This window comes from Indicator indicator, chromosome 24, assembly GCF_027791375.1.
Source record: "Indicator indicator isolate 239-I01 chromosome 24, UM_Iind_1.1, whole genome shotgun sequence".
NCBI lineage: Eukaryota > Metazoa > Chordata > Aves > Piciformes > Indicatoridae > Indicator > Indicator indicator.
Genome location: NC_072033.1, coordinates 9,856,821 through 9,927,529, shown reverse-complemented (window position 1 = coordinate 9,927,529; position 70,709 = coordinate 9,856,821). Strand labels below are relative to the sequence as shown.

General features: G+C 46.5%; 1 protein-coding gene across 3 annotated transcripts; it reads left to right on the top strand.

Annotated features, from left to right (window-relative positions):
- The first annotated feature begins 17,881 nt into the window (after positions 1 to 17,881).
- PMEPA1 (prostate transmembrane protein, androgen induced 1) lies at positions 17,882 to 64,525 on the top strand. Of its 3 annotated transcripts, none has more exons than XM_054391963.1 (5): positions 17,882 to 17,984; positions 55,534 to 55,548; positions 57,555 to 57,709; positions 63,823 to 63,876; positions 63,977 to 64,525. In XM_054391963.1, the coding sequence occupies exons 1-5, from the start codon at positions 17,882 to 17,884 to the stop codon at positions 64,523 to 64,525; spliced, it is 876 nt and encodes a 291-aa protein (XP_054247938.1). The 3 variants fall into 3 exon arrangements, with proteins under 3 accessions (XP_054247938.1, XP_054247936.1, XP_054247937.1); XM_054391961.1 differs by lacking the exon at positions 55,534 to 55,548 and adding an exon at positions 33,955 to 33,993; XM_054391962.1 differs by lacking the exon at positions 55,534 to 55,548.
- The last annotated feature ends 6,184 nt before the right edge of the window (positions 64,526 to 70,709 follow it).

The following is a 70,709-nucleotide window of genomic DNA, read 5'->3' as shown; positions in this document are numbered from 1 at the left end:
CTTCAGCAAGCAGAGCTAGGCAATTTGGCTGTGTTTTGTTGAGTATCAGCCCAGGCTGGTGCAAACCCAGAGTAATTTATCATCTGGGTGTATGATGGATGAGGTGATATGAATTGGTGGCTTTGGTCCATTACTGTTGGAACCAACCAATCTCCTTATTGGCAGCCTCAGCAGAAAGTCTGGGAAAGACTTTTTGTGCCCTGGGGCACCTTCCCCTCCTTGGAGGAAGCTGCTGCCCTTCAGCAGAGACTGTGAGCAATTCGCACAATGACCCTTGGGATTCTGCTGCCTCTTCTCTCTGGAGCTCTTCTCTACTCTGCCAGGTCTGGATGGATGCTCCAGATTCCCTGCTGCAAGGCCCAGAAGCTGCCCAGGACTTACTGCCCAGGACTCGCAGGCTGGTGATGCAGATCCCACAGTTACTTTTCAGCCTGCAGGTTGCATCTCTGCTTAGTGGCTGGTTTGCAGTAGTGATGTATTTGTATTTGTGTGTCTTTTTTCTGCCTCAGATCCCCAGGGAGCTCTGCTCAGAGCCGCTGTCTCTTGCATGCAGCACAGGCAAAGCTGGCTGACTCCTGCAGCTCACCTGCCGCTTGCCGCAGATTCGGCATTTTAAGTTAGTCCTGGCTTTTAAGGGTTTTTTCCAACCCATTTAACTCCTGAGCATTTAGTGAAAAACAAGATGGGAAATATAAAAGCTTACATCAGCTTCTGTAACTTGCAGGGTGAATGGGAAAGCTACAATAAATTTATAGCCAGAAAAAGAAGAGCTGTGCTTTATAACTCACTTTGTCCAAAAGCAATTTATTACCAAAGAATAATTTTAGGATGCAGTTGTTCCTGAAGTGTTTTGTGCTGGTTTTTACTTTTTTATATTATTGTTATTATTATTGTGACTTTTTTGTTATACCACATGATTCTTGAGCAGATACTTAAACGAGCATGATTGGCTTATCATTCCTCTTTAATTCCACATCATGTCACTTTGGAAGGGAAATGGCTTGGTAAAAGCCAGGGAGTTCAGATAGGATGCTGGCAGATCTCTATGAAATATTCACAAGACATTTAGTTTAACTTGGTGCTAATTGAACACTGACAGCACAAGTTACTCCTGCCTGCAGCAATAGTCTATTACGTTTAGACAAGTGGCGTTCCTTCCCCTTTGATGGTCTCCTAGATAAGTGTGTTCCCTTGAAGCCTCCCAACAACCAGTAAACACTTGGCTGAGCAGCAATAGCAATACATCCTGTACTCATGGTGCAGGAAGAACCCTCCAAAGCTGATGAGAATTTATTAGCACGGGGGCTGTGATAAGGTTTCAACTCTATCTATGACAATACTCAGCGCTATGTGAGAGGTGAATTGAAAGTGATACAGAATTTTTTGTTAATAGCTTCCTTAGTGAAGACACCCAAACTATTTATAAGTTAGCTAATGTCACTTTTCTGAAGCCATGGCCCAAAACCTCTCCTTGCCCTGAGATGAGAAGGTTTCCAGGGCAGTTAGACCTGTACTGGTGTAACAATCTAATTTTCTATGGAGAGACGGCCTTATTTGCAACTTCTGGTTTTATTTCTATAGCTCAACATAGTTTGCTGATATTTGTGAATTTGTTTCTTATTTGTTAAGTTCAGCTTCCCTGTGGACATTTAATAACAGGAATTTTCCTACCATTTTAATTGTCTTTTATTCCAGAGCCAAGCTGAGTTTGAATGGAGTATTAATGCCATAACTTTAGTCATTAGACATGATGTGTGGTCTAAACAGCTTGGATCAAAACTCAGTACCCAGCTTTGCCTGAAACCCTCTGCCCATCTGTGGTTTAGATGCAGTCATCTGCCTTAGGTGCCTCAGTTTCCCAGCAATGGAGAAAGGCCAAGTTGTCAGGCAAGAACTTTTCTCATCTTCCCATTTGGAGGAGTTTGCTCCAGGCTTCTGTGTGAGAGTGTGAGAGTGCAGGAATAAGTGCCTTGGTTGGGACCTTGATCCCTCTTTGCACTGCAGTGCATGCCAGCCACATTTTGTCACTCCGTGTGGCCAAAAGACTAAGTGACTTCTGTGTGTAGCAGTATGTAACAAAAGTGACCCAGAACATTTTTAACTTACCAGGAGAAATGTCCCCATCTGCCCAATTCACCTATGCTGAGAAGTTAAAATGGAGAAGGTGTTAATATGTGGCTGAATGTTGAGGTAACAATGACTTAGATGACTTAGTCTAGCAAATGATGTGGTGACTCGGAGCTCTGACATGAGGCTGTGGGAAGGCAGGCATGTGCAACCACCATGACTGACCAAAGTACTTATAGTAGTACAACAGCTGCTAGTAACCATTTAAGAGCTTCAGCAGCAAAAAGCATTGAAGACTCATTGTTCAGTGCTTGCATAAACACAGGGTAAATGCACATCCCCTTCCCCACAGTCTTGATGGGAAGCTACAGATGGGTGTAAACAGCCAAGGAAGATGAGTTAAAATGTAATGGTGCAGGGACAGCAGTCACAGCACACAAGTGTGAGGCTTTTTTTCCCCTTTTACACAGAAATCATAGGAAAAGGGGATTATTAAGAAAGGATTTAAATGAAGTAGCTGTGACTTCTTTGAAGCTTGGGGGAGGCTGAAGTGTTTCTGAGTGCATGGATGGGTTGGAAGCAGCAACTGGTGACTTTGGAGTGATCTCACACACCTCCAGTGCTGGAGGACTGGTGAGTGAAAAGGGGATCACCCTGAAGGAGCTTCTGTCTGAGATGGGGGACGAGGTAAATATAAGCAATTGAGAGAAAGATCTTTTTTGGTGGCTGAGGAACTTTGCAGCCCAAGCAGAATCTGGATGTAAGAGCAGAGCTGAGCTGAAAGACATAGAAACTGAGTTTGTCTGCCCTAGAGTTTTACATGAGTTGGCTAATGGCTGTAGATAGCAATCTGCTGTAAAAATACACCTTGCTTTCCACAAAGACATGGTCTTAAACGTATTCTCAAAAGCCAAGGATGCAATACTCAACTAAAAGAGCTCCCAGGCTTCCTTCCTGTGAACCCCTTGCTCCTGGAATGCTGAATAATGCTCTCCTAGTAATACTGCCCTTGGGAGGGCTGAACAAACTTACAGTCCCTCTGTTCTGTATAAAACATCCTCACCATCAGAAGCAGAGGGAGGTACATGAAATGTCTCATCCTCCACAGTGTCCTGCTCCAACTGGCTTCCATGAGCATAGCTCTTCAGGAGGGAAAATAAATGAGGCTTTCAAAATTGTTTTACTTGATTCATTTCATTTTGGGCTAGAGCAAGGCAAATAGACAGTGGGAGGACTTCACTGATAAACTACTTTTTTTTTCCGAAGCAGAGAATACCAGAAGATAACACAACAGCAAATTACTGCATATTTTAAACCCTTGTAGCTAAACATTCCCTTTTGGGGCTGCGCCAGGTATCTCGTGGTGCCAATGAAAATGGGATACAGATGTTCACTTGTTTGGATGGAGACACTGCAATAATTCATGTCTGCTACAAATGACAGGATGCCTCGTGCTCACAAAAGAATACCCTGATCTTTTTGTCAGTAATAAGAAAATATATCCTCTGTACCACTATTAAGGGAAACAAGGCCTGTAAAAAATGTCAAGCTTGTGTTTTTGAGTTTCCAAAATGTAACCCCTGTTGTAGTGAGGCAGCTGTGCTGGTGAAAGTGCTATGGCCATCATTCCAACCCAAGGGTGTCAGCACTCAAGGGGAGTGAATTGCTTTCTGGGACAGGCATGAAGTGTGAAATACCTTCTGCTAAATGTGAATGATCACAGGACTTGAGCTTCCAGAGCAGTGGAAGTCTGGGGTGCTGTGTCTGAGATTTTTTTAAAAAATAACTTTAGCTTTGAATTATCACTTATTTTTCAAGATGAATTTTGGTGTTTTTAAATGCTTGCCTTTTGAGTCTGAACTTGCTGGTGATGAAAATTGAAGTCTATGGTAACTGTTCAGGAATGTGCTCTTTTTTAATGGACAGTATAGAAATAGGAGCTGTATGCCCCCCAAATACATAGAGATAAAGAAGAGCTGAGCTCATCACACTGCAACATAACAGCAGGGCTGATGCTCACCTTATGCTTTTTCATGTGTAGCAGATAACTGCAAAACTGGCATCTGCCAAAAGAATTTGTTAGCATACCTGAATACTTGCACCGCTGGTTTCCCCCTGTTGTGCTCCTGTCAGGAGAGGTACAAACAGGTTCACACCTGCTGTATAGCTCCAGGTTGAAGGAATGCATGTGCAAATTTGGCAGGTAGAAATTGCACTCTTTAAATTAGACTCCACCGCTTGAAATAGGAGCACTCTGCTTTCCCTCCCTGGTGCTCTATTTTTCACTTTCTTTTTGCAATGCTTATATTAAAATGAAGATTCTTTTTTTTTTTTTTTTTTTTTTTTGAAACTTCTTAGTTCATTTTCATGGTGGAGCTGTAACTGAATCCAAAATCACACTTCTGGGAATCCAGCACCAGTGTTGGATGAAGGTTTTAAAGGTGTGCACAGTTTTTTCTCTTGCTCCCCTAAATTTTACTTTCTCAGTAATTTTTATGAAGTGGGTTTGGGCCTGACACAACTGGCACAGTTTGGGATGTAATGACTTCTTGTTTATTTGGGAGGCATTTAACCATTTGCTTACCTTTCTCAAATGGTAGGTTGACTTTTAACTGAAAAATCTCATTTTTAAATGAAAAAAAAAGAAAACAAACTTGAAAATCTTTTGATTTAGTAGCACTTATATGTGGTGCTTTATACCCCTAATTTTTTTAAACTGTTTTTCTTGGCTTAAACCACTCACCAGATTTTTTTCCAATTTAATGAAAAGTTTTGGCATTCTGAAATGGCATCTTTTGCAAGGCTAACTGTGAACTGGTTATTTTTTACTGATACTGTACTACACTGATTTTTTTATGCTAGTGCAGACCACAGACAACCCAAACTAGCTTATATATTAGGGTAGTGACTTTTCTGCCTAGCTAGCGATATCTATTAGTGATTTCTCAGTCCTCATCAAATAGGCAAACCATTCAAAACTTTCCAGGGGAAATGTGGACCCCTGGATAGCAACTTTTAGGCTACTAACAGCTGAAGACCTTTTCTTACACCTCTGTGGACCCCTTGAAGTCCTCAGACCCCCAGAAGTTCACAGAGCAAAGACAAAAATTACTTCAGGTTCACTCCCACTTGCTCACATAATGTAGTAGTTTAGCAAATACACACTGTCCCAGTGGTATTTCTTCAGTGGAGCTAGTCTCAGCCAGAAATAAAGGCAGGGTCTATTTTTTTCCTCTGTAAGTATGTTCAAAACATGAATTTCCATGAGTTTCCAACATGAGACCTATATCTGCATGGTAAGTAGAGTCACTTTCACTTGCAAATGAGGTTGGATCTGCTAAAAAATCTGCTAATTTGCAATAAAAATAGCATCCATCTTTGCTCTGCAAATATAGCCTCTTTGAAAACTGTCCCATTTTCAGAACTGTAGCAGCTTGTAGGATGGGAGAAAGGGGAAGGAGGAAATACCTTGCATTTGAAGTCACTTTGTATTTCTCCAGGACTATTTCACACACCTTTAGTCATTATGTTGCATTTTGTGTTGTCACATTAATTTTCACAGTAACAGACTGATCTAAACAGTGTGACTGCACTGCAGAAGCAAGGGAAGCTGGATTGATTGGGAGGGAGAAGGATTTGTTCAGACATAAATATCTCCTGCCATATTGAGTGGAGTTTAAAAAAAAAAAATGGCCAGCCAAGAAATTGCTTTTTTGTAAGAACGTTCTGTTTCTCATTCTCTCTTTTAAATGTGTGCTTCAGTGTGAGAGACGAAGAACAAGGGGAAACCAAGTGGCTACTTAATGAGTCTGGGATGCTGAATGGAGCTGCTCTTTCAGGTGGGTGAAACTGCAAGGGATGGAAGACAAGCAAGGTGAACATGTATGCAGAAGATGGTATTAAATAAGGACGTCTTGTTGGGGAAACTGCTGACTTTCTTGCAGGTTAAATACTTGAAGGAATTGCAGAGTCAGGCTCCAAGAAAATGAGGGCTTACACCAAAAAAATCAGCACCTCAGCACACAAACAGGTGAAAATACCAGGTGCAGAGAGGACAGCCAGTGTGATACCTTCTATCCCAATCATCCTGCATGAAGGATGCAGAGATTGCAGAGAGAAGAACAGGTATTGTTGTGCCTACAGCACAACACCTACCTGGTCATCACTTTTATCCCTGTATAATTGGTTGCTACATGCATGACTCCAGACTTCCAGAAACATTCTATAAAGATGGACTGAGGTAGGTTTCTTGCCATGTAGTTTCACATCTCACCTGTTGGTGATGTTTCCTGTGAGGAACGTGATGCTCTGGGGTCGAGGAAATGTGTGGCATTGATCTAGGATTTCAGAGTAGCACAGAAAGTGCCAATAGTAAGGTTATATACTTATATTTGTAGGAGTAAGACCTCCACTGTTTCCACATCTGCCTCTCTTGGCAATGCTGCTTTGGACCTGCCATGGCCAGTGTGATGACATTCAATGCAGGCTGGAAACATTCCCTGTGCTCCCAAAGCTTTTCCTGTAAGGAGGGGCTGAGAGATGCCTCAGCTTTGGAGCTGGTGATTTGAGTTCTATGTTGGCACTCATCACTCCTTGAGTATTTTTGGGCTGAGCTTGTGGACTGTTGTAATAAAATAAAGTCACCTGTAATAGAGGAGAAGTCCCAGTGTCTGATCAGAGGTCTTGCCAGTAAGAATGGGATGGGTTGCAGCTCTGTGAATGCCTTATTCCTTGTACTTCTCCTGTGCTAAGGTCAGCTGTGGTGGGTCACACTGTGTTTTGCACAGCCTCTGAGCCTTGAGCTGAGGTTTCCACTTGGTAAATCCAAGTTTCTGACACCAAAAGCCTTGGCTGGAAACTTGGTTATGCCTACATAGCTTGCAGCAGGCAAATCTCATAAAATAAGTCATAATGGCACAGTACTTGAGAGAAGCCCTTGATTTCTACTGTGGTGGATCTGGAAATTCACCCTGGCCATCCTCAGCAACCTCTATCCCCAGTCTCAGAAGAACATGGATCAAGAGGAGATTTTTGGCCCTTTTCCTCTGAGAAATAACCACTAATTTCTTCAGTTCGTGCACATTATTAGTTTTTGAACAAAAGAGCATGATACAGCTCTATACACCAGTTGGAAGCAACATGATTTGTGTTGTGAATACCAATATGCATTTGACAGTATCCTATAAATTCAACACATTTTGAAGAGCATTTACAAGAGTTGGTAGGAACCATACTTAAATTCTTCCCGTACTTTTTTTTTTTCTTTTTCCCCAATTAAAAGAAAAGGAAGCTAGCAAGAGTCTGTATTTGTATCCAAAACAAATATGGCTTGGGTCACGGCAAGACTTCTGCATGCCGTGCTAGACCTGTGTCTACAGCACATTCATTGATTTTTGTCTCCATGAGTCACCCTAAAGCTATAGGCAACAAAAGCTGAAGCTATGTAGATGTGATTTCTAGTTCATTTGTTGTTCATTAGAAAGATTTTCTCTCTCTTATTTGCGGCACCCCTGCTGCTGCGTGTTCATTAGGAGAATGGAATGTATTCCAAATATTTCCTAGCTCTGGCAGGGCAGATGGTGGAAAGTAATTTTCCAAACACTTCTGGAAAAGGGGGGATAAAACACACCCAAATAACCCCCTCTGCAGAGCAGAAGAATTTGGTATTTCTGAGTGCAGACGTGCCATACACTTTCTGTCTCTCTGGTTGTACAGTGCTGTGTGCCGGAGTGGTGGGAAGTGTGTATGAATGGGAATGTATCACATTACATGTGGGATGTTAGCAAGGCTGGGATTTTTTTTCACAGGAAACTGCATTTGCAAAGAGCACACAGCAACATGCAGTACCCTAAAAGATGTGTGTGAGGGAGTGAGCAAGATTCATTTCCCTAAATCTTTTGGGTAACCCGATGCCCAAGGGAATCCCAAGAAGGGAGGACAGAGCATGGGCCACACTCCAGTTTATCAGCATAGCCCTGCACAGAGACATGAGTCAAACTGGAAGCTCTTCAGACAGCCTGTTCCCATCCCCTGCCCTTCACCAGCTAGGGCAGAAGGATGTCCATGTGCTCAGACAATGGTGGAGGAAGCAGCTCTGGCTGTGTTTCCCTTCTGCTCCCTAGGGAGTCGGGGGAGCACACAAGCCAGGGCCAGATTTAGCTCTTGGATCCACATGAAACACCTCTGTGCCGACTGCTCCCTTCCTTCGTGCTCAGCCTCTTGTCACGGGAGTGGAAGTCGCACACACAGGCAAAAGAGGAACAGAAAAGCCGAGTCAATATGCAGCAGGCAGAGCGGGGAACACAATGTGGGTGAAACAAAGAGCAGGGCTGTATTTTCTGCCTTTCTGGTGGCATTCATTTCTCATGCTTGGCGCTGGTTTCCTCTTTTCATGAGCCTCTTGACCTGCAGATCCCTCTCCTCTACAGACAGACCCCAAAGTCCCACGACTGGATCCTTATGCCTCTTCAGATCAAACCAGCAAAACACTCTGAACACAGAGCCTGAACTGTGTGTTTAAGCTCCTTGGTGCTGGCACCCGGGGTTCCTATTTGTTTTCCAGCTCCTGAAGACAGCAATGTTTCTCTCTAAATCAATACAAACAAACCAAGAGAGGCTCGAGGCAGCACAGCAGAGCTTACCCAAGCACTGCTGTCCCATGACTGTGGTGTGCTCTGGCCTGTAGAAGGTGCTTCCAGCACTGCTTTGGGCTATCATCTCAGCCCAGCAGCCCCAAAATCTCACACACAGAATCCTGATGGGACAAAAAACTTTCTCAAAGAAGGGCATCAATTGCCTGTGCCACTGGGACAGCCAGCTTTGGAGGGAGGTGTAAAACCCCATTAGAATTTCAAAGGCCAATATTAGTGATAGATTCCCGAGCCCCCCCTTTCTCCAGGCACTCCAGCATGGCAGAGTGTGTGGGTGCAGGTGGAGGTGTTGAGGCCTCTCCTGCAATTAATTTCCTTAGCCATGGTTTCAGATGCAGATGTATAAACACACCAAGCAGATGTTTGAAAAGGCACCAAGAACAGGGGCATCTGCCGAGCAGGAGGCAGGAGACCCCTCTGAGCTTGCACTCAGCTTTCAGACAACTCTATCCTGTGGCACCTGACCTTTCCACAGGTTCAGGGAAGCATTAGCACAGTAGTGCTATGCACATTGTGCAGCAGCAGCTTTGCAGAAGCAGAGTTGTGAAACATGTGCCTTCTGTAGCAGCCAGGACTGTTTCACCACTCTGTGTCAGCAGAGATTCCCAAATTTGTCTAAGCTACACCTCACACCTAAACCTGCATTTTTCACAGCCTGACCAAGTTGGAAACTCTCCTCCATCACCAATGACCAGTAGCCTTCAGAGATGAGCAGTGCCAGTAACTGATTCATCAAGACTACTGTTAATCTGATTTTGCTCAGTTGTCGCAGTATCTTTGATTCCCAGTTAATATGCTCTAGAGTCAAGCTTTCTTTAGGTAACTTAGAGTGTAGCCTACATATGAGTAAAAAAATGTATCACAATCATGTTTTTAATTAAATGTGTATGATAATACCAAAAGGAGAGAGGAGGAGGAAGGGAGGGAACCCAGATTAAGTTTTTAATTGTTTTAATAGTGAGATTTGTTTCAGTGAGAATAGGCATATTGGTTTCCTTGGAAACATTGGCGGTGTATTAGCTGTATAAAATCTAGCATAAAAGATTTGCAAAAGTGAAGCTGGTATTATAACTCTTTTCATTTGGATTTTCCAAATCAGAATCGTATGTGGGCCCCACATTCCCAAATAGGTGTTGTGTTTTCTTTTACAATTTAGAATTAATAATTTCACAAATTATCAGAATCATTAGAGTCTAAAAGTGCAATAACAACAACAACAATAAAAAAACCCTTCAGCAATTCACTATCCCTGATTCATACGACTTAATTAGATGTGCCTGTAAGTTCTCTTTGTGCCAAACAGTGCAGGCTCAGGCACTCCATGTGATTTGAAAAAGTACAAAAAAATTTGCTTTTTAAACATTCCAATAAAACTAGAGATTATTGGTAATGGAGCAGTAGGTGATGTTTTACATGCATCCCATGTTCAGGTATTTTGCTGTACACAGCACTGATACCTGGATATACAATACACAACATACAACGCACTCGAGCCAGTTTCAAGTTCAGAGAATCACTGAAGCTGATGCTAACAATTTGGCCTCATGCAAAGTCTTAGATGCCTCTGTTTTTCCAGGAGTGTGTCTAGGGAAACAGAGAACCCCAGAGAGCCTCATCCCCAGAGACAGCACCTCAGGTTTGGGGTTACAACACCAAGGCATCACAGAAGTCAAATATACATTTTAAGGTTGTTCGCATCTGAAGTGAAAACGTTTTCTTTTCATTCTTTTTGAATCAGACTCTCAAATTATCAATTTTGTCTCTTTTGTGTTAGAAAATAAAGCCTTGTGAGGGAGGATTCAGCTCTCTGCAATTGAGTGGGATTGAAGCAACCAATATTAATATCTGTGGTTCACCTCTGAGCCCCAACTGTGGTGATATAGTGCATCTGAGGATCAAATACTGCAGAAATTCTCTCTTTAAAAAAAAATGGGGGGGGGGGGGGGTTGGGGAGGAAGGGTGTAAAGACTGCAGATAAAGTACCAGATGTAGGATTTTGGACTATTATAGGAGAGAATGGATTCCTTGGTTTTAGCATGTAAGACTAATCACTCAGTTGAAATCATTTCAGCAGCTGAGTAAATAGTCTTACGGAAAAAGCATTTATGGGAGCATTTGTGTTCCAGGATCCGCCCTCTTTCCTTGTCCTCCTGTTTGTTTTTCTGTCTCTTTGGTGCTGAAGCTTCCTAGTTAACAGGTTTATTAGGTAGTGATGACGATGTCAAATGTGCAGCTAGGCAATCTACATGGCCCCTCCACTGCACCGCAGCAGTACGGACTGAGCAAATGGAGTGCAAGTTCAACAGCCTGTCCGTGAACAATGGGCCTCTCTGCAGCAGCGGGGCCGTTCAGCTGCGTGCTTGGCTCACCGCCACCCAGAGCCATGGCCACTCCAGCACAGGCTCAGCTTCTACCACACACACACGCATCTTGTCGCCTTTTGCTCCTGCTCTGGTATAATTCCTGTGAGAAGGGCCCAGCTCCCTGCCCACGTGTCTCCCGGCAAGCAGTGTGGGCCCATGCCAGACGACGCTGCTGCTGGCTGCGTTCTGAGGCGTCGTGGAGGGGCACTCTGAGGGGTGTAAGATCACTGAGAGACAAGAATTCAAGGCCGTGGTCGTGGCAGCGCAGCAGCCTCTGCAGGGCCCACTGCTGGGGTCTGTCCCCAAAACAGGCTCCGGCAGCAGTCCCTGGCAAAGGACAAGTGTGAGTTCATGGTCGGGCCGGGTCAGCCCTTCCCGCGGCAGGGCACGATCAAGGCTGGACAGTCGCGGCGAGACGCTTACTAGTGCCTGCTGCGTGCCACGGCCGCTACCGGCCGCCTCCGGTGAACCGTGCAGGGAGTGCAAGAAGCTTCGTGGGTGCAGTGACAGGGGCCCCAGGCACACGATGTCGTGACCCGCACCCTCCTCCCCAGCACGTATGCCGCCGGCGTGACCGCCCCGATGCCCCGGCCCCACCCCGCGGGCCCGTCCGGCAGCGCTCAGCGAGCGCGCGCCTCCCCCACCCGGGCTCTTTAAGGCGGCGGCGGGGGAAGGAGCGAGCTGCCCCTTTGTCACGGCCGCGGGTCACCGCGCGGTCACGGCCCCGCCCTGCCTGGATTGGAGCCCGCGTGGCCGGGCGCGCCCCGCCTCCCTTCGCTGATTGGCTGCCTTGCGCACGGCGGCTTGCTCTCCCACTTCTGATTGGCTAAACGCGCCCGTCATTTAAATGCGAAGGGCGGGGCAATGTCTGTCCGTGACACCGGGCGTCGTCTGGGGCCGCCTTCACTGACTCCGGAGGGATTTAAAGAGGCAGAGCCTCTACCGGGTTAGTAGGTTTGTTTTTGTGGGTTCATGTTTTGGGCTCTGTGCCTCCGCTAGTTTCCCAATGGTTAAGCGTCGAGGGGTGTTACTGGGCAGTGTCGGAGCGGCCGGTGGGAGTGGGGCCGAGCTCCTGCGTGTACCCTCGGTGTGTGTGTGCGTGCCTTCTGGAGCGATTGCTTGAAGACAGGAGGGAGCTTCAGGTGCTGTCCCGCGGTGTGCTGTGCCCCGTGAGGCCGGGAGTCTGTCCATCCCCTGCAGCAGGCTCTGGCAGGTGGTGGGAAGGCATTGGCCAGGGTGGGAGATGCAGAACCATGGTGGTGGGAGTGCACCAGTGGTACCTCAGTCCTGGTCAGTGAAAGCCCTGTGGGTACCCCCACCCTGGGTGAAGCTTGGGAGTAAGCTGAAGCTGCATCCTGTGGTGAACACTGAGTGGTGTTGCTAGGCAGGTGCTTCTTCAGAGCCTCTAGCTCCTTCAAGGCTCTTGCCTGGAACAGGCACATAGGCTCTGTGGGGCTATTCCCAAGCTGGGAATGGTGCTGGTCAGCAGTGGATGCAGAGCGATTACGCTTGTGCCTCATGGGACAGGGAACATTTGCCTTCTGAGAGCTCCAACACATCTTTGTGTGTCAACGCAGATGAATCCAGAGCAGAGCCTGACTTCCTCTAATCTTGACTTTCATGCCAGAACCAAAAGAACCCAAATGCAAACCAACTGGGTCTTGGCAAACAGGAGTAGGTTCCTGTGTATGTGTGTGTGCAACCATGTAGGTAAGCGCGTGTGGGCATCGTAAGGACAATTCAATCTATGAGCTGTTTGCAGCTGCCCCACTTCTAAACTGATCTACAGAAGGAGCCTGGCAGCACATCCACTGCAAAGTGGCTCAGAGCTGGCTTTCAGAACTACTCAAGTGCTTCCTTGGATGATCTTGAAGTCTTCACATATCAGCTCTCAGGGAGTTAAGGGGCATCTTTGTTTGCTTTCCAGAGCACCGTTCCTCTCTCCAAAATGCCTCTTGTTCCATCAATAAAAGTAATGTATTATTTTATCTTCATGAATTTGAAACTCTTTCCTTAGCACTATTTTACATATGCCATCCTGTTTTTCCTAGCACAAGAAATTGAAATATTTTCATCTGGGGAGCTGTGAAATCAGAAGGTGATTATTTTTTGTTAGTGAAATATTTCCTGCCAGTGCCTTCAATAAAATGTAAAGGCAGGGTGGAGCTTTTCTTCTGGTGACAACAGTTGGTGTTATATCAGGCCCCAAATGAGACAGAATGGGTTGAAATAACGTTTTTGTGGCTTCACTAAAAAAATCTTACCACAAACATTGAATCTTTACCCTTCTTAGGTGGGAACAAAGCCTCCTAAATAAGACACAACCCAATGCTGTGCAGAGATGGAATAAAGCATTTGGATGGTGGCTGTGAACTGCCTGAGTTGGTGGCAGCAGCTCTTGCCCCAGTGCCACAGCAGGAAGGAAGGAGGGTCCTGGCCTCATCTGGGGAGAAGGTAGGGAGCAGGTGGGCTGAGGAGGGGCTCCCAATGAGGTGGATGGTGGGCAGGGCAGGGTGTTTCTGCCTCTTTTCGTTGGAATGTTGATTGAAATAGGTTATTGATGCTTAGCAAATTGGATGAAGCCTCGGAAGGAAAATACTCCTGCTCTTCCAAACAAGAAGGGCTTGTCTCCCAATGACATTATTCATGGTATTTTGTACATTTTAAATTGTACCTGAGATGTAGCTGTACTGACTTTCAAAAGCAAACAAGCCCATAGCTAAAACTGGCAAGCATCCATGTTCCTGCTTGCCATTGTTCTGTCATGGCAGAGATCCTGTTCTATATGTCAGGGAGAAAACTCAAGTTTCTGATACAAATAGTTAAAAAAATAAACTTAAGAGGTTCGTCACCAGAAAGTGGAAACCATGTCTGGAATTGTTAGAAATAAGGCTCACTTGAAAATAAATATAGAATTATTCACCATGGTAACTATTGCCCTATTGCGTTAGTGCATATCGATTTAACATTAATCCAAAGACTAATGCTGTGAAATATTTGGTCTCTTTCATGGACAACTGTGTAGTTAACAAAGCTGGGGAGTTGGGGAGCTTTCTGGTTTGTTTTTCCTTAGACCTCCTCAATCACTTTTGGAAGCAAATGATGTGACACTTCAGGTTCCTTATATCTCACACAGTTCTTTCTTTCCAATTACATTTTATGAATCTACCCTCCCAGTGCTGCACTACACCAATGTGGGGTCACTCAGATCTGTAACTAATGCTGAAGTGTTGCAGTAGAGAGCAAACCAAAAGATTTAAACGTGACAGCACAGGCAAATGCCCAACTTCTGGCCTGGCACTGAGTGACACTATTATAGTCCCAAACTAGCCAGAGCAGACTGATGTCTCCATGTCATTCAGTTTATCCAAGAACCTGAGGTATTAACGAAGCTCATGTATGTCCCTTTCCGTGGCAGAAGAGCCGGAGGGCCAGCGAGCAGCCTCAGATTACTCTGAAATGTTGTGGCAAAACCAGGAAGCAAAGGGAGATCTTGCAGTGCCAGACACATCCTGGAGCCATCACAGCTGTCTCCAGGGAGAACATAAAAAGAAACTGAAAACACCTTATCAGTGACAGGAGCCAAAATCAACAAGAGTGTATTTTGGAAGTGTCCCACCAGCCATGCGGTAGTCACTGCTGGTACAGAAGAAGCTCTGACAAATGGGCTGGAGGGTGGACAGTGTTATTACAAAGAACAGGGTGAAGCATTTATGTTAGCTGATGTACTTTTAATTTTTACAAGCCCATCTGGGATGACTTTAATTATTTGTTCTTAATCATGGTGGAAAAATGCTGATTGTTCTTAAAGCCACATGAGTCGTTCAGATGAAATTGGGATGGTGGTAAACAGTGCATTTTTAAACCAGCATCAACTTGCAAACAGTTATTTTTCTTTTTTAATTTTTTTTTTTTTTTTAAGGAAGGTTAGAAAGATGTGTGAACTTGCAGCAGCCCGCATCTGAAACTGGAGCCTTTATCCACCAAAGCTTTGTAAACTTGTAAAAACTCCCCCTGGAAGAAGCTGACTGATTCATGGGATGAGGGCAGAAGATCTTCCCCCCAACGGAGCCAGCTCTTCCACAGCTCAGCTGTGACCCAGGCACTGGGCCCTCTCAGCTGGGGCTTGCCCAGCCATCAGTGCTGGTTAGGGTCTGCAAGGTGCCTCTACCAAGACTCATCAGTGTCATATCTTGCCTGTCAACAGACCACCAGCTAGGTCCTTCCATGTGCTGCCCTATCTGCCGTTCTTGGGCCTGGGGGTGATGCTATGCCTGGTTGTGAAAGGGAAAGCCGTGCTTATGGCAGCTGAGGACTCTGGAACCTGCCCAGGCAAGGAACTGACCTGCCACAGAAGAATATTACTTAGAGCTACACTTACTTGCTTATGACCATTTAAGGATGTACTGTGTCTGCATCTTAAAATACAGGAACTGTGAATCAAACCCAAACTATGGCCACATCCACATAGCCCAGAAACTTGGAGGGCTTGGCAGCAGTGGCAGAGCTGTTGCTGGTGGGTATCTCAAAAAACACAAAGAATGTATTTATGGTTGTGATATGTATTTTAAATGTAAAATACTATTAGTTGCATGCTAGTGGGCTCAGCTTAGCTTACAGCCACCTTTCTGGCCAGTCAAGCCAAGGCACAGTGGAAATGGCTCTCTAATATTCATCTACCAAGTGTTTTAACAAGAAAAAAAAATATTTCCAGCTAAATAATAATAAAGGTTGGTTGACTGATAAAGCTGTTGGAACTGCCATTCATCTTCAGAATTCTGACCATGTGTGTGCCTTGCTTTAACTTTTGAGCTGGCCTTTCTTGGGCTTCTGGGCTCCTGTGTTCCTGTCATGGGTTAACACTGCTTCACATTTTCATGAAGCATTTCTAGACATTTGCCAGGCACAAAGGAAACTGAGACTCCAGAACCAACCTGAAGGAACTTGCCAAAAGGCTGGTAAAGGTTACCCTTCCTGCCTTACCAATGAGGCTTGGAACAAAACTTAGAACTATCATTGGAAATGTTTTATTTCAGCTTCTAGTGTAGACTTTCTTCAGGTCATTGTCCCTCCTGCCCCAGGCCTCAGTGACACCTCTATCACTCACACGATACTTCACGTCTGCTTAGCACTGGGAAACACAAACTTCTCAAAGTTCATTTCTATCTAAGCTGCAAGATCCTCTTCCGTATTTCCTTTGGATTAGTTATTGTTGGGAGTTACCATCTGTCAAGTGGCACAGAGTAAAAGGTTAAACAACCTGGCAATTCCTTCTTCCTTCTCATAAGGCATTTTCACAGGACTGGATGGGGCTGCAGGAGTAAAGCCCAGCTGTGTATTTAAGGTTAGGTTGTAAGCAGTCATGTAGAAATGCATGCCATTTTGTTGGGAAATAAAGGGTAAACCCTACTGGTGTGTGCCACCACGCCTGACCTGACGCTCAACACTACCTGTCTGGTGTGATTTCTACAGCTTGCTGCAAGATGTGGGTTGGTTGCCTGTGCCCCCTGGCCTCTTCCTGGCCACATCTTGTGGGAGCACAGCTGGTGACTCTTCACTTTCAAATCCTAAATAAGAGCTAATCAAGAATTTGGGGAAAAGACTTTCTGGCACACTGAGCACCCACGGAAGAACATGGTGTTTTTACCTTTTTATCTATCTAAACGTGAAAGGCTCGCTCCATTTAATAGTGGGTGGTTTGAAACAAACCCAGTATTTCTGTGTCTCTGAGCTCTGTGGAAGCAAGCAGAGTTGGTGGCATCATCTCTGGAGCTAATGGCAGATTTGCACCCAGTTCAGCCATGGCCAAATCGGCACTTACAGGTTTCCCCTCGTCACGTTTCTTTCTCAATCTTTCCCATGTGGATTCGGGGACTGCCTATGCGAGGCAAGCCCAGGAGCGCTGCGGTGGCAGGGGGCCGAGGAGGGTCTCAGCAGTAGGACGGTTGTGGCTTGGAGTGGCCTCTGCGGGCCCGGATGCCGGGGGGTTTCCCGCAGCATGCCCACATCCTGGTGCTTTCGGGGACGACGTGCAGAATGACCGCGGGGTCCCGGGGCCGCTGCTGGGGAATGGGTGTGGTGGGCTGACACCCTTCCCGGCGAACCTCCGTTACCTGCCGTCTCTCCCCGCCGGTGCCCGCGGCAAAGGCCGCTCCGTGCGGTGCCGGTCCCCGGGAGAAAGGAGGCCGGGGGGACGCAGTGGCCTTCACGAGCCGCCGCGCAGCCCGCGCGGGGCAGCCCGGCGCGCGCGCTCCCGAGGAGCCCCCGCCTTCCCCCCCCCTCGCTCCCGTTCCCGTTGGCGGCGGCGGCGCGGGGGAAAGGGCAGTCCCCGTCTGGCGCTGACGTCATGGAGCCCGCCCGCGGCTGGCGGCGGCGCGCGGCCGCGTCCCCGTGGCCGTGAATGAGCGCGGGGGGCGGGAGCGGGAGCGGGCGGGCCGCGCTCCCACCGCGCTCCCACCGCGCCGCGCCCCACAAAAGTGCGGGGCTGCCGCGGCCTCAACCAGCCCAGCCGCGTCCCGGGACGGACGGGGGGGTGGGGGCACGAAGTAGCCACCGAGCCGAGCCGCTGCGGGGGGCGCTGCGCCGTGCCGGGCCGGGGTTTTATTTCCAATTTTTGATCGCAGCTGCATTTCTCTCCTCCCGCCCGCCCCCCCCCCCCCCCCCCCTACTCCCCTCCCCGCGCCGAGGAGGAGCCCCGGCTTTATGTGGTGCTGCCCGGAGAGCTCTCGGCGGCGGCCGTGAAGTTCTTTGTGTCGCCGTCGCCTTTTTTTTTTTTTTAATTCTTTTTTTTTTTTTTTTTAAATGTATAACTTAATGGGTCTGAACAGCACGGCCGCAGCTATTCAGCCCAATGTGTCCTGCACATGCAACTGCAAAAGGTCTTTGTTCCAGAGCATGGAGATCAGTAAGTACTTGTCCTGCTGCTGCCGCGGGGCCGGCCCCGACTTCACCGGGTGCGGGTGCGAGGTTGCGGGGGGGCGCACGGTGTCCTCGCCGCGGGCACGGAACTTTCCGACGGGGCTCCCCAGCAGCGCCGGGACCCTTCGCCGCGATGCATTTTCTCTTGAGTGATTATTTAATTTTTGTTGCCTTCCGCGCGAGCTCTGAGCTATTTTATGTTGCCGTTGGGGTGTCTAGTGCGGGTGTGACATAGTGTGACAGTGCGCGGGCCGGTAGCGGGCGGGACCCGGCGGGACGGGCCGGCAGAGAGACCCCGGTCTCAGCCTCCCCAGGCTGCCTGCGGAGCTGGCCGCTCCCGCGTTCTTTTCTCCGCGCCTCGCCCTCCCGGCAGCTGAGTGCGAAATCCCAGCTCTTCCTCATCTTGGCTCCGTCACCACCCGCATTTCGCCCCTTCCCCCGCGCCTGAGTCCCGGCGATGCTCCCGCTGGTGCAGCCGCCTCTGTCCCCGCGTCTTTCCCTCTGGTATGAGGGGTGATGCTGGGGATCCCGGCCCTCAGTTTTCTCCGAGGATCTCCGCTAGCCCCGGTGTGAATCACCTTCCTATCGGTACTGCGAGGGGGAGAGCACTGCGTTCCGGAGCCCCGGGTAGGGTTTATATTTTGGAACCTGTTCCCCCCGCCTCCAGCCCCTGGGGGCTTTTCGTTAGAAAGGGGTATTTGCCTCTATTAATATTTTTCAACCCTGGCAGAGTAGCAGTGAGTACAGTACCTGACCTAAATACCCACTACTTTTCTGTTTGCTCTTGCCCTGTTAGAAGTGAAGTCTGTGGAGGAGAAGAGAGAATATTGCTACCGAGAAAAGAGAAATTAGTTGGTTTCTCTGGCAATTTAAAGCAAATGCTATTTTCTGTAAAGAGACCGGTTTTGGTTGGCTGTCAGATTGTACCCCACTTAACATCTGGTTCTGTGTCGTGAAGTCTAAACCCTGCACAGACTAATGCAAAATGTCCCAAAATGAAAACTTGGGAAAGAGTCTTGATTTTGCATACATTGCTGGCACTGTGACGGGGCAGAGTCGTGCTTGGTGCGTGCAGAGGAAAGTCAGCTGTGTCAGTTGCTGCCTAGCGCAGGATTTGTCCCGTTACCTCCAGTGGGGCTGCACAGTTGCATATTAGAGCCAGCATCTGTCCCTTGGTGTTTTGGTGGCTTTTGTCCAGTGTAATCTGCCTTTGCCTTCTCCAGTTTCATCGTTGTTTTAATTCAGGTGTCTTGAGTCCTGGGGAAGGTCTGTAGGCATTTGTATGCTGGGTACTAAAATGTGTTCATTCTGAATTTTAGCATAAACCATACCCTTTGTACTGTATGCACATTTAATCTTGATTTAATCTCATTCGTGTTCAGACAAAACTAAGCTGGATTTGCCTGATTTTATTAACACTACCGGTACTGAATAGGCCATTATTCTTTCCTGACTTTAACAGGCCGGGCTAGATGTACATACCAATGGCCGTGTATAAATAATGAAGATACAGTTCTTTTTTGTGCCAGCCAGTTGGGGAACATGAACTGTGTCCCACAGAACTGCAAGGATGAGAGACTTGACTTTGTCTGATCAAGGCCCATGGTTATGATAAAAGTTGTGAATTAAAATGTGTAATGTCTTTTGAAGAAAAAGCTTCTCTTCCAGTCTAACTCTTGGCATGAGCTTTTGTTGGAGCAGCTTGGGCTTTTAATTTAATTCTTTGACTTTTTAGAAATAGCACATTTTGTAATTTGTTTCTCCATTTCTTTCAGTGTACAAAAGACTTGGTAGGAGGCAGGTGCCAGTTATGGATGGGGGGTGTGAGAGGCTGGGGACAGTGCGGTATGCTGGAAGACACCTTGCCTGGATGTGAATGGGTGTTGCGGGAGCTTCGTGCCTGATGTTTTACTGCTCCTGAGGTCCTTCCCCTGGCTTGTCCCACCCTGTGTCAGCCACTCAGCTCTGGGGGTCCTGACACTTGGACACTGAATTCCGTTTAGCTCCTGGATTGAGCTCCCTGGGTGCTGCCTGCCCATATTTCAGTTTCAAATAGGTTTCTTTATCACCAATGTTACTTATTTATTTCCTGCCGATGGCAGGTGGCATTAACTCACCTCTGTGCTACAGGAGGGCTTTGGTTGCACTGCAGGGGCTGTTACCCGATCGCTTCCTCCACCTGGGTTCACTGGAAAGGACAGAGCTGAGCCTGCCTGCGACAAATTCATTATACAGCTTCCCCCCCCAGTCTCTTGATTTTTATTTATCTGTCTAATATGACTTTGAGGGAACCTTAGAGTAGCTTCCACCAGATGCTATTTAATTTTCTAGCCAAAGGTTACTGTGCAGGAATGCTCCAGGAAAGTGGCATAACTGTGAACTCTTAATTTAACCCTCTAATTAGGTTAACTGTACAACCGATCCCCAAAAATACTTCTTTGCAGGCTTTATTCCGTGTAGCAGGCTGCAGCGCTGCAGTGAAGGGAGCAGCTGGTTTCTGTGTGTGGCGCTCCCAGATTAGGATTATAAAAGGGTTTTTTTGGGGGCGGGGGAGCGGAGTCTCACCCGCTGCCGGGGCTGTAGTGCCAATATGCTGGGCGGCTTTAAGCAGCCAGACGTCTGCGGCAGTGGTCTCTAATCGCTTCGGCTTGATGAAGGAGGTCAGGGGTGATTGTCGTGGCGGAAGAGTCTGTAAATAACTAATTATTTGGCGTAGGGAACGAGGCGGTGTGCCTGCCTCCCTGCTGCCTTCCCCGCTTGCTCACTCGCCATGGGCAGCTCAGCTCCTGACCAGGTTGGTGTGACCTGCCAGCTCCTGCTTGCTCTGGACAATGGCATAGAGGCCTCACACCCGTGCTAGGACTGCTTCACACCCCACGGGGACTTCTCCCAAAGGGTCTGAGTGCCAGGCTGTGAATGCTGCCTCCACAGGCACCTGGGCATCCCTGTGAGAGGATATCCTCAGGCATGAGGTGTGAGGGCAGGTCTCTCTCTGGGCTGGGTGCCTCTCGGCAGAGGCGTCATTCCTGCAGTAATGTTAGCCGAAGCATTCGGGAGTTGAAGAGCTGTTGTTACATCTCCCTGAGGAGGTGAAGCTGTTTCCCCAACCTGGCAGCATTGCTGTGACATCAGTACCAGAGCAGTGTGCCCAGGAAGCAGTGGATTGGGATGAGCAAGCCATGAGAGCAGGTTTCTGTCCCGGCAAGGACTTCTAGGTTTTCACATTCTTTGGTTTAACAACAAACCAAATGCTCAACCAGGGCTGACGTCTCCTTTCCATTTGAAACGGCTTTTTTGGCAGATACATTTCTTTCCTGACACCGTGTCAGCTTCTTTCCTGACACTGTGTCAGTGGCAAGTTATGGCTTCTTCCAGGGCAGAGTGGCTTCATAACCACCATACTTCTTTTTTCCACCTGCAGTTTTCCTCCTGTAGGTAGGGACACAGAGGGAAGCCAGAGCTGCTACCTGTGTTTCAGCAAGCTGGAGAGCATTTGCACAGAGTGTGTTCAGTTTGTGGTATCTCTGTTTGACTGCGGCCAGCTTGGGGAGCTACCCATGTCTGGCTCTGGCCGTGCTTTTTGCTGAGATCAGCATCCCAGTGTACAATCCAGGAGGATGAAGCATGGATGGCTTTTACTTAGAGTGGCCTAAGAAGTGTCTGTGTATGCCTGTGGATGTGTCCAGGGACCCTGACAGTCTGATGTTCCAGGTCTGTGGTGGTCCCACCCCTCATACACAGCACAGAAGGGAGAATCTTAATTCCCTGAGCCTGGAGAGCACAGGGGTCTTAAAATTACAGTATTTTATGCCCTCAGGTGGTGATTATAATCTTCGTGTTTTACAGTCACTGTTGAATGGGAGAATGAAAAGACGTGGAGAAGGAAATGGAGGAAAAATAGTCAAACTTTGTTTTTTTTCCTCTAGGTGAACACCTGGATTGTGTTGTGCTGCACAGTGGGACTGGTACACACAGCACCAGAGGTGATCCTATGTAATTGGAGGTGTTCATATGTAATGCAGAGTGGAAACAACATGGCTAATTCTTCCTTTTCAGTCAGTATCAGGGTATATTCAGAGAAGAGTGTTTGACATAGTTTGTCCTGTTGGCTTCTGCCATGAATGAGCCTTTGGCTTGCCTTCGTTTTATTTAGTAGTATGTTTTCAGATTCTAGGTGTGAGAGTATCAGCGCTGAAGGAGTGTGTGGTAAACAGCAACCATAATCCTTTCCTTAAAGCCAGGAGATCCCAAAGTAGGGTCTGGGATCACCTCTGAATTTTCATGATACTGAATTAGCTGAACTAGTGCTGCTTCCTTTGCAGATGGAGAGAAGAGCACCTACAAATATATGTTCTTGCTTTCATTTGCTGGTGCTCACCAAATACAATAATATTTTTAGATATCTCAGGCTGAGAGTTGGTGGCTAGCTAAATCCAGTTTTAGAATGAATTTGTGAACCCAAATTATAAATGGATAGACATGAGGAGACCTTTCCAAGGGAAGTACCAAAATAGTGGTGTCACTAATAGACAGTAATTACAATCCAGCTTCTTTTCTGAGTAACTCATTGCACAATCATGTCTGTTGGTCTTGTTTCAGGTAATAGCAACTGTCAGAATTCGGTAACCCTAATTAGCTAAAAAAAGCCATTTATTTGAAATGGTGTTTCATGTAAAAACTGACTACCAGTTTGCTTCCTGGAAAGAGATCCTATGTGTGGTGTATGGTTTGTCTTATCAGATCCCTCAGGTTAGTTCCCTGATGCATGGTGTATCTGTTGTTGGCATGTCTCATCAAAGTAATAAAGCCTGGCTGGAATGCTCATGAGGAGAGAGGTACAAGGGCCACTTTGCTGCAATTAAGTGGAAACTTGGTTCACACCATGAGCACACTCCCAGACGTCCATAAAGCAAAGGAATCATTAACATCGATGGGGATGTTTTATGCAGTGTTCTTCCTGTCTGTGTGGCTAAATTGCTGGGTGATTATTTTACAATTATTTTGGGTGGCAGAAGGTAGGTCACTTGGGCAGATCCCAGGTGAGGAAACACATGAGAGACTTGCCATGGCTGCGAGCAGCATGGCTGAGTCTGGCCCCAGAGAGAACAGGGAGGATTTTGGTACAGGGCCTTTTTCTGTGAGAGCAAGATCTGACCCAGCCATCTTTCGGACCTGATTGTGTGGGCTGCTTCGTTGCCGCTCTAGATGCAGTCATGGAGCTCTTCAGGAGCACAGGAACAGCTACCTGAGCTTCTGGCACTTTGGTGCTTGCAAGAAGGGAACATATACATCTGCACCTCGGTGAGCTGATGAGTTTTCAATACCTGAACAAGAAACAGGGTACTGCCTGTGTGTGCATACAGGCATGAACACATTTGTGAAATTTAACAGAGTTAGTAAAACAAGAAAGTAGCTGAAAACAAAGTGGTTAATGAAGTTGTTAGCAACCAGAGGAGTTGTGAAGTTTGGGCTTTTTGTTTGTGGTTTGGTTTTTTTCATATTATTTTTTTTTTAAAGCAGATACATTTCAGCTGTAGGAGTTTATCATCCAAATCAGAGGATTTGGGGAGCTATTGAGAGTAAAGAAAGCTTTGATGATTTGGCAAGGAATACAGTTTCTAAGGCAGCACTTTGATCTGCATTTTAAGTGCTTCTTTGTAATGACAGTTTCACAATTTCTTTCCTCATTTTAAGTCAGTTTTGCTGAGGTATGTTTTGAGAGAAAATAGTAACAGCACACATTATTCTTGCTGGCTTAAGAGCCAGCAAGAACTTGTAGTTCATCCCAGATCTTTTGGCTACTATGGTAAATTTACAATTACACCAAAAAGGAAATTAGTAGAGATGTTAAATATTATCAAAGCTTTGCAAATCTTTGGAAATATCTCCAGTGTGAAACCTAAACTTGCATTAGCATTTTTACTGTGGTATGTTGTACAGTATTTATCTAAGCATCCACCTAATATTACAGGTTCCAGCTTTAGGGTTGTGGGGTTTTTTTCCTTTTGTCTTCTAAAGGATGCATCCTTTTAGTCTAAAGATCTTGATTCTAGTGACTCAAACCTTTTAAACACAACCTGGTGTTGTTTCAGTGGTGCTATTGGGAGCATTTTCTTCCCCTTCTTCCCCCACAGAACATACTCAGATAAGCTCTCACTGGACGGAGAAGGTGGTTGTCACCTATGTATTCTTATATAAGAGAGCTTGTTGTGTGAATGTATGTAGTATGGGTAGAGTAGGAAAGAGGGTAGGAAGTGGGAATGTTTATTAAGGCTTTCATTTAAACCTTGCATAGTGTCTTTCCTTCTTATAGCCTGTTTGGGGTAGCATTTACACCTCCCTTGGAAATGAGCAGCCTTAAGGGTGAGGACAAATAAGCAAGCTTTCCTAAATTGATTGAGAGCTGTGTGGTAGCTCTTCCGATGCTGTTTTTGGCCTTGCCTGAGCCATGACTCTAAGGTCTACCAGGCTGTCAGCTCTCTGCTTGTGGACCAAGTTCTGCTCGTGTGTAGCAGAGGGCACACATGTCATTTACAAGCCAAATTAGCTTATGAAGTTGTGCCTTCAGTTACATGTAAAAGGTAGCATCTCTGGAAGGCCATAAACAAATAGCATTGTGTATGCATTTATTAAACTTTTCCAAACTGTCAGTGACTTTTTTCAGCTGGACATTCTCCTTGGCATTCTCTGGTGCAGGATACTGATCTGGGACATGTAAGGCTGTGTGGCTTGGCTGTCATGCTCAGAGATGCTACAAGCACTGAGTGCACTAGTGTGTGTTTCAGAGTTGAGTAGTCACCAATTTCACCACCACCTTCAGATTTTTTTTTTTTTTTTAGCTTAACACTACCATTTTTCACTGTGTACAGCAAGGTAGCATTGCTAAGGTTGTAATTAGTACAGTATCTCTTTTTTTTCCAAGTAGTCACACTTCCAGTTTCTTATTGATAGAAGACCAGGTTTGTGTTCCATCTAGAAGTGGGTTGTTTTTTCTCTGTGTGGTGTATTCTTAGTGTTGTCGCAGTAGCGTTGCATAAAGATACCTTGCACATCATTTGAAACTTGCCTCATGAGTTGTCAGTGTTGGTGGATGTCCACAGTGCTTTCAAGGGGTTCATACGTTTTTGTTTGGTGTATTCAGTTTCACACAGATCTTTAATGAAATGCCTCAGACTGGCTAATTTTTTGCATTCAAAAGTGTGCTTTTTGAAAGGTACGTGCTTTTGCACATAGCTGTTTTCTGATTGTTCATGAGACTCTGCTTGTGCCCCCAGTGCTGAGGAGTTGTGCCTGTGATGGTTTGCTGGCCTCAGGTTTGTGCACTTTTTAGCACAGGTGCAACAGGATTTCCCACATATGTGAGCTTGGCCCAAGCAATCCAGCAAAGCAGAGTTTAGCCTTGGAGAATGAAAGCTGGTTAAGCCCCAGGCTTGGAATGTACTAAGAATGAAGAGACAGTTGCACAAAAATCAATGCTACTTTTCAAGAATATAGGCCAGACATGGTTTGGGGATTTTTTTCCCATCTCTTCATTCTGTCCAATATGCAAAGTAGCTGGTTTATTACTCTAAACCCCTACAAATGATTGTCAGTAATAATTCTGTAAAACTATGAATCAACTCTGCATGACTTTGTGCAAATAGACTGAGTAATTTCTTTGTTCTTTTCTTCTTACTTTGTAATTGGAGTCTGCGAAAGCCCAAAGGTTTGGTCTTGTGGAAAGCATGATTCATTTATTGGTGTCTGTGCCGACTAGTTATCTTTCAGTAATTCCAGAGTGCTGCTACAAGCCAAGAGTGATTCATACATGGCTAAGTGCACAAACAAATGGGGTCATGGCCATCTGCAGAAACTTTTCTAATCTATTTATGGTATCAGAGAAAGAAGTGGGTGTATTAAGGATGATGGAATAGGTGTCAATTACATTAGTGAATATAACTGGTTAAATAACACTAACCATTACTCAAACCCACATCTGCTCATTGCCAAAGATCATGCTAGTATGTCCTATTTAAGTGTTAACATAGGTCTGATAGGAGAGATGGATTGAGTGTTTATCTTGCCTCCTAAGGAGCTCACCATCGTAACTGCTATGGTAGGCTCTTTTACCTTCCTTGAGATTTAGCCGTTGACTTGTGCTATGATTATTCGTAGTAGCGAAGTCTGGCTCTTTGCTGTTGCTGACTTCAGTCGTTATATGTTTTACATGCAGAATTTGGCCTAATACTTAATTAACTTGCCATTGATGATCAGAGGTAGGGTTTCTCATTTGCACGCCAGACAGAATGGTTGTGTAACATCTTAGCAGAGACAGTGGTGGCCAGGTGAGTCAGTTTTCCTTCCAAGTGCATCTTGAACGCTTTAAAATCTCAGACAGAAGATGTCCTGCACCTTACGAGGTAGCCTTCCTTTACTTCCATCCTATTTCACTACTTGTGAGAATTAATTTTCCCCTTTCTAACTCTGATAACACACCATCCCTGGCTGTAGCCATGTCAGTTAACTTTGGTCAGATTTTAGTCTTTAGCTTTGGGGCAGGCAGTTTGCTCCTGCCATGCTGGCAAGTGGTGGAGCCAGGCCCCAGGTCTGGCACTTAGGTGCCTGATTGGATTGTGAGAAGGAGGGAGTTTGAGACTAGCAACAGAAATTAACAGAGGCAAGAAGTGCTCCTGAGGTGTATGGATGAGGGCTTGCTCCAGACCACTTACTGCCAGTGCCTGTCTGCATGTCAGTCTTGCATGCTGCAGCAGGTTTTGCACCTGAGAAAACATACATCCAGCAAGATTTTGCACTTGCAGATCACACAGTGGTCTCACAGTGCTTCAGAAACATCCCATGTCCGCAGTATGGATGAGTGTTATTGTGGAGGTGAGTTGGAGGCACAACTGGACCAGTGCCATGAGGTTTGGAAGTGGCAGTGACCCCATCTCCCTGAGCCCTTGGGGACTCCTGTGGTCACTGCTTGGGTATGTTTGATTTCAAAGGACTTGACTGGAGCATGGGGCTTATGGACTCAGATTTCTGTAAATTGAATTTAAGCATCAGTGCTGGCCAAAAGTGTGGAAGAATTTGGTAACATGTTGTTGTCCTTTTACTGACGTTTGGAACACTGTGACCATTTCTGCTGCACCCTTGCTGCATGTGCTCTTGCAAAGGGAGATAAGGCCCTGGCTGACACACCACGTATGCTGTGGAGGGGGAAGTGACCCAGACTTTTGCCCAAAGGACTGATGAGCCTCTCCTGATGTCTGAATAGCTTTCTTCTTCTGCCCTTGCTTTATTTAAGTCAACAGATTGTGTAAGCCACATGCTAGATTTACCTGCAGGGCAAGTGGGAAGGAAGCAGTGCCATTTGGATGCATTCCCAAAAGACGTCTAACCACTGAGAGTTAAGACTAGCATTTCCAAGCCTGAGTCTCTAAACTGGCCTCCTGAATCTGCTCGCTGTCTCCTCCATCCATGTGCCATGCACCCATGGGTTCAGCTGCTGAGGAATCCTGGAGAAGCTTGCCTCCTGTAGCAGCTTGCTGGTGGATCTGCTATGAGCTTGGAAATTCTCCCCCTTAGTGATTTCTATTTAATATTGTGATTAATATTATTATTTGTTACAAAAACTGGAGGTGCCCCCTAAAGTGAAGCTGTGATGCAGCCTCCTGTACCCTCCCGTGCTGTTTCCTTTGGTGCTGAGGGCACAGGATGGCTGCTGGAGTCACAGGGGTGAAACCCAGAGCTTGGGAGTTTAAATGACCCAGAGCTGAGCTTGTTCCTGGTGCGTGCTCTAAGCTCAAAACCAGGCTGGATTTCCATGTGCTCTTTAGAAGTATCAGTGCACTGAGTCCTGGTTCCTCAAGAGTCAGAGAAGATCAGTATCTTCTGGACTGACTTGGGCTGCAAAGGCGTCACTGAAGGCACATGCCTCGACTACTTGCTGCTCCTGGAGGAGCAGGTTTTGCTCTTTCCATTTTTTTTTTTTTGCATTCTTTCCACCATTATTCTACCTTATCAAGGGTGGTCTCTCAACTTCAGTAACTTAGAGGACCATATGCAGGTTCGGCTCTTCAGCACTGAGCCCTTGAAGTGCCTTTGCCTCTCAGGTGCTGCCTTTAGGACAGTTAAGGAGCACCATGATTTATGGACATTTGCTTCACACCATTCAGAATGAAAACTATCTTAAATTGCAATAACTTCCCATGTAATGAACACGAATATCACATGTACTTGTTACACTTAAATACAGCAAAGGCACATGAGATGTGTAGTGCTTAATGATGCTGATCACTGGTGTGTAACATGAGGAATGTTTTCTGTTTCTCTGGTGTAACTTTTTGGTGGCAGTGTATACAAGTGGCCCCTTTTTCAGCTGTTCCTGTGGGTGCGGGTGATGGTTGTCTGTCCGACTGTGCCAGAGGTGGGCTCAAGAACAGGGAGAAGGAGCAGAGGTCTCTGCTGGGGGTCCCGCATGCTCAGAGTAAGGCACAGAGCAGCAAACTATCAGGTTACAGACGTATTCTGTCTTGCTGATAGCTTTTAATCCTCATCAGCCTCATGGGTTTTCTTGATAAATACTTCTCAACATCCACTGACTTGCCATCCAGGCCTGAGTTGTAAGGAACAATAAATGTAATGGACAGCCTCAACTTAATAGAGCTTTTTATTAATGCAGCTTTTTTTTTTTTTTTTGAGAAGGGGTGGGGGGAAAGAAAAAAGATGACTGCATTTAATTAAGTTCAGAAAGTAGCTGTTTCAAACGTGAGGGAAGCATGCCTGAGTGGGCTCAGTTCGGCTAATGTGGTTATGCAGGGAGGGAAGGGTCCAGCCTGCTGTGCCACCAGCAGAGTTCAGGCTGGTCTTGAGGGGGTTAACAGCTGCATGCCGATGCTCAGTTAGTTCTCTTTTGACCTGACCGTGGGGTTTTGCTGCTCTTCAGACCACAAGTGCACTCCAGTCACAGCAGGCTCACGGATCTGGAGATGCTTTTCATCCTCTCCTGTTCTTTCTGTTTGCTTGGGAAGGGATCATGCTGTATCTTGCAGCCATGTGTCTTCCTTGGTTACGCATCTTGAGATTTACAGACCCACGTTAAGCATCTATTAAATTAAGCAAAATAGCCTTTAGAAAGCTACATTTCAAGTGGAAGAACTGCTTTATGTAACATAGGGATATGTGAGAAGACCTAAATATGAGCTTAAATTGGCTGTTACGAAAATAGGTATAATTGGTTTTTTGCACAGTGATTTTACAGCTTCTGAGTTTAATGTCCTGATGAAATCCTGCATCCAGTCCATGCACAGCCAAGGAGATGGGGGTTGAGGAGCCGGAGTAATAAGACTTGTTCTAGGAACAGCCTTGCCCTCATTTGCAATATTGGACATAGCTGTCATTTGCTGTGGTTCTGCTTCTGGAAGGCGGGTGGGCAGCAATTTCCTCTCCCCCATGTTCTCCCTTTGGTCTCTCCCTGCAGCACATGGTGTCAGGGATGGGCAGCAGAAGGGGCAGCTCTTACTGTGGTTGTAACTACTTGCAGATGAAAAATGCAGAACTCTTGCAGCTGTGCCCTCCTAACTGTGCACATGCCAAGAGCTGCAGCTTTGTTTTCCAGCCTGATCAATGCAGTTAGTTTAAGTCGTTGGGTAATTTAGTAGCTGGAGGCACTTCTGTGGGTTTGGCATGAGAGTGACTGCTTTGCTTTCCAGCTCGGGAAGGCTGGAGGGGTTTCCAAGGCTTCCCCAGTTGAGGCTGGGGCCAGGTGATGCTGTAGGCTGTCACCCAGCCATTCTGGGATTGGGAGCCTGAGGAAGTGGAGTGCATCACATTTTGACCTTGGATCCTCATATTAATCCAGATAGTCTTTCCTGTTTCTATATTTAGAACCTTTCCATTCTTCAGTCTGGAGAGACAGACTCTCTTGGGTAAAGATTGACCCATCCTCCTTTGCAAAGCTGCTCCCCAAATAGTTTTTCTCTATAGAAAGCAAGGCTCCTCTAAATCTTGTTGGCAGGAATTGAAAAATTAAGCTTTTATTTGATGTATCTTCAACCAGTTAGGACTTGGAGCTGGTTTTCTTTCTAGCTTACTAAATGTTTTGCAAGAATGTAAAAACTCTTTGTTTCCTAAGAGTGCCTTAACCAACACATGGGATGAAAGCCTGGCACTGTGAGGCAGGGCGGAAAAAGCTGAGATAGGATTTGCTGCTTCTTTGAAACTATCCTTTTTTATTGTCCAAACAGCATTTCAAAGAAAATCTCTGCTCTCTTCTCCATCTTCTTCCAGCATTCTAATTCTATATAATCACTTTTCTTTCTCAAAAAGAATAAGGCGTGATTTTTTTTTTTTCTCAGAAGGAAGGGATAAATTCCAGATGTTGCTGGTATACACTTTTTTTTTGCCGCTGTATAATGTTTAGTGGCATTCAGTAAATAGGCTCTGAGAGGTGGGGCTGATGTTTTCATTCCAGGACGAACCATCTACAATAAACCCCATCTGCTGATGGGGGAGAGTGGCTTGGGTGTGACCTGGTGCAGTTAGGAGCTTTCCTAGCTGTCCTTCCTTGCAGAAAGGCAGCGAAGGCTGGGGCTGGCCTGAGTGCTTCTTTGGGGTCTTTGTCCTTGGTCCTTTGGGATATTCACCCTCCCCTTCTTACCTCACTGCTGATTGAAAAGCACTCTAAGGGGTCCAGTCCCCAGCCTGTGTGGAATGAAAACAGGCACTTCTGCACTAAACTGACTGGGTGCCTTTTTTTGGGAGCATCTCTGATCTGCAGGCAGTGCTGGGTGAGGGCTGCCACATCCCATGTAGGGCATCCAGTTTAGCTGGACTGTGCTGGCTGTGATGCTGGCAAGCCAAGCCTTTTTGGTGCTGGTGTTGCAGCCTGGTGAAGAGCATCCATGTGCCTTGCACTGCAGTGTGGGCTCTGGCGATGGGCAGTCCTCATCTCTCCTCCTGCAGCAAAGACTTGGCTTTGCAGTGCATGCTATGCTTCTACCTGCTTTTGGAGCCTTCTTGCAAACTAAACCAAAAATCATTTTCCAGCATGCGTTGCGTACAGGCTTCATGAGACAAACACAACAGCTCCATTCCCTGTTTCATGTTTTCACCTGTTTAGACTAAGTACATCTTTGTTTTCTTGGCAGCCTATTTGGTTGCACAAACAGTGTAAGACAAAACCACTAGCAGGTGTTGGTCCAGCCAGTATAATTACTGGTTCCTTGCTGCCACTGCTGGTAGGCAGACAGCGTGAGCCACCCTTCACATGGAGTTGTCTGGCAGGACTGAGGCTGCAGAAGGGCTCCGGGCACTGATCCACAGGGAATATGCACCGGCTGTTCAGCCACTCCTGTATCTCTTTCCTGCTGCCGATTGCATTAAAAAAAAATATGTATATAGGGAGGAAGGGAGGAGAGCTGAGTGTGGCTCTGGTCAAGCTTAAAGCAAATTCTCAGTTTGCGTTTGTAAAGTTGGCAAAGTGAACGGCTAAGCAGAAAGGCCAAGTGTGAGCATGTGAGAGCCAGGGGAGAAGCTGCATCCTACAATCCCACCTGACTCCAGAGGGTTCAGGCTCACTTCTCCCACACATCCCAGGCCACTGCCAAAACATCTTGGGTGACACATCCTGTGCTGGAGCCATGTGCCCGTGTGTGCACAGGGTATCACACCTGGGCTGTGCACAGTGCCCAACACCAGCAGGGCACTGCCTGTACTGCAGAGCAGGGCTAGGGAGAGAGCTGCTGCTTTCTACCCTTCTGGAAATTTAAACTGAGAACAACTGATCCTGAGCTGAACAGCTGCAGGCGTGAAGGATCTTTTTCTCAACTTGTGATTTTACCTTTGTACTCCCATACGTTTTAGGCCTCCTGAGCCTTTTTTGCCTCCAGTTTTCCTCAGGCTCTACTTTTCCTTTGGCCTCCCATCACTTTTCAGCCTCCACTTTTTGCAAGGCTTCTTCTTTCTCTGTTTCAGCCTCATACCCCTGTTATGGCCTTCCACTCTTTTTTCAGCCTTCACTCTTTCAGTCTTCTACCCTTTTCAGGGCTCTCTGCAGTGAGCTGGATGTAGAGGAACAAGGAGAAGGTCCCAGTCTGCTGCCACACTGATGCTGGCTCAGCAGAATTCCTTTCTTCCCATCACAGTCCATATTGGTTCCACTTCTGGTGGGACACACGTAGGGAGGCCATCAGCTGCCTGTGTGAATGAGAGTGATGCTGTGTGCTTGCATGCTCACTTTTGAATGCCTCCTGTACACAAAACATTGATTTTCCATACATCTGAACTTGCTGTTCTAAATCATCCTGACTTAAAATCATCAAGCTGACTCTGAGCCTATTGGAAACGGTTGGAGAAGAACTTTAAAATTTAGTCCAACAATTAACACAGAACAGCCAAGTCCACCACTAAAGTATGTCCCTAAGTACCACATCTACACATCTTCTAAATACCTCTGGGGATGGGGACTCCACTACTTCCCTGGGCAGCCTATTCCCGAGCTTGAAAACCCTTTCAGGGGAGAAGTTTCTTCTAATATCCAATCTAAACTTCCCCTGGCACTTCTTGAAGCTGTTTTTTCTTGTCCTGTTGCTTTTTAGTGGGAGAAGAGACCAACCCAAACTTCTCTATAACCTTTCAGGTGGTTGTAGAGAGTGAGAAGGTCTTCCCTCAGCCTTCTTTTCTTCAGCCTAAACCACCCCAGTTCCCTCAGCTGCTTCTCATAGGACTCATTATACAGTCCCTTCACCAGCTTCATTGCCCTTCTTTGGACACACTCCAGCAAGTCTCTGACCCTTAATCTTTTCCTGGAGTGAAATAATTGCTTATCTCTATCCTATCAGGTGCACGGAAAGTAACTTTTTAAAGCTTTATTTGGGAGGAATGATGTGTTAATATAAGCTTTTGAACCTCCCTGCTCTACCTGCAGCTGTGGCATTTGGAGTGGATGGAGGAGCAAGTGGTGTGAGTGCCTGAGGTGCAGCAGCCTTGTCTTGGTGTGTCTGGTGGCCAGGAGCCTTCCTGCTCTCAGGTTAAAGGCCATTTTTATAGGCCAGTAGGACTCCTTTGGCACCAGACTGTTACAGGTGATAATTAGCACCAATTAACCATTATCAGTAACAGACAGTTCTTATTTCCTCTGGGAAATCCCCTGTGGTTCTGCAGGGTGTTTGCCCAGTTGGCCACACTGCAGTCCATCAAGCACTGAGGTCGTTCTGGTGTGGTCAGAGGGATCCAGGTCCCATCATCCCATCAGTTTTGCAGATAGTGATGCTCTGCTTACTGATGGATCAAGGAGAGGTCACCAGTTGTCTTTATTCCAAACCTGTTTATTGCATTGTTCCTCACTTGAAAGTACATCTGCTGGGCATTGCATGGGGTTTTGGACAAGATTTCAGTCCCCTCTACTGGGGGTGCGGTATAGGGAAACCCTGACCCTTTACTAAGGCTCAGCAGCACATGAGGCTCAGCTATGTGTGCTTGCAGAGAAGACAGTACATGACAGGCAGGCCAACAGCACCCTGAAGTGCACAGTGCTGCCCAGGGCCAGACAGCAGTCTGGCACTGTAGGCTGTGATGGGAAGATCTCCGGGGTGGGCTCAGTGATTCCAAAAACTTTATGAACCTTTGTAAGGCTTTGGCATGTCATTGGGTAAGTTGGCTATGAGTGCTGGAGGAGAGCAGTCCTGGGGAAGCCAGTGCAGTGGCATGCCTGGAGAGGAACGGGATCTCACACAGCAACTTCTGGTGCGGGAAAAGCATGTGGGGTCATTGCTGGGAGTGGTGAGACCCATCTTGTAGTGCTTTTGGTACTCCTGGCTACTGTGGAGGTGGTAGGCTTGGGTGCAAATACCAACCATGGTTGGCTACAGGGGAGCTCTTAAAGAGTGAGTCCCCAAGAGGGGAGCTGGGGTGTGTTGGAGGTGGCTCCCATCACTGACGAATGCTTTCTGTTTTTTTTTTTCAAATGTCTCCAGGCACTGAATGTTTAGGTCGCACCTTTCCAGGTAAACTGGGTAAGTGAAGTATTTCAAGAGTTGCCAAGATCTAATTATGAAGGCTGATTGCATGATTGCAGCTGCTGTACTATAAACACTCTGGTTACTTGCTTGACAAAATGGGTGGTACGTTACACTGCCCTGAGAGCAGCCGGCACCTGCTGTTTGGGGTACAGGGAGGGGGATACATTGGTTTCTTCAGAGGCTGCTCTGCAAACCTGAGAGTTTTTGTCTATCAATAGCTGGCTGCACTCTGGTAATCCTGGATGGGCTTTTTTTCTTTTGCTGCTCAGTGTAGAAACATCTTCAAAAGTTGAATGTCTTTTTAAGCACAAGTACTCTTCCATTTGCTCCTGCTCTGGCAAACTAAGGATCAGCATTACACTGAGGAAAAAAGCAGTCACTATATTTTGTGAGAGTAGTTTGACAACCTGAATCTTTTGAAGTCATGGCATGTTGGACTTCTGTTAAGTGTGGCAGGAGGTGCCTGTGTTCATGGCAGACAAAACCAGGCATTGGGAGCCCTGTTGAACCAGGCTTGCTGGGTTTGAGCTGAATCTGTTTGCAAAAGATCATTTTCTCGTTTAAAAAAATATTGTACAATTTATGGGTCACTCTTGTTTAGAATTGAGTTTATGACAGTCCCTCAAAAGGAAGCTATCTTTGCTAAAATGGGATTGTCCCAAGCCTGCTGGGTAAGAACCAGTGTTAAGTGGTGAATAAATTATTTTAATAAATGGCTAATGAATTAGTATGGAGCCTGGGAAGTCACTAGGGCTTACGACCTTGGCTATAACCATGTTTAGATCTTTAATGTACTTATAATACCTATAAAAAGTCATAATCTAAAATAAACCAAAAAAGTATTTCAGTTACTTTAAGCGATGGCACAGTCTAGTGGCACAGGAAAATAGTCCTTGCTTATAAAAAAAAAAGTAGTTTGAAGATATTACCAGTCCCTGCCCCACAGTGTTGATCATGGTGTACACAGCAGGCAGAGGAAGCACAGGAGCACAAGGCCATGAGCAGCCAGTGCACACAGGGCAGACACAGCCCCAGTGCTGAGACACTGCCCAATCTGTAGAGAAATTGTCCTCCAGCAGTCAATGATTTCTTTATATTTATTTTCTGTTAGTGCTTTATATGGGTGGGCAGAAGGAGTCCCAGTGTCTTGCCGCTCTGAGCAGCGTAGCTCAGGGAGTTTGCCTTCTAGCCAAAGATGTTTGCTGTTTTCCTGACCTGTGAGTGAGGAAGGTGTGTGAGCAGGGATGTGTTCTTGCTGTGCTGCTCTTCCTGGTCCCATTTTACATGTTTGTATCTTGTGAGGGAGGCAAAGATGCAAGTGAAAAGAAGAGGGTTTCTTAGAAAATTAAGTATGTTGTTTTTGTTGTTGTTGTGTAAAGTTGTTCCCTGCAGTCTCCACTTGCTTGCTCCTTCACCACACTCCTGTACTCTTTGGGATTTTTTAAGTCTTACTGATGGATGGTATTTGGAGTGTGGTGTAGGATGCTTCGGTGATCTTGCTGCTAGTAGTTTAATTCGTGCACCCAGCAAGGAGCTGTGTTTGCAGACATCAGTGCATGCCCAAAAAGTCTCCCTGGGCCTCTGAAAGCTGTGATCTGCCAGACATTGCTGCCTCTGTTGGATGGCTTTTTGCCTTGCCTTTCTTGTCTGGGTCCTTGTCTGCAGCTCCAGCCTGGGCCAGTATTGCCAGACATGGCCATATCCACCACCCGCTTCCTCCTGGAGTGCCCTGGTGCTGCCTGCAGAGCTGGGACTCCAGAGAGATGCTCATGTCCATCACTGTGCTGCCTGGGCTAAAGCCCTGCACACAGTGGGTCAAAACACAATCCTTAGGCAGAAAGCATCCAAGACCTACTCAAGGGAGGTTTAATGTTGGGGGGGAATTTTCAACCCACCACACTTTTGTTGTGGTTTTGAGGGAGTTTAAACTGTTCCGGCATCATCCTGGTAATTCCTTGATGTCTGGTGTCAGTGTTAGACTCTGAAATTTTTGTAAATGACTCTCTCTTACCTGCTGAGTGGGGATCAGTTGAGCTGAGCTGCAGCCTCTGCCCAGAGCTATGCACTGCAACATGGTCAGGTGCTGCTGTCTTTCCCATGGGAAGCAAAATTTTCTGCTGGCTTTTGTATCAGCTCTCCAGCTTCTCACAGAGAGTGGCTGGGAATGGATAGGGAAGGTGAAGAGGAGATGCCCTCATCAAGGAGGTTCTATAATTTAGGAGGAGGTGTCGCCTATGAGCCCTTTAAAATCTAAGGGCAGGGTGGAGGGTCTACACAAAACAAAATTCACAAGACAAAATAATGTAACTAGAATAAAAAGTGCTGTCTGCGGATAAGAGGTTTGAGTGAATTCTGTCTCAATGGACAGACAAACCTCCTCTGTTCCCAGAAGCTCCATATTTGCTGCAACCCTGCCCTGTGAAAATGCCCATGTGCACTGTTCTTCATTACTGTGGGTTTGGGAATTTTGTTACATTAGTCTAAATGGGTTTGTTTCCATAGCTGCATTCTTCTGATACAATCCCAGTGCAGGATCTCTGTCTCCCTGTGCATACATGCCAAAAATAAATCACATGCAGTTGTTAGAAGATGAGCTGCTGCCATGGCAGGTGCCTAGCTGTGAGGAAGCCTGGGCTGGACCTTGCTGAGACTGCAGGTACAGAGCACATGGCATCTAACCCCAGTGCCCACCACACAGCATCCTGCTGAACTCCCAGCAGCACTGGTGCCTGGGTAGCCCTAGGGACCTGGAGAAGGAGTTGATGCAGGAGGGATGATGTTTTGGAAATGTGGTAGGAAGTGATGGAAGTAGGGGGAGAAGAAACTTCCTGTCCCTCACCTTCTTTTCAGGTAGAAAGATATGGATGTGGTAGAGTGTGTTGATAAAGGATTGGCATCAGGTGGTTACCAGAGTAATAAAATTCCTCTCTTGCTCTGAATTCAGTTTATTCACCATCAGCATTTCACCTCTCATCAGAAGGGAGTGGGCTTTTAATGGTTATATAAACTGTCTCAGCTGCTGGGGCTGGTTTTGCTTGGCTCAAGTGTAACTCTGAAGGTCAAGCTGTAGGGTGGAGAATGTTGGAGGGTTTCCTGCCAGCTGGTGGAGGTGGCTGCTAGGTGCAGGTCTTGGGTGAGTTCTGCTGATGCCCAGGGAGGTAGTGCAGCAGTGCCACCACCTCTGTGCTGAAACCTTCTGGTTTCACCTTCTCTCCAGCTGAGTTGGAGCATGTCTTCTGGCAGGAAACTCAGTTTCTAAGAGTAAGTTAACTTTCATTTGGGAAAGATGAAACTAATGATTTTTGGTTTGCCAGAAGTTCTGATCTGCAGGACAGTTTGTTTCAGTGTGGGACCAGCCCTTCTCTCTGCAGGGAGTGCCTGGGGCAAGTTTCTGCTGCCACTGTCTGTGGTGGCATGGCCAAGGCACAGCCAAGGGCAGGGCCAGGGCGTGGGAGTACCCTGGGAGAAACCTTGTTCCAAGGGTCAGCTGGCCTGGAACACTTCCCCTTGATGCTCTGCCAGGGATGTCCTTAAACCCCTTCTGCTCGCTCTCCTTTAATGCATCTTTTTTAAGTACTGGGTAACTGTTTTCTTTCTGGCAGAGATGAAGGAGGGCTTTTAATAGGTCTTTCATTTTCTCTTTGCGCAGTTCCCTGGCAGTAACCTGCTGTTAGCTCTAGCATTTATTTAGGGTATTTGTATTTTTATATGTGGGGACCTACAGCAGTGAGAAAGCAATGGACTTGTCCAGGGTCACACAAGAAATTTATGGTAGCGTTGGGCTTTGACTTTTTTGAACATTTGGATTTGGTGGAGAGAGACCATCTTGGTTTGTCCCCTTTCAACTGCAACAGACAGGGAGAGTAGAAAATAAAGGCTTTGTGGAAGGATCATAGTTTTTTGCTCTCTGCTGTCGGAGATCTGCACAGAGCTGGAATTGCAGGATGCTTGGATTTGGGAGTGTGGGGATGGTATGTGTGACATACACGAAGGTAAAGGGATGCTCAAAGCCAGTCAAACTGGAAATCCGATGATCACTTTCATCTCCACTGGGTCCAGCAGCACTGGGGTCTGGGAGCTACCCTGAAAGCTGCTGCCACACCCTGTGTGGGCAAGAAGGGTGGGCTTGTGCATGGCCCCCTTCCTTCCCTCCCTCCCTCCCTCCCTCAACGCTCTGGTGTGTTTTGGGGGCAATGCTGTTGGTCGCTGCAGCTGGGGTTTGCATCACTGCTCCTGTCGTGCAGCGCCTGTGTGCCTTCCTTGTCTGAGGCAGCCCCTGTGTGCTGGCAGCACAATACTCGCCTTCACTCCCCGTCAGACTGGAGGTCTAGACACTCTCCCTGCCTTTTGTTGTCAGGGTCACAGGTTAGGGAGCATTCCCGGCTCCTTTTCCCTCTGCTGGTCAGGAATCCTCCACAGAACTGGACGCTGCACTCAGGACTGCAGTGGGGTCCCCTCTGGAGGAAGTCACCCTGATAGCCAAACATACTGAGATTTAAAATTATTGTGGCAGCTTCCAAATAGAAATGTGCTTTTGAAATGCAGCCGGGATCACCCCCACTCCAGTTCTTGGAGGCACAGATGCTCAGCTGACACCAGCTAAATAGAAACCTTTTAGCCCTTGCCAGTAAGTCTGGAGCAGACTGCCAAAAAGCATCGAGGACCAAGATACAAAACGAAGCTGGGCCTGAGCAAAGTACTTAAAAATGAAGGATAGAACTGATGTGCTCTGTCTCCTGATTTTTAGCATGAGATGCTTCAGTCTTGGGGTTTTGCTAAAATACAATGGAAGAATTGTAAAGGTTTTCAGCAGATACAAAGCAAGTCAGTCCTCTAGCAAAAGAGGAAAGTTTTTTTTCCCCCTTAATGCAGACCTTTTTGAAATGAAGCATTTGGGATTACCCCCAACTTTAAATTAGAGATGAGGTTTGCTGAAGGAGACTTTTTAATGACTTTTAGACATATTCAGAGATGGGACCTGAACCCTGGATGTGCATCTGCTTGTACCTCCCTCTCCAGGTCGCCTTGGCTGGCTGAGTGCTATAGCAGCCTTGTCCTTCACCCGACCTGAGGGTGCTTTGTTCTGCTGTTCAGGAGAGCAGCCCCTTGCCAGGGGGGTGAGGAGGAGGTGAGAATGGTTCAATACATTGGTAGCAAATGTCATCCTTTTTTATTTTTTCCTCCCCCTCCCCCCCCCCCCCCCCCCCCCCCCGGCAAGAAGACATAACAAAAAATTGGCAAGTTCATACTTCTTCTTATTGAATTAAAATCTATTAAATAATAAGAGTGAGCCAAAACCTGAAATTGCTCTTAGGCAGTGCTCTTGGTGAAGTGAAATGCTTCTCGATCTGGCTCACTTCTTCATTTTGTGTGTATGTGCATGTGTATTATGTGTGAAGAATGAGTCTGTGAAGCTCAAATAGAGGTTTTAAATAGAAATAACTCTGGCAGCTCTTTCTTCATGAATCCAAGGCTATTATGTGTCTGGCTCTCACTAACATGAATTGCAGAGGAAGTTCATGTAAACTCCATGGCTGATTTGACAGCTGCACAACTGTGGCGGGTACGAAGTCTGGACACTGTTGAGCAGTAGTGATGACATTCTTTTTTTCTGTGTCTGGTGATTTACCTCTTTGCAGAGTGAGGAGCTACCAGGGGAGCCTGCTGCCCGACTGCAGCTGGTGCTGGTGTGGGGATGAGCATGAGCTGTTGGGCATTGACCTGCTAGGGTTTGGTGCTTCTTTGGCCTTACTCAGGGGTAGTGATTCTGGAGTCACCAAAAGCCATGACAACATGACACACAGGCTGTCTGCAGCTGAGCATTCATCAGGGACCTTGTTTTATCCTTACGGCAAAACCTACAAGTTAGGGTCACATCAAGCCTTGAACTTCTTCCCTAAAGCGTTACTGATGGTCTTGGATAGTTCACTCTCAGGTGATTGTCATTGACTTGTGCTGCCTGGGGAACATGGGCCATCCTGCTGGTGACAGTGGGGGGAACATGGCAGCTGGCCAGTATCAGCCACATGCTTCTCTCCAGGGATGGCAGGACTTCTGTGGAGCTCTGTTCCATGCACCTGTGGAGGGGCTGTGCTACAGACCCTGGTAGGTTGGTCTGGCCACCCATGGTGGTGCCAGGCGCCTCCAGCACCATGTCTGCAGCCATGGGGACAAACCTGCACTTTTTACCTTCGCAGAAATCCTAGAGCAGTGTGAGGAGCAAAGTGCACCTGTACACACTGTGGCAGTGTGACCAATTTGGAGTTAATTCCCCTATGAACCCACAGTGTACCGAATGATGCTGCTTGTAAGGGGTGTAGGGGGAGGTAATGTTAAGTTAAACTCTCCATAAGGGAAGAAAAGTATCCAGCCTCATTTTTTACTGCTTACTTTAGTAATTTCTTCCAGATAACCTACACATCTGTGTCAGTGCAATTAAACCAGAAACTCTGTCTAATGAACAGTTGTAGCCCTTGGGCTATTGCAGAGTGAACAGTGAAGTTAGAAACAGTCTTATTAAAATAATAATTAAGAAACAAGGGTGTGAATGAGGGGGTGGTGGGATGCTATAGGGTGAGGAGCAGCCTGGTTTTGAACTCTATGGGGTAACTCCTCACCATGTCTCCCCCTATAGAAGTGCTTTGTGTGGTGTGGTTGGACCCAGCACTGGGCACGCCCCAGTCCCCCTCCCTTGCCAGGGGCATCTGGTTATGCCATGTCACAACACAACAGTCTTTGAAAGCCTGTCTGATGTTGGGTGGCTGCAGGTAGGGTAGCTGTAGAGGCCTTTGCTCCATTGTGGGTAGCATTAGCCATCCTGTTAAGCCAGATCAGCTGTTTTGCATGTCTATTTTTTTTTTTTTTTGAGATTTTGGTTCTCCAGCAGCTGATAAAGCTCAGAAGGGAGGAGAATATTTCTTGTCTTAGAATAGATTATATGCGGTTCTGTTTTTTTAGAAAGCTTTTCTTTGAGGAAAAACAACAGCAAACTGCCAACCAAAAAAAAAAACAAACCCAAAACACAAAAAGCTGCCCCATGCTGTGCACACCCACATAGTTTGCTTTAACTTTTCTTTCTCTCTTGCTCTCCTGAGGACAGTGACTGCCCAGCCTGAACTGTATCAGTGATGGAGACTGGCCAGTTTGTCTCATGTGAAAGTGCTTATTCTTTTGCTTTTAAGTAAATTAAAATTAAAAAATAATCCTTTTCACTGTTAACCCTTGCAGTTATAATGATGTCTCTCTACAGGTCATCATTTCGTATCAATAAATCAATTGGTACTTGGAGCTGGTATTTGCAAACTTAATACACTCCTATTTAGAAATGCATGTGCTGCAGAAAGCCAGTAACATCTCAGATTAACAAAATAAATTTGAAAAAAAGCAAATGTCATTTAAAAAAAAACAAAACAAAAAACAAACCCTGCCAAACAAATCTCACCAGAATGATACATTGGAATGATTTTTAGTGGGATTTATATCTATGAGCTGTGGGGGTTTTGTGGTTTTTTTTTTTTTTTTTTTTCTTTTGAAATGGTTGTGAACCAGAGTGATTACTTAACATTTTCATTTTAACTCCATCTGACAAATCGTTTTAGATGGAGAAAGCAATACTGCATCTTTAAATGGCTACTCTGTCAGCGCATCTTGCAGGGCTTTAAATGCCCTTTGTTATCGCAGTCTAGACAGGACGCAGGCGGAATATTTGATATGTTATAAAGCAAAGATTCGACAAGGTTGAATTAATTTACTGTCTTATTTAAAACCGATTTTCAAAACATTTTTCCTTACAAACTTGTCTTTCTTTATCCTTTTTTTTTTTTTTTCGAAGTTAGTACAGTATGTTTCAACTGTTTAGACTGGGAGAGGAGACATTAGCTTACTGCAGCCTGCAGTACTTTAATTGCCCTTTTTATGACTGTCTAGACATCATGCAGATGCATGTTTGTGGTGAGAAGACATTTCCCCCTCTGGTTATACGATAGTCTGAAACCTTTACATTGCCTATCTCCTTACCCCCTCTGTCTTGGAATGCGCTTACTCCTCCAGCTCTGAAAATCATTTTTTCCTCTTTCATTTGTTGAAGGACACTTCAGTCACTTTTTTTTTTTTTCTTGACTTTCATGCTTATATGCAAATGTCAATGCTTTCGGGGAGGGGAGCAAAGGTATGTGGAGCAAATGGCTCTTGGAGCCTTCGGGGCAGGGCAGGCTGTAGGACCCGCGGCCGAGGGGTTGGCTTTGTGCAGGTTGTGTCTGTGCCGTGTCCTGCCTGTACCTGCATCTCTGCGAGTGCAGCAGTAGGTGGGTATGGCCGTATTTGTTTGGGTTCCCCATCAGAGCACAGCCTTGCAGACCAGGTTTAAGAATGAAAGTATCAGCGAAGTTTGAATGGGTTCAGAGTTTTAGTTATGTAAATGGATGCATTAATTAACCCCGTTGCTATAGCTACTGCTTTATTGTTAAATGCAGTGAAAAGGGGACAGACAGTGTCCATGGATAATCCTCCCCTCTGCTCTTCCCCCCCTTCCCCGTCCTCCGCCCCGGTGCGGGGGCAGCTGCCGCTCTCTTCCCGGCCCCGCCGAGCGGCCCCGGCCGCGGGCAGGTGCCCGCCCAGGCGACTGGAAAGGCCGGGCTCGAAATCGCTGCCGTGAGGGGATGGGGAGACCGGGGGGGCTCCTCCTCACCCCCGCGGCCTCTTCCCTCCAGCCGCTCCGAAAACCCATTGTCGGGGCTGACCTCGGGGGTCGGCTCGACTCCGCCGCCCCATGTCATCAATCTGCCATCTGCGGACAGGACGGAGGTGCTGGGGACAATGGGGCGGGGAGGAGGGAGGCAGATGTGCCAGGGGATGGGAACTGGGATGGGGAGGCTGGGCTCGTTCCGCCGGGTGAAGGGAGGCCACGGGAACCCAGACCTTTTCTCCAAAACCCATCATTGCTGCGCTGTATATGGGCAGCAGTTTCTCTTTGTGCATCCTTAAAAACTCGCACATGCAAAACGCTGCAACAGAACTTGGACTTGCCAGCATATCTGCTGTGGGAGTTAAACCCTTTCTCAGGCTGTTGCTGCAGCTGAGGTGGAAGTAAATTTACTACCTTGGATTTTGTCAGATTTGGGGCGGTTTTGCGCACCTCCTCCATTCGCTCTGCCGTGTGTGTATATAAATATAACATTTTATTTCACATCTCCGTGTGAGAGTATGCACATGCATTCGCTCCCATCTGGTGGTGTTCAGGCCAGCTCAAGAAATGAACTTGAATCTTGCAGTGACCAAGTGCAAAGTGCCTGCCTGGGCATCTGTATGCATTTTGTATGTTTTGTTTCTGCAATGCATAATTATGTCTGTAACTTAAGACTGTTCCATGGGAGTGACTTACCTTGTGAAGGGTCACTCCTTTTGTAAGCAAAGCTGGAAAATGATATAGATGAGGAGGCAGAGAAGGAAGAGGTGTCCTGCTCGTCCCTAGACAGGGCTGAGGAAATCCGGTCACAGTTCCAGGCCTGTCATGACCTCTGTGGCTCTGGCCAACTTGCTCAATCAATCTGTGTTTCGACACCCGTCTGCGAGCCGTGTGTTGGGGCAGCCCCTGTGGCACTGCTGCCCCAGGGCACATGTCCCGGAGCCCAGGGGGGAGCTGCAGCACTGTGGCCTTGGAACAAGGGCATGATGAGGTCCTGGCACTGCTCCCGAACTCCAACGGGCTCCTCAGGGCTGCATCAGATTGATAAGCCAGGCATGCATCAGGGTTGCCCTGCTGACTGACACAGGAGAAGTGCTTGAGGAACAGAGGATCCCCAGGCATAGCACAGGATGTTCCATGGCTTCATCCCTAAGCCAGCCACTGGATGTGTGTCGATGGGTGTTGTGCTTGTGGCAGGGAGGCATGGGTGTTGCTGCTTGTCTCTGTGTCCCTGCTTGAACGCTGGTCTCACAGGACTTACTTTCTGGGCACCGTGCTGGGGGTCAGGTGCTGGCACTGGGGCACCTGAGCTGCAGCTGCTGCTGTAGGGCCATAGCTAAGCATGTTGTGAATTGGCTGATGAATGGTTTTCCCAGGAATAAGTGGAAATGGGAACTTTCTAAACATGGTTGGGATGGAGCAAAGTGAAGGGGAAGAAAATCAGGGGGAGAGACACAGTAAAATGTATAGGCAGCATCCAGACCCAGGGGCTGTGCTCTCTGCCAATGACAGCCGTACACCTCCATCTCTGCACCCATGTGTTGTCACCATTGGCTGTTTTGCAGTGGGGTGTCCCACACAGAGCAGCACAGCCTGTGCCATCTCACCATTTTGCAGGTGATGAGAATGCTTTGCTGCTGCCTTTCTTTCCATGTGTGCAACAAATGCAGCATACTGGATCCTCGTGACTTGCTGAATTAAAGTTGCCTTGTTTTGGTGGGCCGGTGACTAATGAAATGCTGCATGTTCCTTAGTGTCTCCACAGCAGCAGGAGGAGGGAGCAGGCCATGGTACTGCTGGCAGCTGTCAGTGGTGTGCCCTGGGTGACGTGATGCAGGCGGCTGTGGCCGATGGTGAAGCTGCAGGTGCTCGTCGGTGCAAGGCAGCTCCATTGCAGTGGGAGGTGGGGCTCAGACAAAGCTGGAATCGGAAACCCAATCCCTGCAATTGCTGTTAGCTTTCTCGAGAGGTGGCAAAGCCCTCCCTGTATGGAGCACTTGCTCTTGTTGGAGCGTCCACGACTGGCAATTTGTCTGTTGAAACAGATGTGGGCAGTGACAAACATCTATTTCTATAACTAGAAACAAATTTGGTAATTGGCTCTTTCAACAGGACTTGCTCAAGCAGGAAATGAAATTCCTAAATGGCAGTTAGCAAAAGTATTTATAGCTAAGTTCATAAATGAGATGTGCTTTCCTTTGTCATGAGTTTCTGCTGGGTGGAAGGAAAAAAAGCCTCTATGGTAGCAAGCCACATATTGATCAGGAGTGTTTCCAGGGTATATGAAAACACTTATTTATTAATGTGTTTATTTTTACTAGCCATAGAAATATCCCTGACAAACAAAACCTCTTGGGCCTTTCAGGGGAAGCTGGCAGGGTTTGATCCACATTGTGTACTCACTGTTTTTTCACTCCTTTTTTGGTAGTTGTTTTTTTGTTTGTTTTTTTTTTTTTAATGCTTCACGCTGCTTATGATTGCAAATGGGAAGCTCTTGTTCTATGTCCCTCTCTGGATGCTTGTGTTGAAGGGGGTGGATGACATTCTGCTTTTGCCCCTGCCCTGGACATCATCCAGCCTGATGCCATTGTCTGGGTTCCTGGGGAGCAGGGGTTGTGCTAGTTGTTCCCAGCTTGGTGGGGCCATGAACCTCGCTCAACATTTTCTCATGAACAAGCAAATTTACCTGCCCTTTAAGTGCAAAATCAAAATTGCTATATTCTTTTAATCCAGTTTAGCTGTCCTTACCTTTGGGAGGAACTTCAAAAGCAATGTGCTCCTTCCAGCCATCTCAGTAGGCTGGGATCATGCTTACTGTGCAAAATACCTTGTCCCAAAATCCTGAAAGAGGGGAGGGCAAAACAAGTATCACAGAGTCACAGTACATGAGAGGTTGGAAGGGACCTCCAGAGATCATCAGGTCCAACCCCCCTGCCAAAGGAGGATCACCCAGGATAATCTGCACAGGAATGCATCCAGATGGGATTTGAATGTGTCCAAGGAAGGACACTCCACAACCTCTCTGGCCAGCCTGTTCCAGTGCTCCGTCACCCTCGCTGTAAAGAAGTTTCTCCTCATGTTGAGCTGAAATCTTCTATGTTCAAGCTTGTACCTGTTGTTTCTTGTCTTATTACTGTGCACCACTGAAAAGAAATTGCCCCCCTCCGCTTGAGACCTACCCCTCAGATATTTATTGATGAGGTCCCCTCTCAGTCTTCTCAAGACTAAATGGCCCCAGGGATCTCAGTCTCTCTTCATAGGGGAGATGCTCAAGTCCCCTAATCATCCTTGTGGCTCTCTGTTGGATTCTCTCCAGCAGGTCTCTGTCTCTCTTGAGCTGGGGAGCCCAAAACTGGACACAGTATTCCAGGTGGAGTCTCACCAGGGCAGAGTAGGCACAGAAATGAAGAGAAGGGAAGATTTTTAGAGTCTGAGTGTCCCAAAGAACCTCACTGTTCTCATCACTGCAAGGGAACTGGTTAACGTCTTTAGAATTTTGTCTGAACAGGTCTCCAGTTGACAGGTCTGTGCTCAAAGCTGAGAGGTGTCCCAGCTGAAGGAGCTGCTGACCCCAGCTCTTGTGTTTGCAGTTGCCGTGTAAAAGCGGAGTGCTACAGTGCTGTTCCTGCGTTTCTGGTCCCTGAATGGAGGTCCTGCTTCACAGCTGCCACCATGGCCATGCTAGCCTCTCTTTTGAAAACAGGCTCAGTGGTGTGATCAGGACAGTTACTGTGTTCTAAGGAGAAAAGTATTTTCTGAGGTCTAACCAGTCTGATACTTCTGTGGCAGAAATGGGGTCATTTCCTTTAAAACAAACAAAAATGAGGGCAGGGGGTGCAGGATGAGGCCATATTTTGCCCATGACTCAGAGGATGTGATGCTTGATTACCTGGGGTGACAAATGAAGAGAATGAACTGTATTAAACACAGTTATGGTCCGAGAATTGATGCTATGGACATGACTTCTTGGAGCCTCATCACCCATCTTCCAGCAGTGTTTGTTCTCTAACAGGCTCCTTCTCTGGGTCCCACTTTGTTTTCTGCCCTCCGGTCCTGCACTCAGCCTGCTATCAGTGGCTCACATAACATTATTTCTGCTTGCTGCATCAGAACCAGCAGTGGTGAATCTGGAAATGCCATTTATCTGTGAACTGTGCTGCTGATGCATGCATCAGGACCAAATCCAGCGGGCTCTTCCCAGTTATCCTGCCTGCTCCTGCTCCTTTTGATGCTTTGTTATTGCTGCTGCAGCTCCAACTTCAAGATCTGCTGAGTGCCAGCAGTGGCAATATCAAGGTTGTGTTCTGTATCTATCTCCAGTATACCCTGTGCTGCTTTGTAAACAAATAGAATTGTTGACAATCCAATGGGCCCTTCATATGTGGCTTTATGGAGGTTGTATCTAGGAGAAAGATGTAGCAGACGCTCATACACAAATGTTGCAGTAATGACTTTGGTCTGATTGTTTCTAAGATGACCTAACAGACGAGCAGCAGAGGGTGAGTAATCTGCCATCTGAAGTTTTTTGTTCTTTCTTCTCTTCTTCCTCATCCACAGTCTCTGAGAGGGAGAACATTGGTCTCTTTAACAAGTGGAGCTTGGCATCTGGTGGATGAAATAGCATCTAAACCATGACCAGTGTTTGGTGCTGCACCCTCTCTGGCAGCCTTGGATTCCAGCTGTTCCCTGGAGCTGTTTTGGTTCTTCCTTAAATTAGAGCAGTTCAAATGTACTGTTTAGCATAATGGGCATGTCCCTTTTCCAAGGAGGGCTGCGAAGGATGCTCCAAGGCAGAGCTGCTTGCACTGGCCTGTGTTGTGCCAGGGTATTTTCTTCCATGCTGCATATATGATCAGGGGAGGGTGAGGAGCTGAGGGCAGGCATGGTCTGCTGACCCTGCTGCCTTTCCTGTGGGATGCTGCTGTCCGAGCCCCTTCCGCTGTTCACTGAGGAGTTACGAGTTTATTCTGCCCTAAAGTTATAGCTTGGAATGGTGACTAGGTTCAGGCAGCTCTTCTCAAATTCACATTCTTTAGCCTTGAGTAGAAAAAAATGAGGTCCACTCTTTGGCCACATTGCCTAACCCACATCCTTTTACAGAGACTTTGATGAGCATCTGGCATCATGACCACACTTTGGCTGGACTTGATTCTTCTGAGTTTAATGCTCAGGTCCTTCCAGGGAGCTACATGCTGCACCAAAGTGTGACCAAATTTTGCTGTAACATCCATCCCCTGCTCTCTGAAAGTGTGTTCATAGCTGGCTGGTACAAATGAAAGTTTTTGGGGCAGGCAGGGCTGTAAACTGAGTATGAGAACTGGGTAGACCTCAGGCTAACTCTGTGGACCCTGCTTTAGTCCAAGCCTACTGCAGACCAGTTCAGTAGTGTCAGCTCTGGCCTTAATGGTTCTTTGCTTACAAAAGACAGGGTGCTGGCATGTGCAAGGCAAGGCAGTACAGGGTGTCCTCAGCTCTCGTTTTCCAAAAGTGATTAGAACTTGTTTTGTGTCCTACTTACTGGGGCATACAAGGTAGTGGTAGACTCTCAGCTGTTCATGGCAAGGACTGTCCTTGTGTGTCTCCTTGTTCTCGACAGTGCCTCTGGGCACTGCTGGAGCTGTGGTGCTCTGAAGTGTCAGTGAAGACTGGGGAGAGGAGCCAGTTGACAAGTAGCTGACAAAATGGATAAGGGTGTCTCTCCTCCTCCTTCTCCTCCTCTTACAGCCTACTGGTGCCCAAGCCCTGGCCTTGCCACTGCCTTCGGCCAGAGATGTGGGTGCTGAGAAGGGCTGAAAGTCAGACCCATCACTTCTAGTTTAGGACAGTGTCTCTGCCTACCCATTGGCAATAAATTTCGTGAGAAGGCAGCAGCTCAGGTCTGTTGGAGAAGATGCTGGGTCACATCCTCCTTCTGCATGTCAAAACCCCTGAGTGCATAGGGGAGCAGACAGGGACCTCTGGGCAGGCAGCTGAGAAGCATGTTAATGAAGCAGCCCAGGTTTTGGGTCCTGAGTAACACTTCCTGGTGCTGGAAGAGGAGAATCTTGGTCTGCCCCTATTCCAAGACTTGTTTTCCATTTGCTCTTCGAGGAGCCTTATGGAGAATGCCTTTGAGGTTACTGGCCTGAAGCTGTTCTTGGCTCAAATCCTTGAGCATCCCCAATCGGTCTCCCACAAAGCTTGCAAGTGCAGAATTTGGGGAGTCACAGAGAGGGAGGAAGGTTGCATGGATGCTCTTCAGCTTCAAGCTTTGAATTATTGCCAGTACCAACATGGTTTGGACTTGCATTTCTCCCCACCGTGTTTCTGCACATGCTCAGTTAAAAAGTAGCTGAACCCTTACTGATGCCTTTTCCATCTATTTTTATGTAACTGGAGTTCTACCATCAAGGGCTACAAGGAACCTGTTCAAACAGAAGATGCACAAGGGTGGGAGTAGATGAAAAGATAAGAAAACTGGGAGGAGAGGGAACTGCAGTCAGGGCCATGCACATCTCTGTTGCATCTTTCTCTGAGTCATGCAGCTGGGACAGCTCTGTGGATATTGGAGGTGATAATGGAAAATCTGGGATGAAAGTGCTACTGCAGAGTGGTGAACACTTTTCGTTAATTCAGATGGTTAATTTTGCTGTGTCTGGAAAGGCTCTCTGTGTATGTCTGTGTTTCTGTAGAGACCTTCCTTTCTGGGGGGGTGTGTATGGAGGACAGAGTGTCACAACCAGTTGAACTTACCTTAAATCCCCAAGGATTATGGAAGAAGCCAGGACGTGTGGTGTGACATTACAGTGCCACCATGTTTAGCTGGTGGTAGGCAGCAATTCATTTACAAGTTTCCTAAACTTCAGGATCAGCCAGGGCCCAACTTGTACTTGTTCCTTGGGGCTGTGCTGAAGCCTGGTGCCTCTCACTGGGCACTGTTGTGGGACAGTCCCCACTGAGCTGTGCCACTCCATGTGGTTGTGGGCTTTCGACTGGAATCTGTTGAATGATGATGCTGAGTCACCCACACGAGCCAAACTCCGTAAATAGCCACAGGTGCTCCATGAAGTGGCCATGCACATACCGAGTGGAAAGTGCTGCTTCACAGTTGGAGCAAGGGCTCCAGAGGCAGAACACAGGATGCTTCTCTCAGCTCTGCTGTCTCTAAGCATCTCCTAATTCTGTGCACAGGTCAACAGGTACCCTGCTGCCACCCCACAGGAGACATGTTTTGCCCAAAAGCTGGTTGCTGGCAGAGGGCTTGGGTGTCCTGTGCTGTGGGTTTCCTATTCACGCCAGTAGATTTGTGCCCAGTAATTGCACCCTGTGCCAGTGAACTCTTTGGCTTCACTCCTGTGCCAAGGGCCATGTTGCTTCTGCAGTCCCAGCAGGGACAAGTTTCCTCGACAAGGCTGAGTCAGAGCTGGGTCTTGTTCCTGGGCTGAATGACGCGGAGGAAAACTTTGTCCCTCTGCGGTGGATGGGCTGGGAGCCTGGGCTCACCACTTGGCAGCTGATCTAGGTGCCTGGGATCAGGGTGAGCAATCCTCTGCCTCACCATGCTGCATCTTCCATGCCAAGTTTTGCTCCAGCTGCTTGTCCTCTTGACTTCCTGGGGACCTTAATTGCACCTTTGGCCAGCACTCCCCCTGCCATCTCTGTGTGCTGTCTTCAACCATAGGCTATGGTTCTGCCACTAGAGTGGGGAGGGAGGCTGTGGTGTGCCCACAGCTATGGGCAATGCCTTGCTCTAAAACCCTGTGTAGGCACCTGCAGGCCCTGCTGGGGTGGTCAGGAGCACTGCAGGGGCAGGATGGGGCCAGGATGCTCAAGCTACCTGCCATTAGAAGTCATCCTTAGCCTGTGTCTTCTGAAGGCTACAGAGATGCTGCCCAGAATACAAGACCCAGTCGCATCTTTGTAGTTCAACAGTAAAGTTGGAGAAGTCTCAATCTGCTTCTGCCCATTTTAGTGAGTCTCGTTAGGCAGCAGGAGGAATCTCTGTGCAAAACCAATCCCATCCAGTCCTGGTGTAAAAACTGGTCTGTTTGAGAAACAAAAGACCAGAGGTATGTGGCAGGGTTCCTGATCTCTTGAATTAAGTGCTTACAGGATATTTCTCTAGGAACACAAGTGACATTTTATTAAAAATAGTCCCTTTGTATGATGGACAGTGGCCAGTCTGGAAATTTCCATTGCACTGGATTGCAGAGTAGTGTCCTAGTGTAGACAAGGACTCTTATCTTGGATTGCAGGTGTTTGTGGTGGGTCTTCAACAAGATGGTCCTTGCACTGTGATGGCTTAAAACCTGAGGGCAAGTCAAACACCACCACCTGCCCAGTGAGGAGCCTGGCTTATGGGAGCTGTGTGGGCAGTGATGGTGATTCAGGGGGGAAGTGCTGTTGGCACAGTTCTCTGAAACTTCTGAAATAGCAAAATCTGCATTGTTCTCAGCCACTTTTTACTCTCCCTGACTCTTACTCACTTCCTTTTGGATTTTTCTGCTACATCAGTTTCTAGATAAGGCGAAACCACTGGAGTTAAGTTTTCATTTTAAAGCCACGTTTTTTGCCTTTTCTGTGACCTGTGCTATTGCAGATGTTGGGGCACTGCTTCCTCAAGGCAGCATAGCTGTGAGCAACAGTCCCAAAGCCTGATGAAGGCTTTGCCTGCCTCTTTTATCATCTCTCCTCATTGCCAGGCACACAGAGCAACTTCAGAACAGTTTTATATGTGTTTTCCCAAAGAACGCTGATAGAACAAAAGAGAATGGGGCTCTGATGCTGAGGGACCATCACAGGAGCACCCAGAACCTGAGGTGCATATCCCATTCCTACTGGGTAAAAAATAACTGATGGCTCGTTAACTTTGAACAGCAGAGCTTGCTCAGGAGGTATCTCATCCTGTCTGGAGTGAAGCAGGGCATGGGATTGCCTGATGCTGGGCTGATGTCCACCAGAAGATGAAATCAGCAGTACCCTGAAGAGCATATTTTTGATAGTCTGTATGAGCTTGTGATTGGACTCAATGTGCTTGAACTGTCCCAGCAATCTGTTTCAAGTCACAACTAAGGGATTTTTAATGATAAAAATACCCAGAGGAAGTGAAAGTGAACACAGGGAAAGCAAAGTATTCTGCAGGGGATTCTCTGCTCGCTTTAATTTTGTCTCAGCAAACAAGACTTGGCTTTTAGCAGGGTGCACCACAGCGTTTATGATGACTGGTGTCTTTTCTTTTTTACACTTTTTTTGTTCTTAGGAATTGTGGCTAGTGCAGATACAGCTTAGCTGTTGTCTCCCGAGTAATTTAACTTACCACTTCTCACATGGTATGCATGAGAAGTAGTATAGAAATTGTAACTGAAGCTTAAAGATAACTGGTTTGACCTCAGATGTATGTTACACCTGACTGAAAGCTAAGAACGTCTTGGCTGAGACCCTCTCTGAAGGCTGTAGTGTCCACTTGTAAATGATAGCTGGAGTACCTGTCACTACTGCAGCAAAATGCAGATGTGCTTGGGTTTTTTCTCCTCTTTGTACTTGCCAGAGCTTTGGACCATTTGTCTTCAGCAGTGATACTCTGTGTGGAAAGAAGGGCATTAATAAAGTTTATAGTAAGTGTTTTATGAACTGTAGTATAGCTGTAAAAAGTAAGGGAATGCATTTAAAGTGTACCATAGCCTCAGCTCCCCTGCGGCCAGTGTGTGTGCAGAGGTTCAGTGCTCCCAGGGTCACCTCTGACTCATAGCTCTCCCTCTTTACAAAAGATGGATTTTAATGGATTTTAAACTTGTGGATGCTGAGCATTTTATCCACACTCACTTGAGGAAGCTCTGGGATGAACCTTTTTGCAGCCACTTCTTTTTCAGCTCTGACCATGGTCCTCAGTGTGGTTGGACACCCTGACAGCTGTGCCAGTGAGGTGCTACAGCATTGGCACCAGCTGCCAGCCAGCTGCTATTTTCATAAATTTCAGACACTGTAGAGCTTTATTGTCTCAGTGGCTGGGCAGCAGCCTGGGCAGCAAGGGCATGTGCTGCCTTCCTGCAGAAAGCCCTCTGAGCAGGAAAGCAGACACAGCCTGTGCGTTGTGGGGTCCGCAGGCTTTGGGAAGGTCTCCTGTCATCCATGTAATGCTGTTGTCTACTGTGAAACCCCTCTTCAAGGGCACACGTGGTTTAAAGTGGCAAGCAAGTGACAAACTTGAAGAATGGGATGTGACAAGTGATTTCACTTGATCACGAACATCCAGTTTCAGGATTGTGAGAATCTGGGGGGAAAATGCTTAGTTGCAAAACAGTCGCACGCATGCTGACCAACTCCCAAAGCTGCAGTGTCTAGACAGAAAATACAGAAAAGCAGGTTGTGTCACTTAAATGTGATGTCTGAACCTGTTAGTTTGAAATGTATTCTGGAACAAAAATTATGCAAAATTAAGAGTGTGACCTTACTTTGCATTTGGAGGCTGAGTGTGCCCATCTTGTACAGCCTAGTGCATTTATAACACTTCCCTTGGGGAAAATTACAGAGAGAAATGAGATGAGGTCTTTTCTAATTGAAAAGTGACAATGATTAGGAAGCCAGCTACAAAAATGTGTTGAGGTTGTTTTTTTGTGGGTTTTTTCTTGTTTTGTTGTGTGTGTGTTTTTAAGAATACCAGTAGAATTATAAATTCTGTGCTTTGCAGTTTGGCTTGGTTTTCATTCCCCAAAGGCTTTCTGTTAGCATAGCAGCTGAATTACACTTGTATAATAATGTATTAACTTAAAGTTTGGGGGTTTTAATGGTCTTTTTTCATTAGTTTGACTGAACTCTTTGGATAAAATCTGAGTATATCGTGGTGGTTGTTGGGGTTTTTTTCCCCTTCTGTAAATTGAAGCCCATGAAGACAAGTTAAAACAGAGGGAGAGCTGGCAGAAACTTTGGTGCCTCAAGTGGGTATGAATTTCTTGAAAACTGAAAGCACAAATTGTGTGGGATTTTTTTGGTTTGCTTTGATTCTTGCTTTTTTTTTTTTTTTTTTTTTTTTTTTTTTTTTTTTTTTTTTTACCCCTTCCCAATGGCCAGATTTGGCAACATGAACATCTTTGGGATTAAAGCTCATTTCAAAGTACCTGATGTGTTTGCTGCTAGGCCCTGGGAGGCTGTGCTGCTCCTCATGGGCTGTGCTGAGGGTAGAGCAAAACTCAGAGCCTTCTGCTCTTCCCTGAGCTCCTGCTGATGTAGACAGCAGAGGTTCCTGGTGGGTTTGGTCTCCTCATGTGTACATGCACCACCTGGGTGATACTGGGGCAGATAGATTTTGTTTTTGTAAACAGTACATAAGCATTTGAGCCCTCGTCAGTGTTGCTGGACACAGCTAGGTGTGCTCCACTGCAGTGAGTGAGCTGTTTGCTTCCCCATGCTAATGAAGGAGATCAGAGAAGAGTAAGACCATTGGCACAAACCGACCGAAGTCCAAACAGGAGGAGCTGATCAGGTTTTAGCGTTGAGACACATTTCACCTAACCTGTTTACAGAATGCTAATTTGCAGATGAATTGTTCCCCCTCCTCCCACAAAGTGAGGTACTAAAATTACTCTTCTCTTGGTAACAGCAGTGTAATTAGCGTGGTATAAGACTACATTGTACATTGAAATACCCCAGTTTAGAGTTTGAACACTGCCTGTACCTCTCCTGGCCTTCACCCTGTGGTCCCTGAGGGGTTCCAGCCTGTGCAGGTGACCAGCTCCAGGAGAAAATGGGAAAGAGAGATGGGCTGGTAGGAGCACCCCTGCTGGAAAGCAGTGTCCCCTTCATTCTGGTAGTCATCCTGTGCCTTACTACTGCACCTCTTGGCAGCTGTGGTGTAACACCTGAATTACAGGAGCCCCAGAACCGGACTAAACAGTGTTTAAGGCTGGATGGGGACGGATGATACCAACATGTTATCCCAGATCAGTGTCTATAAATATCTGAGGGGTGGGTCTCAAGTGGAGGGGGCCAATCTCTTTTCAGTGGTGCACAGTAGTAAGACAAGGAACAAGGGATACAAACTTGAATATAGAAGATTTCACCTCAACATGTTTACAGTGAGGGTGACCAAGCACTGGAACAGGCGGCCCAGAGAGGTTGTGGAGTCTCCTTCTCTGGAGACTTTCAAAACCCACCTGGATGCATTCCTGTGCAGCCTGCCCTAAGTGATCCTGCTTTTGGCAGGGGTGGTTGGATTCAATGATTTCTGGAGGTCCCTTCCAACCTCTAACATTCTGTGATTCTGTGGCAGAATTCCCACCCTTTCTTCTGCTAAGCCTCTGCTCATTGTATGTGTGCATGTGTGTACAGGAAGCTTGGCTTAGGTCTTTTGTAAATGACACATCTGGTGTTATCCTTCCTAGGAAGGAATTAGGGCAGCACTTCCTGATGGCCAGAACTTTACCTGTGTCACCAGAGTACTGTGACCAGTTTAGTAAGGTTTGCTTCCTTTAAGGCACCTCTCATCCTAGGAAAGGAACTTTCCCTTACTACTACCTTGGTCTTGTTTTTCTTCAGAAATATAATCTCTTTTAATGGAAAAGGAATTTTTTCCATCACTGATCTCATTTATATTTTGTCTTGTGTTTTTGTACTGTGGCCAAAGCATATGCTGCATTTTGAGGCTAAATTGACTCATTTTCCTAAAATCCTTGGTTCTTTTTTTGGTTTTGTTTTGTTGTTGTTGGGTGTTTTTCTTTCTGTAATGAATTCCACAAAAAGCAGTCTCTGCAATCAAGGCTCGTGCCTGCTCCCCATGCCTGTGGGCTCTGCTGTCCATGTGTAGGTGAGCAGAGGGGCTCCAGGTCAGTGGCCCCCTGGGGTTTGGCTGTTTTGTGTGTGACCTAGAGAGCACCCAGGGGAGCTGTGTGGAGGTGCTCATTGTGCCTTTTTTTAAAATGATTTTGCATCAGTCTCTTTTTCCTAACGTTTTACTTTTGGTGTGTTTGTGTGCCTGATTGACTTGGTTTGTCTTTAGAAGAAATGAACTCCTGTTTCAGCCCATTCCTCCAGCATAGGGCACCCATGGCAACCCTTGGGTCTGGCACCTGTCATTCTGTCAGCTGATGCTTTGGGGCTGGCTCATACATTGTTGGGAAGATGTTTTTTTCCAGGTTCTTCCCCTCACAGCGGTGTTTGGGCACCTTGCTGAGCTTGCTGTGAAAGCTCCTCTTAAGAAGATGCCGTTAGCTAAAAGGCATTTTTAAGGCAAAACTCCTTTGCAATGTTTGGCTTTTAATCCCTCTCTTTTCACCCCACATGTCGTCTTCTGGTTATGGAGTGCTGGAACTATATGCGCTCCAACTCCCTCGTGCAACTAACTTTAAGGTTTCTACTTTCAAAGTATAATTCTGCTTTTGCTTTTTGAAGGTGGTGGGCAGAGCTGGTTAAGCATTTTGGGCAGTGGCAGAAATAGCTGCTGTTTAGCAGAATGAGCTCCGAGGTAACTGGCAGCACTCACCACCTGGACTGTTTTCTTGACATTTATTTGCTTTTACTGGCACTTAAATGCCACCTGCTAGGAGAAAACTTTCCATTAAAAAGGTAAAATTAAATTTGCCTGACTCAGCAGAAGCCACCCCAGCTGGTCTGAGTGGTGTGATGCTGCCTTGCGAGGCGTGATAGGTCTTCCTCTGTATCTACAGATGTATACCTGTGGGTCTGTAGAGATAAAATACAGATGGCATCCTTGATAGCTTAGGGCACAGTTTTCCGAAACTGTATTTTATAGCTGTCTGTGCTGAGCAGCAAACAGGTTAAATCCACAGAACTGTAGAATTTTGCTGGTCTGGGCCCTCCTTTATGAGCACTTGAGCTGCTGCTGCCTGGTTCTGGGCATGGCAAGTCCTGGGCACTGCTGGCTTGAGGGGGCTTGTGGGGAGCAACCAACTGGTTCAGGATGGCATCTGCTCTCTGGGTGCCAGTGCATGGAAATAATGACCCCAGTGCTACATTTGCCTCCAGTACTCAGTTTTCCTTAGCCTCAGAGAGGTGTGAGGAATTATTTCCTTAGGGAATTTTAGGAGTGGCTTCTTGCTGCCTCCTGCCAAATGTCTCCAGAGTTAACTGGCCAGTCTGTTGTTTGCTTGTTCTTGTTTGGAGCATTTTTGGCAGTTTTCCTTTATGCCAGTTCAAGCCATTCAAGCTGCCACTGTCAGCTGGCTGAACCCTGAGCTGAGGGATGTCTGGAGCTCTGGGATATGGCCCCCATTGGCAGATCCATCATGCCCATCTGGTGTCTCACCAGAAAGTAGGAGGTCTCCCTGCCTGTGCCCTGTGATGGGGTGGACTGGCATTGGGAGAGGGGGTGCTGCCAGCACCAGTGCCTGCTGTGTTGTGCTATGCTATGGGCTCCCTTTGTCACTGTCTAACCCCTGTGACAAAGGGGACATGTGCCTGGTTCAAGAGTCTGTCAAGGAGGACTTCAGACTGGTCCTTCCTGGGTGAAGGAGTGGTGGTGATGGGAAGGGAACTGCCAAAGTTCAGCTTGCCCTTTAGCTAAATTGCTTCATTAGGGTGAATTGTGCTGGTTAATGGTTCCGTGGCCCAAAGCTGCTGGTTTTGTGTGGTGGGGGCATCCAGCACACAGTGGCTGGGAGGGCTTTGGGAAGTCCTGTCTGCGTTGTAGCTTGGAAACATTCTGCTTTGCAGATTGCCATTAAAGATCCCTCCTAGAGACTCTTCTGTGGCACTGAAAAAGTGAATTAATGAGTTTTTTATTAAGTAGCTGAGCTCAAAGCATGCAGAGCCCACGTAGGCATGTGAGAGCTTTTTAGGGGAAGGAGACAGTGATGTCTTTGGCATCTCAGCCACTTTACTTTTCTTCTGCTCAAGTCCATGCTGCTTCTGGTGGCCTAAAGTCTGTCTGTCTCTCTTGCAGCGGAGCTGGAGTTTGTACAGATAATCATAATCGTGGTGGTGATGATGGTGATGGTGGTGGTGATCACATGTCTGCTGAACCACTACAAGCTCTCTGCACGATCCTTCATCAGCCGGCACAGCCAGGGGAGGCGGCGAGACGAGAACCTCTCATCAGTAAGTCACACCCTGCTCTTCCAGCCCACGTCCTCCTGTGCCATTTGTCAAGTGATGTGACCCTGGGGGAATGTGAGACCCAAAGGCGTTCATTTAGGTTGTGCTTGTGCATGAAGAGACACCCTCCAGGTTGAGTCTTGGCGTCATCTTCTGCCTCTCAGTTATGGGGAGAGAGAGGCTTTTAGGCATACCTGTGGCTCTTTAGAGTGTTGTATGTTGCAGTATATGGACAGCCATGGCCTCTGCCTTTGCCTGGGTTTGCAATTTGGTCTTGACATCAGTAAAGTAACTGCACAAGGCCGTTTTTAGTACGTCCAGTTTCAGAAACCACTGTGTACCCTCAGCTCCTTGGGGTGGATATACTGTGCCTTTAACAGCCCCAGACTATTGAGTCTGAGGTAGCTCCAGCTGAAGAGTCTCAAATGACTGTATAAAAACATCTTGAGGAGCATGGAAAATCCTCAAGTTTTCACCAGTGGTGCTGCCATTGCTGTGGTGGAGGGGTCAGCAAACACTTGTCAGTCAGATTAGCCAAAATCTTTCCAAGGGGATGCTCAATAGGTTCCCTGTGTAATCCAGGCTCCCTGTTTCATAAACGCCCAAGGAGAAACATGTTAATTGTACCTCTGACAGGGACTCTATGGCAAGCCTCTGCAGCCTCAGGGCAGATGTTGGTTTATGCAGTTTTCTCAAATGCAGCAGCTCAGGGGGACTTACAAGATCCTGTAGAGAAAAAGGCATCACATTTTCTTGGAAGGTGAGCATGTACTATTCACAGCTGCCTACGTGGCTCTGCCTTCAGTGCAGGCATATCTTGCAATGATGCTTTTATTTTTTTTTTTAACATTCACCCTGAAGGATCTTAAAGCTCTTTAAAATGATAGGGCTTCCTCAAGGTCACTGCTTCAAGCCTTCTCTGCAGGCTTCCAGGGCAGGCTGAGCACACCGGTGCTGCCTTGTGATGGTCTGTGTGGGTCTTGTATCAAATTCATGCTCACTGCAGGAAAAAAGATCAAATATTGGGATTGCTTTCTCCCCCCCACCCTCCCCCCTCTTTTTTTTTTCCTTCTATTTTCTCTTTTTTCTTTTTAAAGAGAGGGAAAGAGATCTAACGTCTTTCATGAAGTAAGTCTTCAGTTAAGTGCTGTAGAAGGCTGTCCAGCAGGCAGATGTCCGGGGCACAGCTGTCCCTCTGCTCCGTAGCTGCTCTTTTTGTCACGTTGCTCACAGCTGACAAAGGTCCTGTATTGGACACTCAGTGCCAAAGTGAGGAAGACACCCATTGGGAAGGAAGCTGTGTCCACCCCAAACTCAATTAAAGCCCCACCTTGTTTTATGGGCTGTGGAGCACAGTTCCAGAGGGCACAACAGTGAGCTCAGTCTGTTGGTGCTGTACCATGAGATCCAAGTGCTGGAGTGCCTGATCTTGTGTTCAACTAGCCAGAGCGCGGGTGGTGATTGCTCCAGCACCTGCCTGCTATAGGGAGCAGAGCTGACCACCCCCCCACCCCAGATCCCTGCTCCTCCTGGACTCACAGAAATATTACATCTCATCTTACCATCTCATACAGTGGGATTCCAGCAGCAGCAGAATGTGGGCACCCAAGCACATGGATTAATAAAAATAGCAGAAAGGTTGCTTTCTTGTTCTCAGATATTTTACTCTTTTATCATGTCCAGAATATTTTACTTGAACAAGACCAAAATGTTTCCTTTTACATTTTCAAACCAAGTATCAGATCAAATCTTTTTTGTTTTAATATACAAATGTCTGTTTTCTTAAATGGCTTGGATTTTATTTTCTTTAAGAAGGAAGACTAACATGGAGGGAGAAGACAAAATCCTGTGGAGACTGAACAAAAATTTCAGGTCTACTGTTTAAAAGAGAATGCCTTTTTCTCCTTTTTCAAAGTTTTGGGGTTTTTTTCTGTTTCAAATTTTACCAGGCAAAACTTTCCACACCAAACCAGCTCCATTATGTAGTTGGCCTTCAGACACATGAGTGATGAAATGGCTTTTCAGCAGAGGTTTATCTCTGCACCTTTGCTAGACACAGGATGCAGAATCTTCAAAACCTTTCTCAGAGCTAAGGAGAGATATGTGAATATACCGTTTTGGGTTTGTTGGGGTTTTTTTTCCCCACTCTTTATAATTCTTCCCCCTCTCTCTGCCCCTGTCAGTGTAGCAGTGATAGAGTGGCAGCCAAGGTTCCCTGTGGCCTGAGCGCCCTCCTGATGGGACAGGGAAGCCCATCCTGTGCTAAGCAGGAAGGTCGTTAGAGGGGGATCAATCATAATAAAGATCTTAGAGGTGTCTCCTCTGGCATTCAGCACAGCGTGTCTTTTTGCAGAAACCAGCTCCAGCCTAAACAAGTGCCAAGGGCTGGCAGGCAGAGGCTGCGCTGAACTGGATACTGGTTCACGTAGTCCATTAAACTTGCAGTGAACTGGCACTGGGCTTTTTAAATCCCAAACTTCATTTTGCTGTCGTGACCACAGATGGGCACTGGGGCTGCACGCATGCTTTTCATCTTTTGAAATATTAAAGTAGTTCATCCCATGGTCAGGATGCTGCTAGGTCTGCCCAAGTTGTCCTTTTGTTGTAGTAGCTCAAAAATTACAAGTGAAGGAGAAATTGATTTCCCTAAAGATACTTTGATGCTCTTCTTGCTATAAAGGAATTTTTGTATTAGGTCATGTGTTTCTCCAGCATTGGTCTCGCTATACTTAATCTGTCTCCTTATAACAATATTTAAGAAATGCTACTAAAAACTTTCTTTGCAGTAAGAATGACACCGTCCCTGCACCTTTGAAACAGTGATAGCTCACTCCCCCCAGAAACGTGGTTTAAATTCGATTTCCAAGAACGCCTTTGTCCCCCAGAATAGAAAATACAAGTCCTCCTGAAGGCTCAGAGGCTTAATCTGCACCATGCAGCTTTACAGAGAAAATTCTTTGAGGTTTCTTAAACAAGCAGTTCTGTAGAAGTTGATGACTGATCTCTAAAAAGAAATTAAAAAGTAATTTTAGGTTCAGCAGCGAGTCCTGGAATACTTGGGGAGGCTTTTGCAGCCGTATTGCTCATCAGACAGCAGTCTCAGCTTTTGTTTCAGAAAACCAGAGCTTTCTAGACTCTGCCATTGTTGAGGTGAATTCAAGTCCTAAATATTCTGAAAATCAGAGGTAAGCAAGGAGAGCCCCGAAGTGAGGATTTACAGGGCAGTGTGGTTTTCTTGGCTCAGTGGGGCTGTGTAGCCATCCCATGCTGGAAGTGAGAAGTCTAGAAGTGTGTTTTCTGTCTCTGAGGCTTTGCCCTCCTCTGGCTACTGATTTCCAGCAATTTTAATCCTGCTGTTGAGTTCTGGGGAGAGAGCAGCCTTTACCCAGATGGGCTTTACAGTGGTGTGTGAGGGAGAGGGCTGGTGTCGATGAGCAGCGAGCGTGCTGTTTCTACTACTTTGCTACTCTTGCATCCATGTGTTGCCTGGAGCATCATTCCTGGACCTCATCTGTACCAACAGATGAGTCAGTGTGTGAGCCAGATACTTCTTCTAAACATCTGGGTGCAGACTTTTGGTGAGGTGACACTTAGGAGTAGGGGACGTTCTGGGTGGAGCAGCTCCCATAAAGGTGTATGTGTGCCCTCCTGCCGCAGCAGCAAGCCCCAGCTGAGCACAGCCATGTCTCACGTGCCTGGAAGTGCTGGGATACAGCCACCCTCATGGGAGCCAGCTGACATCACTCCCAGGAAAGGGAGAAGCAGATGGGATATTGCCATGGCACTGCCCACTGCCAAGTTAAATATAAAACATCTAGCAGAAGGCAGAGGGGTACTTGCTGCTCAGGAAGCTTGCCACGGGGGCATGGCAAAGTAAATACAATTTTCAAAGTGCTTCCTGCACCTGCCCACTGCTTCAGCATCCTTTGGGATAAGGTGAAGGGCCAGCAGCATGTGTGGCAGTGCTGGAAACCCTCCCTGTTCCCTTTGGTGTCAGTGCCATGGCTGAGCAGGGGTGAGAGGTGAGGGTTTAAGCTGTGGCAGATGCAGTTCCTCTGGGGTATTTTGGCTACCGACAGAATTTGACTGCAGACTGTCCCTGCAGGCAAGAAGTATGTAAAATGGACCAGAGCAAGCAGTTGATGCCTGTGTGAGCAGCTGCATACTGAAGTCTCAAGTCTGTATGGAACCTGGTGTTGTGCAGCGCACAGCTCAGCCAGTGTGTTCATTAGCAGTAGCTGGAGGGATGGTGGCATTGCAGCACTTAACCTCTGCTCCAAGGAGATGCTCCCTAAAAAACTGAGAAGTGGGAAGAATCTGGGCTCCCTCATTTCCATACAAATTACTGTTTTCTTCGAACTGGCAACAGGACTGCCTTGAGGCTTATGTGCAGAGCTGAGCTTCACAAACAGGAACCTCATGGAATTCTCTCCATACCTGATGCCACGTGTGATACCACGAGAGAAAGTATATTCCAAGTTGGGGAAAATGAAGAAGGAAAAGAGGAGGGGGAATATAACAGGTGGCTGTTTTGGAGGTGTAAATGCTGTATTTTGGGCAGTTGGATGTATGTCTTGGTATGCCCCAGTGCTGAGGCTTTTACTGTCGGGCTTGGGCTGGTTCTGCCCAAGGAGGCACTCCCAGCCTGTTAGCTTTTGAAGATGCTTCCAAGAGTAGCATCAGCCTCTTACTGGGAAAGCTGCAAAGTTATGCAGCAATGTTTTCTCTTGCATGCCACAGCCTGGGATGAAGCTAGATGTGCTTCACAGCTGGGCAAGGTCCAGGGAGCATCAGCAGGCAGAATCCTTTCTGACTTTATCAGTGAAAATGTTTGTGGTGCTGTGGTACCATTGCAGTTTTTTACTTTCATAGGGACACCAGGCTGCGCAGACTGTCACCAGGTTATTAAAGGAATGGGTGTTTTCATAGTGGGAGGGCTTGTGGCTTGCTTCTCTGGTCAGCCCTGCTGTGTAGGGTGGGCCTGAGAATGGACTTTGGATGTGACACCCTAAAGTGAAAAAGAAACAACCTTGGCAGTTACTTATTTATTATTTTACTGGTGGTAGATACTTCTGCCTGTGCCAGAACTGGAGATTCACCTGCAGGGAACTGACAAATGCCAGCTCTTCCAGGTTATAATGAGGAGCCTTCTGGCTTTTTTTGCTCCAGCCCTGCCTGGGAGGGATGCTGCTTCGCTCCATGTGAATATTTGCAATATTTAAATGTTTTAGTTCTTAAGGCAGAAGTGTCTAGGGTGACAGCAAATGGGAAGAACCTTTGTTTGTTTTGATCATGAGTTGTAAACTAATCTCATGGTTTGGGGGAAATTGGCTTGTGGCTTTCTCCTGCCTGGGGTTGTTGGTGCCCGGGTTGGGATTGCAGGATCAGGGTGATGCTTGCAACGTAAGGAAACCTCTAGAACACAGTTCTCCAGGCTGTTTAAGCTAAGAACCATTTATCTTTTTGGAGAAGAAATACTCTGGAACCATCCTGTTGCTACAGATTTTTTTTTTTTTTTAAGCTAAATCAAAATTAGGCTTAACATTTAGTTATTCACTTATCTATGTTTTCCCATGCTTTCCTTGATTGTGTGCATCAGAATGTGGGTGTCAGGTTTTTCTTTTTAAAAAAATCTTGTCATTATTTCATGGAGCATTTTCTGATGTCTTGTGAATCACCCACAGCTCATGGATCACAAATTGAAAAATACTCCTTTGGCATGTTTGAACCAGGGAGAGAAACATGCTGGGTGGGTGTGGGTGGGTGGGAGGGAGGAAGTCTGCAGAGCGTTGTTTGCTGGTGTCATTCTCATCATTCATTCTGCAAATGATCTATTCAGTATAAACGGAGGTGAAAATGGAGGGAAATTCTAATCAGAAGTGTTGTTTTTGGTGGTAATACACTAATGCCCTTGTCACACACCCCTCTGATACCCAGCATATATGATGGCAGCTAATACCTCTGCTAGAACTGGCTGCAGCTGGAGCAGGGACATGCAGCAGCAGCATCTTACCTGGGCTCTGGTGCAGTATGAAGCCTGGCACGAGCTGTTTGCAGAAGGAGCTTATCACTGCTGGCAGTCACTCACTCTGCCCTCTCTCTCCTTTCCCATGCAGGAGGGAAGCCTGTGGCCTTCGGAAAGCACAGTGTCGGGGAATGGAATAACAGAGGTGAGGGCAGCGTGGGCATGGGTGCCGTGGCCTTTCCCGCTGAGCGGGGTGCAGCGTCTCACACCTCTCTTCCTCTTTTCTCTTTTTCTCTCCCTTTCAGCAGCAAATCTACACCCCGAGACCCAGCGACCGCCTGGCAGTGCCATCCTTTCTGCAGAGGGACCGCTTTAACAGATTCCAGCCCACCTACCCCTACATGCAGCATGAGATCGACCTGCCGCCCACCATCTCGCTGTCGGACGGTGAGGAGCCCCCCCCGTACCAGGGACCCTGCACACTGCAGCTGCGAGACCCTGAGCAGCAAATGGAGCTCAACAGAGAGTCGGTCCGGGCCCCCCCCAACAGAACCATCTTTGACAGTGACTTGATAGATAACTCAGTGTATGGGGGGCCGTGCCCCCCCAGCAGTAACTCTGGCATCAGCGCGACCTGCTATGGGAGCAATGGTAGGATGGAGGGACCGCCACCCACATACAGCGAGGTGATAGGGCACTACCCCGGGTCTACGTTTTACCAGCACCAGCAGAACAACAACGGGATGCCCTCCATCTTGGAGGGCAGCAGACTCCATCATTCACAAATCAATGGCCTTGAGAGCACAACCGTGTGGAACAAAGAGAAAGAGAAACAAAAAGGGCACCCCTTTTAAAAAAAAAAAAAACAAAAAGAAAGAAAAGAAAAAAAAAGGCAAGAAAGCAAAAGAAACACTCTGCACTTCTCGTTAAAAGAAAAAGGAGAGAGAGAGAGTTGAGGAAGATGAGCAAAGAAAAAAATAAAGCCCTTCCCCATCTCTCCATGTATAAATATTTACTTGTTATGTCTGGTCTGAATGCACAAGCCTACCAAGCTTGCAAAAACATTTCTTTATTGAGCTGTGTCTAGACGTTTAAAAAGGAAAAAAAAATCAACTGTAGTCCTTTTTTCGTTTGGTTTTTTTTGGTGTTTTTGTTGTTGTTGTTTCTAGTTGAGCTGTGTGTGAATGCTTTTTTTTTTTTTAGTTTGATTATTTCACTTATCTTTAAAGACAAAATATTTGCACAAAAAAACCCATTTTGTTTAAAGATCTGCAATATAAATATATAAATATATATTAAAAATAAGAGGAAAGTGTATGTGTAAGGAGCAGGAGTATTTTTGTATTAGAAGAGGCCTATTCAAAAAAAGAAAAAAAAAGAAAAAAAAAAGTTGTTTTCTGAAATAGAAGAAAAAATGGCAATTTTTTGAGTGCCAACTCAAAAATCGTGTATTACATTGTAAAAAAAAAAAAAAAACAACAAAAAAATTCAAAAGCAGGGGTTTAGAGTTATTTATATAAATGTTGAAATTTTGCACTATTTTTTAATATAAATATGTCAGTGCTTGTGTTGGTCAAAGCCTCTATCATGTCTACCATGAACCTGTTAAGGGATATATGTCGAAGTGAAGAACAAAGTAGCTGGAAGGGGGTGGAAGATGGCTGATGCCAGCCCTGGGAGGAGCGGTGAGCGAGACTGCATCTTATGCAAATCCTTAATTTCCAGAGTCCCTCTGCGTGGCCACTGACAGTCACGGCTTTAATACATTCCCTACAAAGCAAGAGGAGTTGGTGTGTGTCTGTGTGTCATCTGGTAGGATTATTGGAGTAAAAAAAGGTAAAATAAAAGCTCCCTGCTTCCGAGAGTCAGCAATGACTGAAGCAGACAAAAATTGCTTGATTTTTTTTTTTTTTTTTTTTTTTTTTTTGGACAACCTCTAACTTTTTTTTGGAGTGGGGGGTGGTGGGGATCAGAATAAACTTCTGTGTCTGAAGGAACAAAGTGGTTTTTGTTTGGTTGTTGTTTTTTTTTTTTTTTTCTTTCAATGTTTAACTGAAGGGCCCCGTTTGGAGCTGAAGTGGTGATTATAGAAGTTAATGCGAGTTGATGGTGACATGCCCACCAGCTGCCTTTTAGCTAGGGTTTAAATATCTCATGGAAAGTACAAGCTGGATGGTGTGGTGGTGGTCAAAGTCTCTTTCGTTTTGTATCAGCCTCCCAAACCTCTCTTTGGGATAAGCAGACACAGCCATGTCTCGTAGCTCTGCCATCCCTGGGGCCGCCTCTGGTCATCGCTATTTTTTACTTGATTATCCTAGCTAAAGAGGTTTCAGATAACAGTAGATGGCCATGAATCTGCTCCTGTGATGTATTAATTAAAGGCTAAGGAAATACGCTTAATGCTTTAGAAGCAAACCCTTCCTTTACCTCTTCTGAAGATAGGAGTCCTCATCCACAGCAGCACAGTCCCACCTGCCCTCCCGCCCACCAGGTGTTGTGTGTCTTTTAATTTATCTTGCTTTTGGAAGCATTTTGTCTTACTATGCTATTGTTTACATTTTTATATGGTGTAGTGTTTGGTAGGTGTTTCACCCTCGTGGTGAAGGTGTACGTGATGGAGCGAGCGAGTGGGAAACCTGAGGGCGAGAGAAAGCGCAAGGGCAAAACCCTGGTCCTGGTCCTGTCTCCTGGCTGGGAGAGCATCGCTGGGGCACGAGGAGGGGTCGGTGTGGGAACCACAGAGTGCAAAGCTTTTACAAGGAGGTGCGATTTCATTTTCTGCAGGATGCTATCTAGTAGAGTGACATAAATGAAAGATATAAAGGCAATAACTATTGTTTTTAAGCAACTTTTCTATTACTTGAAAAAATAAACCACAAACCCACAACCAACCATGAGAACGGTTTTGAAGTTCTGACCATTTGAACAATATTTATAATGTATTTTAAAGAAGATGATGAATAGCTGAACTTGAAGTTTGCTCATTATTTTTTGCCTTTTTTTTTTTTGCCTAGAAATAGTCCTGTACCTTCTCAATATTTCAAACTGCTTTTCCACAGCTCTTGAAACTTTCATAGCTTTACAGTCCTGTAACCTAAATTTTGATGACCTAAAAAAAAAAAGCCACAAAAAAAGGAAAAAAAAAAAGTCTTGCAAAGGAATAAATCTAGTTTGTCATGAAAGGTACAAAACTAGTGAATTTATACAAGTTTTTGAAATGTATCTTTCCTTTATGTAACATGTCTATTTAGTGCCTTATTAAAGAAACAGTAACCCTCCCTTTTTAGAGAGGGGAAAACAAAATCATCGTTAGCGTCACAAGTAACCAGCGTCTGGTCTCTTGCTCCTTTGGACCTTGCATCCGATTTTCCTTTCCCATCTTTCCCAGCAGCTCTGCCTGCTCCTGGAGCAGCTCTCTGTGCCTGGCCACACGGGCTGCTCCTGCTGCTCTTCTCCCACCGTTTGTAAGGGAACTTGAACACATTTATGCACATTGTCCTGCCCGGGGAGGCAGGAAATCGGTGGATATTGTAAATGAAATACCAACCAAAAGAGAAACCGAAATATAATATCTACTGCCCTCTTGAGCCAAAATGTGTGAATAGTGGGGCTGGGGCTTTTCTTGGGGGGGGGAGGGTGGGAGGGGTGCTCTGTGATCTGAACTAGTTTGTTTGCTATGAAAAACCTGGTTACCTCAGCAGGTTTTGGGTGGAATATGCATCACACATGTAAGACTCAGCAGTGAATAAGGAAGTGTTGTGGGGACTGGAGGTTGTTAAGTGATGGGATTGTCTTGTCATGTGGCATCACCTGGCCAGCAAACCCCCAGAGAGGTCAGGGTGGTAGGTAGGGGCTGGCAAGGCATGAAGGGGTAGTGACAGAGGGTCTGAAAATGCAGTGCAATTAAACCCAACTCTTATGCTTTGAAGTCCTCAAAATTTCAACTGATTCTTTGGGAGTTTTTCCTATTTTTCTTCTCTTTCTCCAATCTACTCCTAGTGTGAGCTTTCATTTGGCATCACCCCAAGTATCTGCAGCTGAGTGATCAGTTTGTTGTGTTACTGTGTCCAGTTTCCCTCTTTCTCTAATTTGGGGAATTTACTGAGTGTGAAGTGAGGTGGCTCATCAACTGATGCCTTTCAGTCCATGCCATGCACAAACACAAACCAAGCTCCCACCTTTCCCACTGCTGGTGTAGCTCCCTGGGGACCAGCCACAGCCTTGGTGCAAGGTAGCCCTGGGTCCCAGGCAGTGGGTGCCTCTGAAGTCCACATTTTATCTTTCTTCTGTCCATCCCTCTGCTTTGCAGTCCCAAGAACTGTGTATTTAAAGTGCAGATACCAGATCTGGGGCCCAGATCAACTCCAAGTTCTGAATGGGTGTTTAGAAATAATGGTCTGTTCCTTTTTATTATTGTTGTTGTTGTTGTTGTTACTGTTGTTATTATTATTACTATTTAATGTTACTTTTTGCCTCGGGGTCCATTTTTCCCAATTCCCACATCCCATATTGCCACCAAGGCAGAGATTTTTGCTTTGCACATCCTTGCTGATGTCTCTACTTGTTTCCTTCTGGCCTTCATGCAGCTCAGGAGAGAACTGCACTAGAAGCTGGACTGTAGTCCTGCTCTGTAGGAGTCTCTAGCATCTTGCAGCTGCCAGCAGAGAGATTCAGGCCCCTTACAAATGATTTATTTTTAAGCAAATACAGAAGAAGCAAGGCATTGCTAATGCTTAGCAACCTCTTGTCCTAGCTTGCCTTTTTGCTCGGAGTTTTGAAAGTCACGTTAGCTTTAAAAGGGGTTGTTAATCTTCCAGAGTTTCTTGGCTTACAGTACAGCAAACAGCATCATTAAAGGCCCCCAGATTTTACTGGCCTGCAATGGGAACGTGGCTTTGTTGATCAGGATGGTGAGGAAAGGTGGGTTTCATTTGGGGCTGACACTGATAAAACTCATGTTCCCTTCACAAGCCTTGATGTCACCGGTTTGAAAATTCATCTTTACTAATCTAGTGTGTTGTTTCCATAAGCATTATGAAGTTCATTCTGTCTTAAGTGGGGGTGTAAGGATATCCAATTGCTTTCTGGAGAATCAGCCTTTTGTACATGTGTCAAACTCGAAAATTGCACTAACTGCTATATTAAAAAATAACTAAAAGCCCAATGTTTTTACTAAGAACTGGGAGAAGACCGAACCCAGATGTATGGCATAGTGCTAGGTGAGAACAGAATGAATTTTTAATCTCTTCTGTCTCTGTATTGCTCAGAGATTTTCTATGTACAACACAGAGCTACAAAAAAGTTTTCCAGAAACCGCTACAAATTTTTGCTGTACTATAGAAGCTCATGAAGGACAACATTAAAGTCCTAATTTGCCTGCCTTATAGACACATTTCATTGTATTAATATTTTCTTAAACTTCCAGTTGCATTGCTTTGGCTTTGGAGTTTGTTATAGGCAGTCCTGTATCCTGAGTTCTGTTCAAGTTTAAACTTATGTAAACTATTGACAGCACATGCAATGCAGTACTTATCAATATTTTGCTGTTTTAGTATAAATATGTACTCTGATGCCAATTTACAAAACTCTGTTGTAAACGCTTATTGTGTAACGGTAACCAATAGTGGCAATTATATGGCATTCTAAAAGCTGCAATACTTATACAATAAATTTTACAATACTTTGGAAAATTTGCCTTCACCTTTTTGCTTTGTTACCCAAAAAAAAAAAAAAAAAAAAAAAAAAAAATCAGAGTTTGCCAACACCATGTAATTTGAAAAGCTCTTCCTATTTTCAAACGTTGGAAAAAAAATCTCATTCTTGGGTTTTGATATTTGTGTGTTTGGGTTTTTTTCCCCCCTTGCTTGTTAAGTAGCCTTCTGAACAACAGGCCAACCTCTGTACTGCCATGACGTGTTTTTTCCCGTGAAGCTGTAGCTGGTTCCCGGTGTGTTTGCATGCTTGGTCCATGTGTGCCTGTACAATTTTGTTTTCTTTTTGAGTAGATCAGGTGTCGCAGCTTTAACCCCAGAAGAAGCATTCCTGGTTTGCACAGATATGTCCAACTCTTGCGATCCTGCCTTTCAGCTGAGAACATCACTGATGGTCAGAAGGTCTTAACTTGAATAAGCGTCAATCGACAAGAACTGTGTAGATTGACTCAGATCCTAAGCACAGATCATTTGTGTGACTTTTTCCTTTCTGAGACTGTGGTCAAATTGCAGTGATCACATTAAAGTGATTGAAAACTGATCCGTTTGCAGGGGGTTTTCTTTTTGTGTTTGTGGAGGGTATCCTGAGGATTCACCCAAGGGTCCTCTCTTGGGGCTAAGGAATGTGCAGTAGGTAATCCCTGGGCTTCACCTGAAGGCTGTCAGCTCTGCCTAAGCCCTTGGTCTCCCCAGTCCTCTCTGGCTGACTGCAAACTACCATTTTAAAGTGGCAGCAGTTTTGAAGGTAGGCCCCCAGCTTTTACAAGCAGCCTCTCCAGCTCATTTGGATGGCCAAGTGATGGGCACTTGGCTTTAACCTGGGGGAGCCATGAGCATAAGGAGCTCCTGTGAACTTCAGTGAGACACCTGGATGCTCTGCATAGCCAGTTACTTGCAGCATAGACCCAAGCTGATGGTCAGTTGGAAAAATAACCACTAATCATGACTGAAAACCTCTTAATTGAAGCCCAGGAAGGAGAAACCCAAATCCAGCCCTCTGGCTGTGATCCTGGAACCCTGCCAGTCACCTCATGGTTGCAGTTCATTTTGGTGTCCTGTGTGCATTGCTGCTGGAAAGACGACCTCGGACAACAGGCCCTGGGTCTGAACACTAATTTGTCCCTGCTGTTGCCTGCCTCATCAGCAGGGCCTTCCTGGCTTCAGGGAATGCCCACCAGTAACTGACCATGGGCTCTGATGGGCAAAATACCCTGTCAAGCCCAGTTAGACTCTGCTTAAGCAGAGTCATCCTGAGCAGGTTACCCAGGAATATGTCCAGAGAGGAAGAATACACAATGCCTCTGGCCGACCTGCTCCAGTGCTCTGG

Bases quoted from the DNA above. Each gene is read 5' to 3' on its own strand.
- PMEPA1 (XM_054391961.1), top strand. From the start codon at position 17,882: ATGTATAACTTAATGGGTCTGAACAGCACGGCCGCAGCTATTCAGCCC. The intron at 33,994-57,554 runs GTAAGTGAAGTA...TCTCTCTTGCAG, and splicing joins CACCTTTCCAGGTAAACTGG to CGGAGCTGGAGTTTGTACAG. The intron at 63,877-63,976 runs GTGAGGGCAGCG...TCTCCCTTTCAG, and splicing joins CGGGGAATGGAATAACAGAG to CAGCAAATCTACACCCCGAG.